Here is a 72,089-nt window from a genome sequence, read left to right on the forward strand (position 1 = left end):
CATTCTAACTGAGTGGAGACCAGTGCAGATCATGATCAGACTGCACGGATGTGCAGGCTGATCATGATCTACACTTGTAGCAAAGGCAGAATCAATCGTGTCAAGCATGATAAGGGTTAAGTGATCGGATAATAATTTGCTTAAGTATACGTATTCGGATACATGCCTTCAAATTGAAGTTCACTTGAGAAGTAACTAGACAGAACGTCATTCGATTTCTACATATAAGTACAAATACATGTGTAATATTATTAGGTTAATTAACATTGTTCTTGTACAGTACAATGCTAAATAACCTTTTTATTCTATATCTATTTAGTCAGGATCCATGCTGTTCGCTTTCAAAGCCTAGTATAGCAATTGGAGAAACCGTTAGCAAACAGCATGGATCCTGACCAGACTGCGCGGCGGATGCACTGGCTGGTCTGGATCCATGCTGGTCGCAAAGCCACTATGTTGGTTTTCTCATGGCGCGGCTCAATTATGAACGATATGTATATAACTCCTATTTGGTCTGTAACACGTATTCAGCGAACGATGTCAGGTATTTTATGACCACTTCAAACTTGTCAGGTACCTGTTAAATTATAGTAAGTATGAGAAGCTTTGTTTACTTTTTAACAAAATTAAAGTGTCAAAATACACTGATTACCTAAAAGGCATATTCAGGTCGCACGGTAAACAAAAATAAGGATTCCATGATTATTATAGAAACGGTTTTTCATACTTTTTGTCATGCATAATTAAAGACTACAATCTTGATTCTGTTTTACCGCTTCTTAGTTTTTATGATTGTGAGCTAGTGAATTAATACTGGTAGAGATAGAACCTGAGACTTGCTTAACAAGATGAAATTATATATTTTAGCTTTAGTTTTACCTTTTATTATAAATTGTTTATTTAAATTAGATTTTAAAGGTCAGAGTTTAAAGAAACCGTTTCATATATTCACGTCAACCGCTTTTATAGCAAACTTCTGTTGATGAAAAGGCTTCTTCTCATTAAAGGATTGAACTAGTTTTAGATGAAAGGCAACTCAATTCTTATAATTTCATATAAACCTATTTCCGCCATGAATTTGCAAACTGTTAATGATTTTACTCTCAACACATACGACTTTGAAAACAACTTTTCATCAAATAATGAAACAAAGAATGATCAGAAAGTAATGATCGCATTTTTTTTTCGAATGTTATCAAAACCGATTACATGAGGAACGTCTCGGCTAAATCAACCAAAAAACTAAGTGCAAAAAGTACAGTTTTAAAGAAAATATAAAAAAAAACAACCAACAAACAAACACACACACGCATGCACGCACACAGTAGGGAGAGAGAGAGAGAGAGAGAGAGAGAGAGAGAGAGAGAGAGAGAGAGAGAGGGGGGGGGGGGGGAGAGAGAGAGAGAGAGTTCGCCATCGCCCAAAAAGTCTTCGTTGTTTTTTCCGTTAATTTTGGAGGTTACAAACTTACAAACAAATTAAGATTACAAGTAAATGGTGTATTAAATAATATTTAAAAGCGTTAAGAAAGATATACGAATATGGAGACAGAGTATTTCAATATGTTATTTTAACGCAAGGGCAGTTTATTAAGTAAAGTATTATTCGTTGCTTTTATTGTTGTTACTGAGCTCTTTATGTAAAAGTATGTAATTGAGACGACAAACAACGTATTCAGGAAAACAATTTCGGATGAAATGGAAAAGGAAATTGCATAGAATCTGTCTTAGGTCTTTTGACACTAAATTACAATGACACTAAATTACAAAAAGAAGTTTTCATTTCTTTACCAATCTTGACATATTCATAGCAACAAATATTCGACATATATGTGAGCCGGAAAACGAGAAGTAATGTCTGACATCATTTTTTGTATTAAACTGATAACAATGGTGCCCTACGGTGCCCCTAAAGTGACATGAAACACAATTATTTTTATCTTTATTATTTTTTATCTAGTAATAATGAAATATCGTTTCGTTATTACGAAATGTATTTCGTAAGAAAGCGTAATATTAATTCATATTATTTCGTTTAAATGTAAATGTAATACTATTTCGTATATGTAATTCAGTGTATAACTTCGCTATTAGGAAATGTTTTTGTTTGTTTGTTTGTACAAACGTACTATTACTTCGTAAAAGCGAAATGTATTTCGTAAATACGTAATATTATTTAGTATAAACGTTATACTATTTCTTAAGGAATAGTATTACGTTTTAACGAATTGATATTGCGTTTTCTACGAAATATTTTTACGTTTTTACGAAATACATTTCGTAATTACAAAATAACATTACGTTTTTACGAAATATATTTCGTATTTACGAAATAATATTACGTCATTACGAAATTATCCGAATGAAAAGTGTCACTTTAAGGGCACCGTAGATAATTTTGAGGACAAATTCGTTGTATATATCATCGGTCAAAATATCAGTAGGACAGTACTTGCGTTATCAGATTGGATACTTCAACTCATCGCGTAATTAAACTATAAACCTGATAACTTCGACGTGGTTTTAGAGATCAGTGTTTCGATATCGGCACACAGTGAAAGGATAAAGGAAAACGATATTTCCCCTGCAGGAGGAGAGACTAAATCTGCGTATAACTCGAAATTATTTGATTTTGCAGTACTATACAAGTATTGAGATCTAAAGGCAGATTTAAATTTTGTTTACCTATAAACAGTCAAATGTCTTCTCAAGCATATTAATTCCAATTACGGTTCAGAGGTTCAGGTTTTACCATATTTATAGACGTCTGTATAAAGTTTGCACCAAAGGCACATTAATTCCAATGAATTCACCCTAATGTCGGTTATAAAGTTGAATCTCCAAAATCGTTTTTAATTGTTTTGTGATGGTTGAGGTTTCCGATCTATTCTTAGTGTCTGTAAGAAAATCTTCAACTCTCAAAATATCTTCAGTACACTTGAAAGGTAAAATGTTACCATATTTGTACGTTTTTATCCTTGTATTGAATTTTGAGAAAGCATGTGAGCCGCACAATTAGACCAGCCTGTGTATTCGCGCAGTCTGGTCAGGATCCATGCTATTCGCTAACGGTTCCTTTAATTGCAATAGGCTTTAAAAGCAAACAGCAAGGATCCTGACCGGATCTGGATCCATGCTTGTCGCAAATGCACTATGTTGGTTTCTCATGGTACGACTCTCTTTTTTTTCTCGCCAACGTCATTGTTCAGCTATATTTTGCTATTGTCTATAAATGTTTTCAATTATAAGTATTTTTTTTACATTTTCTCCCTTAAACAACTGATATGGATTGTATTTCATATCTCAAAGTATTCCTCGCTGATTGTGGTTTTACAGGGTCATTAATGCATCTTTCGTTGATTCAAATTTTACTTTGTTTACTTTCATTTCAAATCTTAAATTGATAAGCTATCTCTCTGTATCACTTTAGATACATTGCTACTACAATCTGTTGAAACAATGAAACAACACACAATTGTTTTTATTTATACATAGAATATTTTTGTATAAACAAAGTACATTGTGCAATGAAAATGAAAAGATCAGGGATTTACGTTTGCTTGACATATCTAGCACTGATACAGGTTGGATTTTTTTTCAAAGTTTCATAACGTTTTTAATTTTATGAGTATAAATAGAACATTATAACACAGAGACTGCGTATGATTTCACTTTTAGAAAAAGCACTGCTTTCATTATAGTTCATTAACTATAAACGTAACACAATGTATCCAATAGTTCTTTCGATGAAGGTTTAATCACCTATTCAAAAGCGCTTAACATTATGACAACTATATGAGAAGCCTACGGAAGAGCATAAGTGCCAGGTCTGTTTTATTTATTAACTCGAAATTTCGAGTGACGTAACTCGAAATTTAGAGATACTTAACTGAAATTTTGACTTACTAACTCAAAATTTCGGGTTAGAACGGACCGACCCGCCCATCCACAGACCGACAGACAACCTCATTCCTATATACCCCCATCCCAAACATCGTTTGTGGGGTATAATAATTTCACAGTATGATCTAGCCTATCGGAGGTGGTGAACTTGGCCTATAGTTTATACAAATTTATTTTAGCTCGATTGTGATGAAAGATTTAAGCTTATATGAATCACTCTCGAGTCTGCTTCCTGGAAAACCCAATACTAGTGTCATATGAGAAGTCATGGCCGTGACCTCAGTGGTACTTGGACCCACTAACCCCGGGTTTAGCGGTCGACACCTAAACAACTAGACCACCGCTCCCCTTAAACTGGCCTTTGACCTCATGACAGCGGTAGTCATCTGCTGAGCACAGAATATCAAATAATCTATCTGTGGTGTTTTTTTTTTCTTTGGTTGAGTTGAGTGTGTGTGTGTTAGTTCGGGTTTAACGTCTTTCTCAACAATTTTTTAGTCATATGAACAACGGTGTCTACTTGTAGCAGTGAGCACAATGCCCAACTTTATAGTGCTGCCTCACTGGAATATCACGCCGTATACACATGACATGATACCCCACCCAGTCACATTATACTGACACCGGGCTGACCAGTCCTAGTACTATCCTCTTAATGCTGAGCGCCAAGCGAGGAAGCTACTAGTACCATTTTTTACGTCTTTGGTATGACGCGGCCAGGGATCGAACCCACGACCTCCCGCACTCGAAGCGGACGCTCTACCACTAGGCTACCTTGGTTGAGTTGAACATCACATCCACACATTTATAGGTCATTAATGACTTTCCAGTTTTTCATGATAGAGAAAGCCCCTGGTGCCCCTGCGTGCATAATTTGAGACACATCGGTAGAACTGCTGACCTTCCACACGCCAACAGGATGCTTCCTCAAATGAAAGAATTCTACACCCAAAATAGCATTTCAAGTCCACAGTAGTAAAATGAATGTTATTTGAAGCCAGCAACCTGAATCAATCAGCCACTGAAGCCTATAAGTATTTTATTTACAGTTTCGCTTCTGCAAGTCAAATAAGTCTCAAATAACTGACAGAAGAACCATCTTAACGGCCATTGTACGATTTTTATGATAAAGATAAGGATATAAATATAAATTTTAATGATGTGGATAATGACATAAATGTATGCATATAATCTGAGAAATAGTGAAATTATTTGCAAAACCTGTTTCAATATGCTACTGGTACTGATGATAGACTCGGACAGATGATAAAAAGTCGACCACCTTCGAATTATTCGATTGCAATCGGTTATTTATGTAATTAAACACCCGTCTAACAGCAATCACTTACAACACCAACTGGTGTAAACAAAAGCAAAACTGGTAAATATTCTGTATAAATTCAAATTATGTCTTTTTTTTAGCAAATGTTAAGCTTTATTTTGATAACAATTTGCAGAATAAAAATGTTACAGGTAAAAAAACTCATTTTCTGTCCGAGTTCTATTATCATTACTAATAAAAGTTTGTTTTAACATTTTATTACAGTCATGGTATGTTTAGACTGCACATTAATGAATATCTTAATTCATACTACACATGAGCTTAATATGATTTCAAGAAATACAACTTCTCGATTGTCAAATACAAACACGCTTATTCTTATACTGAGTATGTGTACAATAGGAAGAATACTATGGAACCACTGAATCACCTAAATCTTGGATAAATGTATGACTGTATCTCAAAAAAAGCTAACGTATTGGACTGAAACTTCACAAATGACTACCCAGTCACCACACCTACTGAAACCACCAAGTGATGAAACTCTAAGTTGAGTTTAATGCTCAAAATTGCCCTGTTTAACTTTTTTCGAAAATTGTATTAAAGCTTAACGTGCAATTATTAAGCTGTTTTTCAGAAAAAAAGGACATGTATTGGACTGAACCTTCATGCAATACTTCCTACTCATCAAAACTACTTACTGGTTTACAGACAACTTTCGGGTTTTTTTTTTTTTTTTTTTTTTTTTTTTTTTCGTATTTCAACTTTTATGTTTCAAATTCATATGATAACTGCGTTTAATCTGTTAATATGATTATTTAGTTTTAGAACTATAAACTACCTCCAGAGTTAACAGCATACATATAACTGTTCATTTACAGGATGATGGAGGGGTAGGTGGGGTGAAGCATAAGGGCATTAAATAAAGAAACTTGCAATTTGCACCCCGTTTTATGAAGAAGAAATCTCATAGTAATACGTTGCTCTGTTTTTCATACAAGGGTGTATTATGCCTGGTCGAGCTTGAGTTGTCAGTGATGCAGTTGGATAACCCACTTGGAACCTCATACACAGGGCAGACTAGCGGAAGTGGAAGAAAGTGTTGTGATTCAGGGGGAAGTAACTGTCAAAACGTCACAGACAAATGTGATGTTTATTTCACTTTTTGCGTAGGAAGGTAAGAGGAGAGAGAACGAAGATTTTGATTTTGTTAACACCCTCAAAATATTGTCTCAAACCTTAAAATGTGTAAGTAATTTATGCAAAGGAATGTGTATTACGTTAATTTCACAAATCTCGAAATATGAGTATAATTTTCAAAAATATGCTAAGGAAATATAACATACGTTAACATCTTTTTATGCAATACTAGTAACACATTTATTTGAAACAACGCTTTTCTCTGTAAAGCAGGATCTACATATTAGTAATATCAGATGATAGATTGAAATGTCAACAATAATGCCTATATGTTGAAGATGCCTGTGTACCCTCTTCTAACACAGTGCATGAAGGCCATATGCAACTTGAAATATTATATCTAGCTTACACACAGGATGTAAGACTATTATGGACGAAGACGAAGACAATTTAATCATAGATCTTATTTGCCTATGAATCTTTTAATTTCTCTTTTATATGCGAGTCTAAATGTAGATATTGATGACAGTCTGTCTTATAATTGTTTCTGAAACCCATTGAAATGCAGCCATTCATTTAAATACGAGAACGATCCGATGATATGTTTCAGCCTCAGTAATGACCCGAAAAATGCAGGATGTAATGGAACTTATATAGACATGCAGAAAGATGTATCACACGACGTGTTGAAAATTACAGATAATAAAAAACTGAAACGTTTCGTTAACATTACATCTTGGACAAAGGTATATTTTCAAGATGAAACCATAGTTCTCTTAGGTATTCTCTCAACGAAGGAAAATAATTGTAAGTAGTTATATGAAAAATATTTTATTTACAACAGACAAAACAACAAAATTAAATATAAATTCCTTGTTATTCAATTTTTAACATAAAACAGATTTTTTTTTGATAAATCATGAAGTAATTATACGTTTGGTATATATATTTTTCTTACGTTTTATGTCCAACTCTAACTGTGAATGTAACCGCCTCGGTAGCCTAGTGGTAGAGCGTCCGCTTCGAGTGCGGGAGGTCGTGGGTTCGATCCCCGGCCGCGTCATACCAAAGACGTAAAAAAATAGTACTAGCAGCTTCATCGCTTGGCGCTCAGCATTAAGGGGATAGTGCTAGGACTGGTCAGCCCGGTGTCAGTTTAATGTGACTGGGTGGGGTATCATGCCACGTGTCTACGGCGTGATATTCCAGTGAGGCAGCACTACAAAGTTGGGCATTGTGCTCACTGCTATAAGTAGACACCGTCGTTTATAGGACTGAAAAATTGTTGGAAAAGACGTTAAACACACTGCCTAACTGTGAATGTATTCATAAAGTCTTAACAATTGTCAAAATAATCGATCACTACATGTAAACAAAAAGGTGCAAGTACGATTATGTCTTTCAACGACAGCATTCCTACAAGTCTTTTTGGAATATCCCTATTTGGTCCTTTAAATCTTGTTCAAAAACAATCAACCTAACCCAGCAAGAAAATATATGGCCCCTTATTGTTTTCTATATAGGGTCCACATGGGATTTACAAACTGGATTGGCATGGGTCCAACATCGATGAGACATTGTATATGGGTCCGATATAGGTCCGATGTGGGCAAATACTTACAATGTTGATCCCATATGGGTCCCGTATGGTACATATGCCCAGATAAAGCCCATATCGGCCCCAATATATGCTTGCGTGCTGGGAAGCTTTTCCCATGACGCCTGGAGTATTCAAGGCTTTGAAGTGATGATAGTTTAATTAAGTTTTATGAAAACTAGAAAGAAGGTCTCACTTTATTTATTTGTTGTAGCATCAGAAAATATCTTTATACATATAAGTGATTGCAAGAACATAATGCTTCTGTTATGTCAGTTGATGCCATAATATTACTGTTTAGGGAAGCACAATGCTTATTGTGAATGTGTTGGATATGGACGAATTGACAAGCCTTGGTTCAGGCCTTCATATCTTTCCTGATCTGGTTGATTCATTCAACAAGGCAGTGGACTTCGATCCTGCACCGAACTATTGGGCAGCGACGGAGAGAATAGTATCTATGGTTGGTCATGTAAGGTATGGGATAGAATACATATTTATTTATATACATGGGTCATTCAAGATACTCAAACCTAGGGGCCTCCGTTGCAGAGTGGTTAAGGTCACCATCTGGATTACGGAAGGTCGGTGGTTCTACCCAGGTGCCCGCTCGTGATGAAATAATACACGGAGGGGGATCTGGATTCTTTCTTCACCAACAAAGCTAGAAAGTCGCCATATGATCTATAAATGTGTCGGTGCCACGTTAAATCCAACAAAAACATAAAATCATAAAACCTAACTTATTTTTATGTTTGAAAGCAAATGATATTATACTATAACTGAAGTTTCATGGATTAAGTTGGATTGAGAGGCAGGAATGGGAGTGCGAAATTTGACCGAAGTATTAAATTCGCTATGGAAAATTGAAAAGAAAAGTTTAACAATTTGTCTAAGGAAGGTGCAATTTACACACAAATTTTTTTTTACATGTACCTGTTGCTATCTAAAGGAAGAGTAAATGATAAAAGACTCTTCTTTCCATCCTAATTATAAAATGTCAAATTGGTAAAGTATTAAAGTATAGTTAATACATCTTAACTTTCTTGAATTTAGAATAAAGTTGGGTTGTTATTATTAATATTAATAAACATGGAATGAACATTAAACGCTCATAATGCCTTTTTTTATAATGAGGCCGGGACAGTTTTTGTTATGAACATAAAATATATTTATATATAATTATTTATATCTTGTTGAATCCTAATTGCAATAATTGTTTTCTGCATGATTTGACTAAGGTTTGAATATTGATAACACAGTAAGACTTTTTAATGAATACATTATTTTGATTGCACCCGCACCCCTTTACGGTTCAACTACAAGACTATAAATTCATGAGCAGTATTGGAAGTACAACATTTATTTGGACAGCTGTTTCATCCTTTTAAAACATAAAATTAAACCTTATGGGACTATGTGTCTAAAATAAAGACATGCTTACTAGAAAGAATAATGTATATCGTTCATAGCCTTGACATTCGACTACGTGCGTGGTGCGCTTCAGGTTGGTATGGAAATTCATGTGAACATCGGTGTAATGTGGATTCCTTCCATGAATGTACAAGCTCAGGTGCCAAAACTCCACTACAAGAATGCACAGATCCAGGTATGTACAAATGTATATATAAACGCATCCGTTTGAAGCAATTATGTTAATAGTCCATAAACAATTATAGGTACGTAAGTCGTGCATACAATACAGATAAAAATACACGACAACTCGAAATATTCTCACTACATTCTTTGTATAGAAAGGAAATATCGTTTATGTTCGTATAAAAACAATAGTATAATTTATCAAAGGTGAACCTTTCCGCGAGATTGTACGTGCGGTCTGACTTCGTTCACAAAAATCTGAACAAAAAAAAATGGCGTCGTTCATTTGTTTTTACAATTGACTATCAAATATTCAAACAGAAAATTTAGTCATGATAGCTCAACTCACTTCATAGCTAAAACCCATTTTTGGTGGCTGCTAGCTGCCACCAGTGTCAAAAAGAATACTCCGTTTGAAAAATCTTGTCAGTTCTTAAGACCATCCTAACAACACAACCAAAAATAGTTCCAAGCTTTCTAGGTAAACAATTATCTACACAACGTGCATAATTTGAAAAGCTACAATATATGCTTTAATACCATTTTTAATGTAAATTCGGCGACTAAAATCAATACAAACTGAGGTAAACGTTTTAATAAAAACAACAACGTGTATGAATACAAATATGCAAATTTATGGTCACGTGAATAAACGATGACCTCATGTCACCTGAACTTATTGATTAGCTATTGCATAGTACTGCCCCAAAGGTCACGTAGCTTATAACGTTGAAAAAGGTAGCTTATGTATATAGAAACCTAGCCTGGGAATCCAGACTGACAATTCAAAAATGTTTCCTAACCGCAGTGTCACATGTATAACTTCCGAAATTTAAGGCTTTATTTGATAAAGAACAATGACTTCTGATAGCAATAATCCGCGGCTAAAAATAGAAACGGAATTTCAACGGAAAAGTTTCCAAACATTTCCGGTCCATAGACAATACCAGTTTGTACTGCTGATAGCTTTTCCAGCAAGTTGTAATACTTTTCAAAAATGCCAGAACAAACTTAAATTTCGTCATAGCTATCAAATTGTAAGATATTATATTAATGCAACCCTAGTGATCTAAGAATGTTACTGAATTTTCGACTGCATTGTCTCGTTTTCGTTTCAAGCACGCACAAATATGACGGCATGTTGATAAGGCTATTTATAGAAAATCGATAATCAGCAGTGATATGGATTTCCTCAGGCGTTGATACTGCCAATTAACACTAATTAGCGCAAATTTAGTGAGATGATTTATGAACAGAACAGTACTTTATTGATATAACTTGAACATGTACAGCTCATCGTTATATCAAGAACAAAATATACTAAAACATGCTTATAATACGAGAGTGAACAAAAATGAAAGAACATTCAGTTAAAATTCATTCGATATTGTTTGCAATGTGACCTGCCGTGAGAATCAAAGACATGTATGTTTTCTAAATAATATTCCCTCACGGATAATCTTCCTTCAGCAAATGTACAATATAAGATACTATATGTATGCATAGATACACATGTATTCGGTATAATTTCGTCAGACAAAACACGAATTATCAACGTGGAAACCCACAGGTCGCCCAAGCTGAGAAGTGTTTCAAGCTCGCTTTGACTAAGTGGTGCTACTGTATCACGATTTCATCAACTTGTAAGCCCATGAAAGTGGGCGCAGCGATGATACTCACTCGCCTTTTTGAAAAGGCAATGTGTCAGACTGTAGCAAGTCGTCGGATAACAGATTTGACCAACTTAAAAATTGAATTGTTTCAAGACAGATTCTGCTCACTTCAGCTAAATTCATTCGAGTCGCACCATGAGAAAAACAACATAGTGCATTTGTGACCAGCATGGGCCCAAATCAAACTGCGGATCCATACACCACTCTGGTCAGAATCCTTGCTGTTCGCTAACGCACTATGCTGGTTTTCTCATGGTGCGTCTCAATATATCTGGATACAAATATATGTATAAAAAGTAAAACGGTTTCGTTTCGCCAGTTACATATTTTCGACTTTTTTCTCGGTCTGACTAAAGTTGTAAGTTTGTCTGACTTAATGTCCAGCATTTTTGCCAAGGGGTGATAATTAATTCACCTCTAAAATACACTAGCTGCAGAACTGACATTCTGAGGTGCATCTGTGGTGCATGTTTGTGTTGTTTTCTTTCACAAAAGTCTCATGAAAACCACAGCTATCTGATACGGACTAAATCAGTGTGTATAATAATTCATGACAGACACTGCCCAAAAGCTTTAAAAAAATCTTAAAAGCTGAATGATTTGGAGAAAAAGCTTATATTATTTATTAATAGTAAAACATTTTCGATGTAATTTATGTTGTCGTTTTCCTCACAAATAATCAAAACTATTCGTTAAAGACTGAATCAGTGTGTAAGTAAACAATGACTTGCAGTGAAAAAGGATTAATTTTGAAACCAAAGCCGAATATTAAAAAAATGCAAAAAAAGTTCTTATAGTTTATATTAACAATTCCTCAGTTGTCACTTTCTTTGTAATATTTTAAACATTGATTAGCAGCCACCATCAGCGCTTTGAGCGCTTTGATTCTGTCAGTAAAGGTGAAAATTGAATCAAGATTGTATTGTATGCTGCCGGACTATTTTCATGAATATGCATGACCCGACACATTTCTATAAAAAGCGCACAAAAAAACTTAACTATGTTCCATTTAATATCGATAAACATTGAAGATTTCGTTCAAGAACAAAACAAGAATCAAAATGGTAAAGGTATATAATAAAAGGGTCATTATAACAGTAGCTAGATCTGGGACTTTGTATTCGGCTCTTGTGGATTTTGCAAGGTCGGACCACACTCGGCGCTTGCGCGCCTCGTGAGATCCGATCTGGCAAAATCCACTCGAGCCGAATACTGCATCCCAGATCAAGCTACTGTTATAATAACCCTATTGTATTTATTATAATAACGATATCTGCCATCAGCTGAATTGCAATTAAACGTGGGCGGGTCTTTTTTGGCCGTTCTATATATTTATTGTAAAGGTCGATAGTCGGAACCTCATATTTTTATTGTAAGCTACTGATGAATGCTATTTTTGTTCGTTTATACGGGTATAAACCACATTGGGCTTTCTGGCAAATCATCAAAGAAGTCCCCAAACACGTCTAAACGCGCAAATAATAATTATTATAATATCCACTTCATAAATGGGGAAAGGCTTAGATAGAAATAAATTAATATGTTAACATACTCATATTATCATGACATTTTAGTGTCAAATGACTGATAGACACATTACGACACACTAAAGGACACTGAAACCTACTTACCACTTTGATAGATTAATATGAGCTTAAAACATGTTTAACGTGTTTTCTTTTCAAGTTAAATAGACACTTGCGTTGCAAATATGTAAATATCAGCATCATGTCATATTTGTTGTTTTCCATAGACACAATTGTTCTGAGCGTGAAAGAGTCTATTTCAACACTACCAAATGCTTCTAGTATCCAAAGTTATTTGGTTGACATCTTAGCAAATTACGCATGTGTTAAAACAACGGGAAACATCAGCGTAAACATCTTTGAAGTCAGAGAAAAAAGGTATTTCTTTTATCTCAACTTCTACTTGCGTATCGACATGCATTAAATCATTGATTTGAAAAAAAGACGATATCATACGCAAAGTCAAAGAAAATGTGTGTGTGTGTCAGGATACATCCAGGAATTCTACAAACCTCCTATGTTTGTCAGAAAATATAAACCCACACTTAAGGCGAAAAATAAGTTATCTCAAAAATCCAAAAAAGGTGAGTACTCGACATAAGACTTTTGCAAGACATTCTTATAAATACATGTAACTAAAAGGATTGTGCAAAATGTAGAAAACCATTGCAACGCTTTTGAAATACATTCTTCTTGCATTTTTACCAATACCTAACTTTCATTTTCACCCATTATATCATTTTTATTAAGAGTCATGCAAATGTATATACATTCTATACAAAACTTGGTGATAATGAACATATTAAAAAATTTCACCCAAATTATGGGCGAGTAGCTTTAATCATGTTAATGGAGATCGAATAAAATATACTTGCTAATTTCATGATTTAGTGTCATTAACTGTGATATTTGATTTTTACAAAATATGTTTAACCTTTGATAAATTGATTAGTGATGTTTTTTTTTCTTGTTTTCAGCCATGGATATATAGACATTGTTTTCAATGGTTACTGTGACAACAGACCGGTTTCCAGTCTAAAATTTAAAGAAATGGAGTATGTAATGAACACAGTAAAAACAAGACTGGTTCCTCTGGATGATTATTTTGGTGCCCCTATGATAACGCCAGCAATAAACTTCGTCCAAGATAATGTGGTATATACCTTTCGTTTTAAGGTAGCAGGGTACACTTCGAATTTTGGCCCCCGTCAATATTTGTTATAATTAGAACTTTTAGATACTCAGGATCGTTTTCGCTATTTTGTGAAAAAAACGAGCTAGATGGGCCCCCATTCCGTTTATGTCATGAAGTTCAGTAGGGACTATTAAATTGAGAAATGCAATAAATTTGGGCATTGTTCCTGCAGCGGGATCATTGCAGGTTGTTCAAAAAGTGCAAAATTGATGCTTTTAGCATGCTATTTTCAATGGGTGTATGGGTGTATAAAACTTTCGTTTTGATAACTTTTTGTATTATTGTATGAGAGTCCTGATTTGACAATAATTAAAAGCACAAAACATGCACGGAATTTATAAAATGGCCACCCTGATTCTGCTCATTAGGGAAGTACAATATTGCGACTCGCTACATGTAAGCCTGGCCACGCCCAAAATTTTCGAATCTAAGTGTACCCTGCTACCTTAATAATCCAGACCTTTGAAACTAATACAAATTGAAAAAAAAAAAAAAAAAAAAAAAAAGACAGCAGTGTCTAATTTGATTTGTATAAGAAAAATGAGGTATGCATGATTTGCTTCATTTCATTCGCTATTTTGATCATATCATTTAATATGACGTAATATAATTTCAAATACACATTTCACAGACTGCAAAACTCGGTCATAATAATTAAAAGACTTGACCATCATGCGATTCGAGTATTTTAAATGGCCGACAAATTTGTCCAATATGAGATCTTTGGTTTTTTTGTAGATTTAGTTTTTTAGTTTAGTTTTCGAGTGGAAATATTTTTGTTCACTATCATACAGGTTATATATAATACCATAGTAGTTAAGCCTTTACCGTTATATTGGTCTTCGGTCTCATGTCAGTACGGCTGCACTCATCTCAGTGGACTAAGGGTTGGTCCAGAGGGGCGGGCATATATTGAATGTAGAGCCTAAAGTTGAGACTTTATTTATTCAAGAAATGAAATTTTCAAATTGATTTGCTTGAAAAACATAATAATAATAATAACAACTAAAACTGCTGAAGAGGAGGGCCGGGACATCAGTCGAATCAAATTGTTTTTTAACGTACAATTTAGCCCCCATAGTTGTCAAATATATATCAGATTGTACTACTTATATATTTTGGAACAATTTTTCCAAGATGACGTGTCCCCGGAGCTCGTTAGAAATTGCGCGTCCCTATCTTAATCACTATTTATATTTGAACTACTGTGGGGTATAGTATATAAGCTTATGTAATCAGACGTATCGTGCACATACCAGGTGAGGAGATGGTCAATCAAATGTTTTTTTTTCATATCTCCGGTTACAGATAAATTTCTGTTCCCTTAAAAGTAGAAATCTACCTTGTGTCTCATTATTATTATTATTATTATTATTATTATTATTATCATTATTATTAAATCTTTATATGAATACACCAAAAGTAAGAACTAGTTGTTGTGATGTTAGAATATTTTTCCGTTGTGATCAGACAGACCGTGCACATACCAGGTTAGAAGATGGTCAGTCCAATGTAGTTTTATATCTCCGTTTACTACGGAAGCATAGAGGGGACATCAGATATTTTAGCTCACCTGAGCCAAAGGCTCAGGGTGAGCTTTTGTGACCGCTCAATGTCCGTCATCAGTCGTCCGTCGTCCGTCGTCAGTCGTGCGTCCATCAACATTTTCTAAAAAAATTCTTCTTCTTGAAAACCACTGGGTAGAATTATACCAAACTTCACAGGAATGATCCTTGGGTGGTTCCCTTTCTAAATTGTTCAAAGAATTTAATTCCATGCAGAACACTGGTTGCCATGGCAACCGAAAGGGAAAACTTTAGAAATCTTCTTGTCCAAAACCGCAAGGCGTAGAACCTTGATATTTAGCATGTGACATCATCAAATGGTCCTCTATCAAGATTGTTCAAATTGTCCCCCTGGGATGAAAAGAAGTCCCATCCCGGGGGTCACAAGTTTTATATAGACTTATATAGTAAAAAACTTTAAAAATCTTCTCGTCTAAAACCACAAGACCTAGGCCTTTGATATTTTGTATGTAGCATTGTCTTGTGGCCCTCTACCAAAATTGTTCCAATTATGCCTCTGGGGTGAAAAGAGGCCCTGTTGGGGAGGGGGGGGGGGGGGGGGGGGGGGGGGGGTGCGTCGGAGTTTCATGTTTTACATAGACTTATATATAGGAAAAAACTTTAAAAATCTTCTTGCCTGAAACTGCAAGGCCTAGGCTTTTGATATTAAGTATGTTGCCTTTCCTAGTGTTTCTCTACCAAAATTGTTCAAATTTTTCCCTAGGGTGAAAAGACGCCCTGCCCTGGGGGTACCAAGTTTAACATAGACTTATATAGGAAAAAAAGTAAAGATCTTCTTGTCTGAAAGTTCAAGGCCTAGGCATTTGATATTTGGTGTGTAACATTGCCTGGTGGATCTCAAGCAAGTTTTTTTTTCAAATTATGCCCCTGGGGTGAAAAGAGGCCCCATCCCGGGGGTGGGGCGTCACTTATTATAATTATGAGTTATATAAGAAAAAAATACTTCAAACATTATCAGGTCATATTTCCTAGACTGTTTATTTATAATTTTTTGATGACCCAAACGATTAGGGAACACTTGACTGTGATCTTGACCAACTGACCTACTTTCTTGTTTTTAAGATACAGCCCTGAAATTTGGATGACATGTACAGTTTTGCACACCAGTCTTAAAACTGTCTTTCAGTGACCATGAATTTGACCTACTGACCTACTTTCTAATATTTTAGCATCAGTTTGTCATTTGAAACATGTGGCTCATATTACTCAGGTGAGCGATTCAGGGTCATCACAACCCTCTTGTTATTTTAATTTATGTCGTGTCCACGAGATATAACTAAGAAAAAAAACCCCGAAAAACAGAAACCGTTATCTCGAGGCCACAAGATATAAGTAAGAATAAAAAAATAATTTCTTAATTCGTGGTCACGAAATATAGATCTAACTAAGAAAAAAAAAACAAAAAAAAAACGATTTTCCTCATTCGTGGCCACGAAATATAACTTAGAAAAAACAAAACAAAAAACGAATTTTTTTTTGCTAATTCATGGCCACGAAATATAACTAAGAAAAAAAACAAAAAACGATTTTTTGCTTATTCGTGGCCACGAAAAATAACTAAGGAAAAAAAAAAAAAAAAAAAAAAAAAAAAAAAAAAAAAAAAAAACGATGTTTGCTAATTCGTGACCACGAAATATAACTAAGAAAAAAAAGCGAAAAACGATTTTTGCTCATTCGTGGCCACGAATTAGACAATTTTGTTTTTCGTTTTTTTCTTAGTTATCTTTCGTGACCACGAATTAGCAAAAGTCGATTTTTTTTTTAATTTTTTACTTAGTTATATAATCTGGGAGCAGTTGTACGTTATACGCGACGGATCAAATTACATTTTAGATCTTTCAACAGCAAGATGTTAAATGCCTTCTACAAACTAATAATTTAATTTAATTTAATTAATTTTTTGAAACGACTGAGGATGCGTGCTAAAATAAAATGAATCCGCCTGGTTCTTTTCCTTGACGAAATGAAACATATTATATTCAGTGTCGTTGTAAAATATAATGCTAACAGCTGAAACTTTACCAAAAATACCCAAGTAAATAGGTAGGGGTGACTCTAATTAAATGTCTATACTTCTGTAAAATCTTGAATTTATATGATTACACTTGGTGATATGTTTGGTATCACATCTATCTTGAAAGTAAATAAAGCGCAACTGCTACATCACAATTGTTCAATAATTTAATTCGGTATCATAAAATATTTTCATTCATTGACGAAATTTTAATAAGAATTTGAATGAGATCAGTAATTCTGTCGAAAATATACCTCCGTAGTGTGGTCGAAAGAAGTCAAAAGTAAATTGATCCTAACTTTTCTTTTTTGCGCAAATTCCTGTTGATAGAATGTTTCACTGCTAAAATGCATTATGCATATTATAACTCCAACGCAGGCGAGTTTTGCAGATCAAAACCAAAAGCAGAGGTTTATTATGCGGACAAGAGCAAATATGCGCCAGTTTTAGGGTGGCAGACCACCACTTACTGGCATTCAACTAGGAACTATCCTGCTCGATGTTTTCTTTGCTTTTCGTTAATTTTTGTAAGAACTTTAATAAAATAGGTGTAGGAAAAAGTGATGTTCTATAAGGAAATGTAAATACGACGGCTAAAATTGTCGTTTTTATATAAAAGAAAGAAGGATTTGAACCAGTGACTATTAATCTTCTGTTATTTTATGTACTCTTTATATATTCAGATTTGATATATATAATATGCCGGTCGTTGTATCGAGTTTTCATATATGTTATAATGAAACTATGAAATCTGTATATGCAGTGAAGGAAACGCATGACGTGTGCGTAACAAAAACATGGAATTTTGAACATAACAAAATAAAGCGCAACTGCTACATCACAATTGTTCAACAATTTAATTCGGTATCATAAAATGTTTTCATTCATTAAATACACAGTCAAAATGAAGCCAGGTAATATCCAACTTCATTAAATACACACTCAAAATGATGCCAGCTAATATCCAACTTAATGTTGGATATTAACTGGCATCATTTTGAGTGTGTATTTAATGAACGAAAACCATTTTATGATACCGAGATTATGCATAAGAATAAATAAATATATACATCTGCATTTATGCATTTGGCCGTAAGTTTTTACACATACCGGTATACAATGTACCTTGTAACCAGTTTTTCTTTACATTTTTGATATCTTTAGGAATGACATTCCATCTGTTCCTGCTAAAATATTATTCGCCCTGTCCTCTTTCAGGGAGAAATGATCATTTTAGTCAGAATAGTACACTTCAAACATTTGCTGTTAGGAGACTGCTCGACGAGAACAGATACACGATGTAATCCTACAGTTCATATATCATTTTCCTGGACTACGTAAGTCATTTCTTTATACTTACATTAGCAACGTCAAGACTAATGACTATTTTTTAAAGGGGCCTCCGTGGTCGAGTTGTTAAGGTCGCTGACTTCAAATCACTTGCCACTTATCGATGTGGGTTCGAGCCTCACTCGGGGCGTTGAATTCTTCATATGAGGAAGCCATCCAGCTGGCTTACAGAAGGTCGGTAGTTCTACCCAGGTGCCCGCTCGTGATAAAATAATGCACGGAGGGGCACCTGGAGTTTTCCTCCACCATTAAAAGCTGGAAAGTCGCCATATGACCTATCATGTGTCGGTGCGACGTTAAATCCAACCAAAAAAATAGATTTTTATCCAGAAATGTGTTTTTGATATCTGACTCAACGTTTTAAGCAGTTGCTAAGCACAAATGAAATGCACAAATGAAATGCTATATTTATTGGAGAGAATATTTGTTGAAAGTCAATAATTTCTGACAACATTGTTAACGTTAATCCAGTCTATTTCAGAGGTGTTTATCGTCACATTTGACTAATATAAAACAATTTGGTGGAGGTATAAAAAGGCCGTTAAAAATGCGTACAGTTGCTTACGCGAGTTTCACTTCAGCTGTACATCTACTCGGATCAAGCTGTTGCCATAGTTACCGTAAGTTGTGTGATTAGCGATATTGTTTTTGTTTTGTTTCCATTATCAGTTCTAATTAAGATATAATATGTTTTTATTTTCCAGGGCATACGCTATCACTTCCGTGGTAAAAACTGGAGAACTAACGGACTGTGATGGTGACCTTGTTGACCTGAATAAACATCAGTCTTCCATGACCACACCCAATTCTACAATGCTCTTTCTTGTGGGGAGCCTACCTGTAAGATATGTTGTATTGCATTGTATTATTTTGATTTCTCAAAAAAAAAAAAATCAAAATAGTATACATCCTATATGAAGTGAATAGCATCGTTTAAAAGTATGTATCCCAATTAGGTTGACATTTTTGTTGGACTTTGATGATTTTATTTTCTGTACGAAAAGGACGTTCATACAGTATAATTTGATAAAGTTAAAATTTAACAAAATCATTGTCATTATGAAAGATATTGTACTTCCAGAATGGTCAAAGCAACAACCTCTATGTGGAGGTCCGCACCAGAGGTTCCAGTACTTCAATGGCGAAACACATATTTTCTATGTCTAAAGTAGTACTTGGGACTACCTTCTATGACTCGTACCCGAAAAGGTTTCAAAATTCAACGAACGGAAACACAATGTATGTTTTTGTAGCATTTTGAAACTCAATAAGAGAGCTTGTAATAGTGTATTAAGATATTATAAGGTTCTTTCACTGGTTTTTAGGTGCAGATGGGAATTTCCGGCCTCGAGGGTAACTGTTTAGGCGGTAACGAGGTTCCTACCGAGTTACCGCCTAAACAGTTACCCGAGAGCCGGTTATTTCCATTTGCACCTATAACCAGTGACAGAATTTTTTTCTTGCATACCGATATCAAGATATAATAATAAAAATAAAATCAGTCGAACGGCTTTCTTTTTTGAACTGTTTCTTATAGCAGCGTATTTAAGGTTAGAGACCACCAATTGTTTTCCTATAGACTTACATTGTAACATTATGGCGTGTACGGCCTTCCATACATCGAAACACGTATATCTAATTACAAGTTTTTCAAGAACTATCTTAGTTCTACCAAAATATCGGACGAAAAACATATGAATAGTGATACTTTATTTAAGTAATTTTCGTGTGAATGAGATGACCCCCTGTTTACATCATTGACATGGCGGGAGAAATTCGTTTGATAAAACTTTTTTTCAATGCACATAAAATGTAGCAAATTTTGTCAAAATGTATAATAAAATACTGTAAATGCAGTGAAAAAATATCAATTTTGAAAAAATAATCACTTCCTGGGTTTGTTTACATGACTGACCAATCAGAACGCGCAGACGTTACCCTTATTCCCAGGTATACACTTACCTCATTCCCAGTAAGTTCCCTGTACTTTTTTGAATTGGTGGTCTCTGACCTTAAACAAAGCGCGGGAAATCAACGTCCGTAAACAGGAAAGACGTCATGACGTTTTAAAGACAAATAACAATGTTTAGTTCCGGTTTTGCTTTATCAGTTCCAGCGTAACGTTATGAATTTTTGATAAAATAACGTGTTTTGAATCGAGAAATTTACTATCAGGAACATAGAGAAACTGTCAAGGTATTGGATTTTTATTCCGTTTTTTCGAAATAAAATATAAATAACTACATAAATCTTCTACATATATGTAGTTCTTAATACGTCATTTAAAGCACGAGAGTCATCTTACATCCCGGGGTGTAAAATGGATTTTTCCAGCACCGGTAAAAATACCGGAAATCCTCGTCTGGTATGCAAGAAACCACCAAACTCCTTCATTTCCACACAAAGTCTCTCTGCTTTGTTTTATTTTTCAAAATATTAGAGCCATCGTTGGCAATATTTAGAACACTACAAAACTATATATGTATGAAAAGTATGTTTGTAGAGACATTAAATAAAAATATGAGTAAATATCATTCCTCCAAATTCCAGATATTTCCTATTCGTCACTAATACGCCTATATTTTGAGACAATATAGAATATTAATCATACATCGAGCACAATAAATGTATATAGATATGCTATAATGCGATTACATACAAAAATGAGATAACTATGGGAACGAAATAATTATGCCGTGACCACAAAATAACATAAAATCACATGTCCCCGCTATACTGCCGTATTAAAGCTACATTGATAAGTTTTTAGCTCACCAGAGCCAAAGGCTCAGGGTGAGCTATTAGGATGGGTCACCGTCCGGCGTCCGTCGTCCGTTGTCCGTCGTCCGTCGTCCGTTGTCCGTAAACTTTTACTTCAAACGACATCTCCTCATAAACCGCTAGGCAAATTTCATCCAAACTTCACAGGAATGTTCCTTGGGTGAAGCTCTACAAAAATTATTCAAAGAATTGAATTCCATGCAGAACTCTGGTTGCCATGGCAACCGAAAGGAAAAACTTTAAAAAATCTTCTTTTCAAAAACCAGAAGCCCTAGAGCTTAGATATTTGGTGTGAAGCATTGCCTGGTGGGCCTCTAGCAACTTTGTTCAAATCATGACCCCGGGGTCAAAATTGACCCCGCCCCAGGGGTCACGTGATTTTACATAGAAAAATCTTAAAAAATCTTCTTCACAAAAACCAGAAGCCCTAGAGCTTAGATATTTGACATGTAGCATTGCATAGTGGACCTCTACTAAAATTGTTCAAATCATGACCCCGGGGTCAAAACTGACCCCGTCCCAGGGGTCACTTGATTTTACATAAGAAAATCTTCAATTTTTTTCTAAAAATAAACCAGAAGGCCTAGAGCTTAGATATTTCAAGTGTAGCATTGCCTAGTGGACCTCTACAAAATTTGTTCAAATCATGACCCCCGGGGTCAAAATTGAACCCGCCCCAGGGGTCACTTGATTTTACATAGGAAAATCTTCAAAAAATTTCTAAAAGTAAACCAAAAGGCCTAGATCTTAGATATTTGACGTGTAGCATTGCCTAGTAGATTTCTACAAAATTTGTTCAAATCATGACCCCCGGGTTCAAATTGACCCCGCTCCATGGGGTTACTTGATTGTACATAGAAAAATCTTCAAAATTTTCTAAAAATAAACCAGAAGGCCTAGAGCTAAGATATTTGACATGTAGCATTGCCTAGTGGACTTCTACAAAATTTTCTCAAATCATGACCCCCGGGTCAAAATTGACCCCGCCCCAGGGGTCACTTGATTTTACATGGAAAAATCTCTAAAATTTTTCTAAAAATAAACCAGAAGGCATAGATCTTAGATATTTGACTTGTAGCATTGCCTAGTAGACTTCTACAAAATTTGTTCAAACCATGACCCTCAGGGCCAAATTGACCCCGCCCCATGGGGTTACTTGATTGTACATAGAAAAATCTTCAAAATTTTCTAAAAATAAACCTAAGGCCTAGAGCTTAGATATTTGACATGTAGCATTGCCTAGTGGACCTCTAAAAAAGTTGTTCAAATCTTGACCCCCCCAGGGTCAAATTGACCTAGCCCCAGGGGTTACTTGATTGTACATAGGGAACTCTTCATAAATTTTCTAAAAATAAACCAGAAGGTCTAGATCTTAGATATTTGATATGTAACATTTCCTAGTAGACTTCTACAAACTTTGTTCAAATCATGACCCCCGGGGTAAAATTGGCCCCGACCCAGGGGTTACTTGATTGTATATCGGAAAATCTTCCAAACAATTTCTAAAAATCATCAGTTTGACATTTGAAACATGTAGCTCATATTATTCTGGTGAGCGATCCAGGGTCATCATGACCCTCTTGTTTAATCTTCAAATTTACTTAATGGACTATATCTATTGTAAGATGAACATATAAACAACTACAAAAAGATCTTCTGATCATTTTATAGCAGTTATGTTGCTTTAAACTACCAAATGATTGTTAGAGTATAAAAAATTCAATTGTGTTATGCACCGCTTGTTAACATCACGAACATATGTTGTAGACTGACGCTAGAGGTGATGGCGTGGTGCGGTACTTGTCAGCAAGGTGACGGTTGTCGGACAAAAACCACTCAAACGTGCGATAAAAGTGTAACCATAGTAAAATCCGACTGTAGTTGTAAGTTGGTTATGTTGTTTTGATGACAAAAATAATCTAAAGATCCTTTTAAATACTTTTCTTTTCTTTTACTCGAACCAGAACGTTCCCAATGAAAACAACTTTATTTCTTTCTCTATGATCTGATTTCTTTGTTCGGTATAGAGTAAAATAACAAGCAAAATAGGACTAGGATCCAATAGGAATAGCCACCTTCCCGGAACACAGCACCCGCCCCCAAGAAAGAAAAAAATCCCATCAGCAGTGTCTGTTTGTATGCTTAAACTATAAACATATAATACATAGTCTAAGACAAAATGCAACAAATAGACAACAAGGGCAAAACAAGCTCAATAAGGAATGCAGTGGAACACCGTTCTGGAATTCTTAGTAAAAGTGTTTAATTAAATACATTTTAGATAATTCGTATGCCCTAACAAGGGTTTGAACTTCCGAGCTAGCCGGTTCCTGTTCTCGGCACTCATATGATATTTTATGTCATGTATATATATCACACATCTAGGTTTTCTTAGTAACTTCTTTTATTACTTTATATATGAACTGTTTGCCTTATAAGCCTAGCCCGAAAACACAGATTACGCCTCCTCTTGATAGCGAATGAAAAACAAAACCAAATTTCAGAATTAAGTAGACAAAGACAGCAGGCAGGCAGTGAGGTTTTGTACTGAAAAATGGATAATGTGCCACGAATTAGAAATGATTACACATCACCTTAGGGTGATTTGCGAATCAGTTGTATTTGTTAAAGTGACCATGTTTGAAAGTGGTGAAATAGGGTTAATACAAACCGAAAGTTAACATTTGCTGTTACATATTGCATTATTTTGCAATAATTGATGGTTTAAAAATTGTACAAAAGTCGCGGACTATATTCACTATACAAATATGTCCAAACACAACCTAAATCGAAAGGGGCCAGCGTTACCAATATACAGTAAAAATTACAATCAATAATATGAATAAAATAATTATTAAGTATCGACCACTTGTAGATGTGAAACACAAATACAGCTGTTTTAATTTCTATCTTATAGCAAATGAGGATTGTAAAAATAAAGGGAGATGCGTAGGACGAACTTCCTGTATTTGTAGACCAGGTTGGACAGGCCCAGTATGCAACACGGACATAGACGAGTGTGCTTTTGGGGTTTGCGCACATGCGGACTCATGCACAAACACACGTGGAGGGTACTTTTGCACGTGCTCAGACGGGTTTACTGGTAAAAACTGTGATGTTGACATTGACGAATGCGTCACTCGACCTTGCAGATCAGGTCTGGCATGCTTGAATGCATATGGAACCTACCATTGTATCGGCGTCTGCGCAAACCGTAAAGTAGGTAAATATTGCACTGGCAGCATTGACTTCTGTAGGAACGACCCTTGTCTACATAACGGAACATGTTCAAGTTCCGCTTTCAATTTTTATTGCAACTGCAACAACGGCTGGACAGGCTCAACTTGCCAAACAAATGTGAATGAATGTACGAACGCAACTCTGTGTCAAAATGGCGGCATGTGTAAAGACACACCGGGATCGTTTTATTGCGCATGCTCAAACAATTTCACCGGAAATTACTGTGACATTGATGTTGACGAATGTCTGGATCCTACTGCGTGTAAAAACAACGGTACATGTAATAACAATGAAGGAGGATTTTCGTGTAATTGTCCTACCGGATTTTCAGGGGATACGTGTGACCAAGATATTGATGAATGCGCCAATTTTAATACCTGTCTAAATGGTATTTGTACAAACACTGTTGGAGGATTTAAGTGTGATTGCTTATCAGGTTGGGATGGCGCCAATTGTGACGTCGATATTGACGAATGTGTAGATCATGGCTCGTGCAAAAACAACGCTTCTTGCGTAAACATGAACGGCAGCTATGCGTGCAAGTGTCAGAATGGCTTCACCGGAACCATGTGTGAATCTGATAATAACGAATGTGGTAGCGGCCCTTGTCTAAATGGTGATTGTTATAATACATTTGGTGGATATAGATGTATGTGCTACCCAGGTTGGAATGGCGATAACTGCGATATTGATAGGGACGAATGTCTATCTAGGGATCCATGTGTTAACAGCGGTACTTGTGTTAATACCCCTGGTAAGATCCTGTTTATGTAAATAAATGCTTAAGCACAAGTTCTATCAACTACATCAATAAAAACTTGTATTTTTACATCATTGATTTTCTTTTTCTCGTTTGTTTGTGACTTGCAAATACTTTTGAGGAAACGTTTGATTTCTTTGTTTTGGAGTGTTTGAGATAGTCCTGGATCATAGTTTACCAACTGCTTAATTTAAACAACTGAAATAGTGTGGATTGAGCTATGTTACTAGTGTACTTCCCAAATACAATATGCTGAAGAAAGCATTCCTGTTTACCTCCTGTGGTAAACGTTATAGATTAAGCTAAAAAACATATTTGGTAAGCATAGTGTTATCACGGTGTCGCTTCAAAAACGCGGTTTTCTTTGCTTTTTAGGATTTTTTAAATACAATTTCGCTTAAGACGATGTAAAGGAGTGTGAGGAGTGTTGCTCATGAACATAATCAAACCGAGTGTGCTATTATGTTGATAGGTTTTGTAAATCTATGCTTCCAAAGGATCTTTTCACATATTTTATTTTCAAATATTTATCTTCGAGCAAAATTCGATCGTCAATATATCTGACATATTTTCTCATTTGTTTCGTTAGGGTCTATTTCGATTTGGTTTTGCATTCTTTATAGGCAGCTACCGTTGTAACTGTACTAAGTACTGGACCGGAGATCACTGTCAAACTGACGTGAACGAATGCGTGGAAAGATACGCTTGCAATTATGGAGGGAACTGTACTAATTCAGTTGGAAGTTTTAGGTAAGTTATTACATGGCATACATATATCTTGACATGCTTTTTGTAACAAAATGTTTCTTTACACATTTTATTTCTCAAAAACGGCAACAGCTTTACTTGATATAATTGAAATGCGATATCTTAGAATGTTGATAAGGAGAATGATACAATTCATTTTTTAAAATTATAATGGTGTCTACAGACATTATAAAGTACAACATTTCAGTTATGTAATGCTATTAAAGACATTAAAGTGATGACTTGCTATTTGAAATCATCGACATTATTTGCCTTTGCTAAGGAATCTATTTGTTTGTTAGCTGCTTTGACAGTCGGTTCTCTTCGAATAACATACTGTTGTCTCCTACAAATAGTTATGATCTTAATTTTCTGTATTGAGATATCAAAGGATGAATATGGGGGTGGGGGTGGGGGAAGTTTATAACTCCGTATTCCCAATGAACTTTTTTCAATTGTGCACCAAAATTATTCGTTAAATTCATGGGTTCTGAACAATTTAAAGAAATATGTTTTGTTTCGGTTAGATTTAACATTAAACGATATAGTTTTATTTGATATGGTGCTTTTCCCGCTTCCGAAGACGGGAGAAGACTGGAGGTGTCCATCCGTGCATTAGTTCCGGCACTTGGTCCGACCTCCCGTAAGCACTCTAGATGGCAGCCTCACATGATAGAATTGTACACCCTATGTGATGACTCGAGCCCGCAGTTGTGAGGGGCAAGTGATTCCAAGTCAGCGTTCTTAACCACCCAGCCAAAAGACACCGAGTCTTAAATTTATAAAATGAAACCACTATAATCTTTGTCTCACTGTTCTGTTATAACTTATTCTTACCTTTTAGTTGTTCTTGTTTCCGCGGATGGATGGGAGATACTTGTAACGATGATGTGGACGAATGTCTCACGCAGATCTGCAAAAACGGCGCCACGTGCATAAATAATGATGGCGGGTATACATGTAACTGCCCGAGTAACTGGGGCGGGGATAATTGTACAAATGATGTTAATGAATGTAATTTGTATTCCCCATGCAAAAATGGAGGCACATGTAAGAATAGTGTTGGAAGCTATAAATGCGAATGCCCAACAAATTGGACTGGTATAAACTGCACCGATGACATTGATGAATGTCTTTCAGCGAACCCATGTCTTAATGGCGGCACTTGTAACAATACAGACGGATCATATACATGTAATTGTCCAACCGAATGGACAGGTCATAAATGTGAAAGCGACGTTAACGAATGCCATCTAATGCCATGTGCAAACAACGGTAGCTGTTCTAATGCTAACAATGGATATGTCTGTACATGCACCACCGCATGGACTGGTCCAACTTGTACTGTTAATGTTGACGAATGTTCTAAATATAGCGAAATATGCAATCACGGTGTCTGTAAGGATTCTGTCGGAAGTTACCATTGTGATTGCATTAGCGGATATCAAGGTCAGAATTGTTCACTAGACATTAATGAGTGTAGTGCATCTGATGTGTGTAAGAATAGCGGTACTTGCGAAAATACAGTAGGCTCATATATGTGTCATTGTTCGACAGGGTGGACCGGAAAAAATTGTACTGATGATTTTAACGAGTGTCTGGATCAAAACCCTTGTCGTAATGGCGGTACTTGTGTAAACGTAAATGGAGGTTTTCAGTGTAATTGCAAAGCAGGATGGACTGGAAAATCTTGTGAAACAGATTTTAACGAATGTATTGAAATACCGTGCTTAAATGTTGGAAATTGTATCAATACACCGGGCAGTTTCCATTGTGATTGTGTAGAAGGGTGGGAGGGAAATACTTGTCAATCAAATAAAAACGATTGTCTAACGGTAAAATGTCAAAATGGTGCCAAATGCCAAGATTTAGTGAATGATTATACATGCGTTTGCACGAACGGCTATACAGGAAAAGTTTGCGATATCAACATTAACGACTGCGCGCCTAATGCATGTCAAAATGGCGGAATATGTCACGATCATGTCGGGTATTATGAATGCGTCTGTCCAAAAGGATGGGACGGTCGGGTGTGTAGTGCAGACGTTGATGAGTGTAAGGATCGTCCATGTCAAAGAGGGGAAGCGTGTCATAATAATCAAGGTAGCTACGCGTGTATAGCGGAGCATTTCGAATCTCTGTCTACTTCCTCAACTACTACTCATGTCCAGGCAACAACTATTGTAGGTAAGTATTCAGTTTTGTTTTCGTTAATGTATTTCATTTCCGCAGAAATGCTGAAAATTTTGATTACGTAATGATATTGTGAAATCTTCTGTAAAGACATGTTTTCAGCATCAACGTTTAACACAAGTGTACACCAAGTTCTAGTCAAAATGGCGGAAAATGTCATGAAGATGTCGAATATTTTGAATGCGTCTGTCCGTCGGGATTGGACAGAAGGGCTTGTAACTCTAACATTGATATATGTAATGAATATGCGTGTGAAGGAGGGAATGCGTTTCAATAAATCTGGGTAATTGTTCGTGAGAAATGGAATAATTTAATATCTTTGACATAATTGTTAAATTAAATGACAATTTTCAAATTAAACAAGACATATATCTATTTCAGATCACACTATTTAAGTATCACTTGCCAAACAATTTCTAAAAGACATACGGTCAAACCTGTTTTCAAGACCACCTCTGAACAGAGACCACCTGGCTCTAAAAGACACATGTTTTGTTTCCGATCTTAACATTAACATTTTACAGGGTATTTTAACCTGTGAATAAAGACCAATTCCCAATAAAGACCAAATTTTGGGTCTCCCTAGCGCGGTCTTTATAGACAGGGTTGACTGTAACGAAGACACCTGTAACACACCCCGTCACCTCTGAGAATTCGCCTTCTGAATCATGATCCTTTATCCTCTCCTTTAAACATCAGCAGTAAATATTGCTTAAACAAACTATACAGATTTTTAAATTTGAAGATTTACAACTTAAGAGAAGTTTTTTATTCTTCAGCTGTCCGAAACAAATGCTTACTTTTAAAAATACATATGTTCTCCCTATTAAAAAGGACTAAAACTGGAAGATGCCATGCGTCCAGGCTGTACAACCAGTGGCTGGAACATCTCCATTGATTTGTCAATACTTAAACAACTGTATCCAACGGTAACACCAAGTCATGTTTATTTTGGAGACAATTCTTGCCGTGGGAAAGTCACTGGGACAACTTTGGTATTTCAGCAAGGCTTCCGTGACTGCCTGACAAGTGAAAGGGTATGTTTTATCAATTTATGAATTCAAATGCAAGGAATTAACAACAAGAAATATTTAGAATTTTATATAGTTTGACCTTATTCTTATAAATACATGGCTATGCAATACTAGTGTAATAGTAAAATTATTGAGCTTATGTTTATTAAGTTAATGAAGTGTAAATCATAATTGTAATGAACATACTTTATCAAACCTTTATGAATTGTAAAGAGAATGAGACAAAACTAATTTGCTTGTACTTTTTAGGTATCTAGTGACACGCTGTTATATGAAAATGATTTGTTCTACGCAATTTATGATCCAATTAATCCATTTATAATACGTCAACATAAATGGACTTTTACCGTTGAATGTGACGTCAGCCGTAATGAAGCAACGTCTTCCCATGTCCACCATGACGTCGATGCACACCATGCCGCCGTTGCCAGTCATTACGATATCAAAATGACATTCTTTAAAGATGCAAATTTCATGAATCAGATAGCAGGAAATCCAGTTCATGCAAGCATTGGTGATGATATATACGTAAAAGTATTCACTAGTGCCGCTGACTGGACCGTAAAAATGCGACTTCATACCTGCTATACAAAACCTACGGACGATGCCGCTGATGATATGACATATTTCTTTATCAAAGACGGGTATGTTAAAAGTTTTCATAACGTAGTATATGTTGCAGAACAAGTAAAAATGTTTTATTTCAATAATAAATGAATGGTTCTGATAAAGAATTCTTAAGCCCTTTGCTGCGTTTATATGATATCATATGTAAATACGTTTTGCAAGAAATATAGTAGTGTTTGTGTTTTTCAAACACTGACGCTTTGTCTGCCAGATATTGCGCAAGAAGAAAGGTAACGTATGTCATGTACGTTACAAAACCAAAGAGAATAGTAACTTGTTTATGGAACACCAACTCAGCTAATAGTGAAACTGTTGTATCTTGTCTCGGATATAGGAACTATATTTTTCTGCATACCGGACAGATGTTTCCGGTTTTTTATCACTGGTACTGGAACCTCGAGATGTCAGATGACTGCCATGCCTAAAAGACATAAAAAGGAACTATATGTATGAAGCGAATTTTTGTGTTATATTTTATGGTATTAACTTTTATAATAAAAAATGGCCAGGATCACATCAAATACCTTGGTAGTTGCACTTGATTCCTGATACACTACTAAATAAAATACAGTATACATACAGTGCCGATACAGTACGAAGTAAAAAAGATTGTTAAAACAGCAATACAATAAGATACCCTGCAGCTAATAGAAATATATTATAACTGATGTTATGTGATAATATCATGACATCAATGTAATTTCTCGCATTTAGTTTTTTAAAAAGCTGCAAAGAAAGTTTTCGTTGTATTTTATATTTCTTATTATTTGTTTACTAGAGCATGAAATAAACATAATCTTTATCTGATGGAATTATCTGACTCTCTGGTAACTAGTTTGCGTGATGAACAAAATGTCTTAATAGTAACTATAGGGTTGGCCAAATCAGTAAAAATTCTTTCCATATTGCGCTTAGACAGACAATTTGTAAACTGTGTTTTAATTTATTGTAGTCCATTTGGCAAACATCGTTGACTGCATTTTCAGATGCGAGGTAGACAGTAATACACACATTATATCCCAGTCAACGCACGAGACGAGATTCGTGTTCCGGGACTTTGAGTATTCTACAAACAAGGAAGGTCTTAACATCTACTGTAATGCCACGTTTTGTGAAACCAAAGATTATTCTCCAGGATGTGCGCAGTCTTGTGTATCGCAGGGAACACAAGCTCTTGTTGGAAAATAAAATTTAATGAAATATATCCGTTGAATTTCTGAAATACGTACAAAAATATTTTCTACTTACCATATATCATTAAATTTTGACAAAACTGCTATTGAGGGGATAATAATATGTTTGTCAATTTCTGAAGTAACGTGTTTAAAAACCCCAGTTTCCTTTATTTAGGTTACTGACCGTTCCAAGGCGGTGCCCCTATTTTCAACAGGTTGTTTTGTCTGTCTTGTATTGTGTGTTGCGTATGTTTTCTTGTTTGTTGTAAGCGTTTTTCCTCCGCCCTACTCCCCCTTTTGCCCTCTCCTTTCCCTTGCATTTACGCTACTTTTTGCATCCCATCCCCTTTACTTTTAGTATGTTTTCATGGCTCCTCTTTATTTTGGCAGCCGAATCCTAAGACGGTACTTGACGGTCTGCGCTATTGTGGTTTACGTTTTAGTGCGACTGTTTTTAGAGAACATGACTCCCTTGTATATTTGTCCATGTTCAACTTTCCCCTTCGGATTCCTCCCCACCCCGACCCCATTTCGCCCCTTACCATTTTCTTCCCCTTTATCAATATTCAACTTATATTAATATGTATTGTTGGATGTTTGGAACAACTCGTCTGAAATATTTTTCCATTACAGCTTCATTTTGTTGTGGGCATGCTATGTAAATGCGTGGCTCTGGGGCTGTGTTTTTGGTGCTCTGTGCTTCCGAGAAATCTACCCTTACCTATTATCTTTTATACATATATATACGTCCTTGATATATCGAATTTTATTATAGACAAAAAATGACTTTTATCACAAAATTCGGTTATATTTAAGACGTTTATTTCTTACCGAAACCATTCTGCTTCAAATACGTTTTAAATATACTGTGATGAATTGTCTCATCATCTGAAGAAAATATTTCAACCGTTGCGACAATTGTATCCTTTATATAGTTAGAGACCATATTTATATTAGACCGAGGAATTTTACTTTGGTATGCGATATTTTGTTTTCAATTCCATTTAAGTATTGCTAATTTTGAGTACCAGGTTAGACAAATATAATCTAAGAAGTTACATTTTCAGTTTCTAACATTAAGGTTGCATCATGTATTCCCAGGGCCCGGATCGAGGGCTATGCCCCCACTACCTCCCTATAGTTGGCTTAGAAATGACACATAATCATCAAAAATGCACCCAACTATTTTGGCGAAGGAATAATATTTTCTCAAAATTTAGACCCAGATATGCACCAAACGCCACCGTTTCATACTTATCTTTAAAAGATTTCTAGCCGGGTGATACCTTCTGGGAAATGTCGTCAGGGGTGAACTTTTAAGTTATGTACATTTAAAACGAAACCATCCTAGAAATAAATATTTATCCATTTAATCATTATTGAACTGACTTACGTCTTGGTCTAATTCTTTTAATACTACAGTGATAAAAAAACGAAGTGACATTACTTCTGGATCAACCCTCGTATATATAGACTATTCTGGTAAGTAAATTATAATAAGTTACGGCGATGTGTATAGATGTTTTTACACAAAGTATTGGTTGCTATGCAAAGCCGCGGATGTTTTGATTTTTACGCGCATGCGCTTTTTACGTGTAGCAAAAGAACTCTCAACGATAAGAAAACCTACATAAAATTATCATTATATTACGAATTGTTTTGCCTTTATAAAGATAATTCAGTCAAGTAATTTATCATACAGTATACTTTGATTAAAGACATGTATGTTAATTAATCATATCTTACCTGAAAAGCCTGCTTTATTCTTATTTTCGTCAGAAAAGAACAAACATTTCCAGTCTTCCACACATCATACAAATATAAAACTTGATCCTTACATTTAAAAATTTCATATTTTTCATTATATCAGTTTTTCCCACAACTTCAAATAGTTGTTATATATATTTATCTCCGCCTTAAATGACATCTACATACGTTGGGGTTGAGGCTCCATGCCACTGAAGTTGCTGAAGATATACCGGAAATCATTGCGTAACTATTATGCAATTGACATGATAAAACATAGGTCACCTGGGTAATTTCGAGAGTGTCCCTTAATTAGAGCGGACAATAAAAGTTACTGAAGCAAATAAGATGGCTTTGATGTGATATACACTAATGCCTTCGGTCATCAATGTCATTAAAAGAACGCACTCAGATTAATATATCACGTGGCGGAGCTGTTTTGTGATTCAAAAAATAAATATTTCACGTGAATATCTAGTATTTCAAAATCTATAAAAATATACTTTGGAACTTTAATAGACATTTCCTTTTAAAGCGATGAAAATGTAGTTACAAAAAAAATCTAAATTTGTAAGATATTAATCAAATCAAGGACTATAACTACACACTGAGGGAAAATACCTGATATAAATCTATATTTATTTCATTTCTTATGTTTACGTGCTGGATCATTTTCATATCGACAATGTATCGCCCGAAGGAAGCATTATCCGTGATTTAATAGAATAATTATGATAAATTTGAATTCTGCAAAGAATAGAACAGATAAAGAATGTAAGTATAGAACACCGCTCCCCGTTACCCGCCCCTTCTCTATTAAATCTGACCGCTGCATTCACCATTCGAACCACTTTCAAACTCGAAGAAACAATTAAAATAAAAATAACAATTTTAAGATGATGATTTTTTTTTTTTTTGAATACTGAATGAATTGATCGCCGTTTGTATATATCTGGATACAAAACCAAAGGCTGAACTTTATTAATTAAACGTTTCATTTTCAACTTCCACTGTTAATTATATTTCAGGTATTATGTAAGCTAATTGCGACACGTGGTAAGTTATGGGAGATCACGATAGGAAATAAAACAAACTCTTTGTTATTACTTTATAAATTCATCGAAAATATCATTTTTTGTTTTTCATTTTTCTTAACCTAAATTTGTCGAGATCAAAATTGCCGAATGAATAGTAATGCAAATTAGTTAAAGCTGTGGGTTTGCAAAGATCTACATACATTTTCCTCCATTTTCCAATATATCTCTAACGTAATTTATATTGTGCAGTCATGTCTTTTTGCCCTACGTAGAGTGCGCATGCTCGAAAATTGTTTCCCGTTGCTAAGCAAATAGCTCTGTGTAAAAAGGTCTATAACCCATTTCAGGATTGTCTTGTATTCCCTCAAAATTAGCTCAGAACAGCAAGGATTATGTACAGACTACACACATCTCATAGATAGAGCTCGCAAGATTCTCGTAAAGTTGCGATATTGATAAGACGCCCCCATTGACAGCAGAAGGCCTATACATTTTCCAGTTATTAACCAGAAACCGTTATCAAAGTTTGTGTAATCTTAACCTTTATGAAATTATCCTAAAGCAATATAAATCATCTCCTTCCCACTGCCAATCATTCGATGAAAGCCCAAAAGTGCTTGATATAATGATCGCAATGAAGTAACCTTCACCTTTGCCTTATTGACTCACACAATAGTACAATTCATCTGTATGCCAAGGGCAATAACTCTATGAAGTTAAAAAGTGTTATTTACCTGTAAAGCGCGGATATTGTTTCCGTTCTTGAGGCGAGTGTGACTTTACCTATTGACCCCTAGAACTGTCGGGAAAAGCTATTGACTATAAGCAATAATTCTATAAAGTTTGATAACTGCTGGACAAAGCTTCCTAAAATCATTGAGCAGAAACCTTTTCCAAGCAATCATTCTGTAATGTTTGATCACTAAACGTTCTCCAGTTATTGATCAGAAACAAACCGACTAACCGAGCGACCGGCTGATTGACAATGAGAAAGACAATATACACCCTCTTCGTCTTTCTTTTCAATACCACGACACTTCAAACGTGGAGATGGCTTGGAAGTATGTTTCATTTCCATGCTGTCTATTTTTCTGAAAAGTAAGAGAGACACTGATAGAAAGACTGACAACGAGCAAGTCAAAATGCACTCTTGTCTTCGAATGGGGCATAATAATGTAACTGTACTATTTTTGTTTTCTATCATTCCCACGGCACCTAACACTTGGAGATGATTTTTTTTTATTTAAGCGCCGTAACGTTATGTAGTACTGCTGCACAAACGATTCAAAATTTGTTTGATTATCATGTGGTTTGTCTTTCTGAAAAACAAGAGACAGCTGTGAATGTTAATGACTTTCATTTCAAGAGCAAATGCTATATAATGTATGTGAACCGACATTTTTACAATAAAATTATTCCAATATTTCGATTACACGAAATTGCTTCAGAGTTGTTCCCTTCTATATTCCGTTTAAATTGAACAATTAACTTAGATATGTTACAAACACTTCCGTCAAAAGGAAGTTAAAAATAGTCATTTTGCCTGTTTTCAGCTTAACAATTTTTATCTTGTGTCAACAGGAATCAAATTAAACAAATCCCCTGTAAAAAGGAGTTTGGGCCAGATGTAGAATGGTTCTGCTAAAAGTATATAGTGGTCAATGGCGAAAATGTTTAGTGATAAACCCTTTTTGAACTATTGTCGAGCGTCTGATTTTATATTATATGCACTAAATATAAAATGTTGTTATTGTAACACCAGAACTCACCTTTTGAACACTGGGAGAGACATAACATGCATGATACACGGAAAATTCGTGAGAACTTATTGAATGTGTAAATTCAACCACATTCTGAAAATACTGCGAAATAAGATAGTATGATATCTGAGATAACAAAGATCCATTTGACCTTCTTTTACATTTACGTTGAAAGTAAAAATATTAACAAACAAACAGTATTATGACCAAACCGCTTGCCTAAATGCTATATAAAATAGAGTAGTGTAATGAATAAAATTTGCGCAAATCAGGAAAGAAGCAATTGAAGTGACTATAGGCAGGGACTTAGTCTCAACATAGGTCTCGACTGATGTGTTCAAGTACTGTGAAAAGAACTTAGCATGAACTTTTGAAGTTTTATGAATCAAGCGTCGTTCGTTAAGTAAAAGGAAAAATAGTTTTTATAAATTTCAAACAGACGCCTATATGACACTAAGCAAGCACCTAGACTGCATGTATCTCATATATTTTTCTGCGTTTTCTTTTCATTTCGTTACGATAACTATTTGATATGTATCGTTTTGATTTCTCAGAAGACTGCAAGAATAGATTGGTCTTTGACACTTGTAGAGTTCCAGTAAGGCAGTGGAACCATAATAACAAACAGAGTTACATATTGTCCTTACACGAGTTCAGCATCCTCTGGGTTTTACGAAAAGACATGTGCGCGTTTAGGAACATATACGTCCGAGGAATTCCGAACTGACTGACGACTGACGGGAATACGTAATCATACTGAAATTATCGTGTATCATCACTTATCCACAATCTTAAATGATATTTGTTTGAGGTGAGGGGTGTGTGTGTGTGTTGCGGAGGGGGGGGGGGGGGGGGGGGGGGGGGGGAGAGGGGGAGTTAACGTCGCACCGACACAGTTATAGGTCATATGGCGACTTTCCAGCTTTGATGGCGGAGGAAGACACCAGGTGCCCCTCATTGCATTATTTCATCACAAGCGGGCACCATGCCGGGAATCATCGACCTTCTGCAAGCCAGCTGGCTTCCTCACATGAAGAATTTAGCGCCCCAAGTAAGGCTCGAACTCACATCGGTGAAAGGCAAGGCAGCGACCTTAACCACTCGGCCACGGATGCCCCACAACTTGAAATATCATTATTTGAGTTAAGTTAATTATCATCGGTCTAGTGACTATATTTACCTAGACCTACACATCGACTTATAACCATCAGTATTTTCATTTATCAGTATTCAATGATAAAGTGGTAAATAAAATATTTAGACGGACTGATGTATATGGACAATAGTCGTTACATTTTTATATGACGATGGAAGTTTTCTACATAAAAGTTATGTTGATAGGAACTCTCTATACTTGGACGGTAGAGGTGTAGTACTTACTTTTAGCTCAAATTCCTATTTGCTGCCCTCTAAGGTAGGGTCTCTACTCTTCTGGAATAACAAATAATCAACGATTGTTTTATTTTATTAACTTTACAGTTGTTTAGTTGAAAAGTTTATATTGCCATTTGACCATATTTACATTATAATAACGGTCTAACAGTGTAAATATTTAAACGTGTTACATTGACCATTTACTACGTTATTACATAATGAAGTTCATGAATATTAGTTAGTTATATTCTTTAAGAATATTATGTTTTACATAAGACAGTGTATAGATCTAAAATATTTTACGATGTGTTCGAACAACCATTACATATAAATTTGTAAATGGTTTATAAATTTATCCTTAACGGCATAAATTTATTAGTTGGTAATGGTTTAGCGAAAAAATCGCTGCAATGGGGTTTAGTGAGAGAATATCATATAATTTAACTAGCAATGTGCTAAAAGTTGATAAATCTGTTATAAAGGAGTTGTTTTCTTCCCCACTGGGAAACATTATTTCCTTTGTTGAGAACATAATTGGTGAACCGCGTAATACTATGACTATGATAGTTCTTGGTGGATTCGGAAAAAGTGAAATTGTTAGAGATGAATTGCAAAAACAGATAACAGGTTTACAAATCATCACACCAAAAGATGCGGATCCAGTTGTTCTTAACGGAACCGTTCTGTTTGGACATACTCCTGATTGCATTATTGCTCGTGTCATGACCTTCACATTCGTTGTAAGAGTGATGGAGCATTTCGATTCAAGAATCCATCCAATAGAGAAAATAGTCGAGATTGGTGACAAACAGATGGTTGATGATATATTTAGTGTACTAGTGCGTGTTGATGAAGAAGTCAAAGTTGGCCAAGAAATAAAAAGAGTTTCTCAATGGAATAAACGTTCAGAAAAAATGTCTATTCATTAATAAATCAACCGAACGCGATCCAGATTACGTGACTGGAAAAGGATGTTCTCTTCTTGGCGAAGTCCTTCTTGATAAAGAGGGAAACATTTCTAACGATGACACGGCTGATGTAACATTTGTGTTTGGAGATACTGAACTAAGTGTGAAGGTACGCAGCAAGACAGGACTGACGACCATGGAATACATTACCACTTTATACTGAACACTTTGCAACGACAGGCGCTTGTAAATACGTGAAATAAAAAAAGTCTTATTTTAACTCTGGCAAATGAAGTTCACTAACACAAATCATTGCTTCATATAAAAACTAGCCACTTAAGGTCTTTTTTTTACCTACCTTTATAGAGTATCACTTTTTTCTACACTTACTTTTCATGCAAGTTCCATTAGTTTATACGAAATGGTGAAACAAGTTCTATAACTTATATTAATCACTCTCAACACCTCATTGCCACTGGAATCCATCGCCACGATCGTATGAATGAAGAGAATCCAGTTTCTCTTTTAATGCTGAGCGCCAAGCAAAGTGGGGTTTTTGTATGACGCGGCCGAGAATCGAACTCACGCCCTCCTGCACTCGAAGCGGCCGCTCTACCACTAGGCTATCGAGACAAGTTCTATCAGTAAGAAAAATGTAAAGTAAAAAAAATGTAAAAAAAAATATGGGTTTGACTAACTCCAAGGGAAATGCTCATTAGTTGAGTTCTATTATCATTCAAACACGCATGCTTGCTTACGTCCGTGTCCAAAAATTCCCTAATTTCGTTTTCGATCCTGCAAAGCTTGCCGTTGGAATATACAAATGGATAGCATATTTTGACATGCAGAATGCATGCATTCTAGCAGTGCAAAATTTTGGTTCAAGCCTTTGTTCTGCACAGAAGTGTGCAAAATATCTATTACTTTGGATTTCTTTAATCTAAACCACTAAAACACACTTTTGACCGAATAACTGACCTTATTTCTGTATAATAAAAACATTCTTTCATCTAAGCCTTATCAGTTATTTCTGCTTTACAACAGATGTATTCTTATTGTTTTGTTATTTTTTTTAACATGTAAGGATTATACTACATATTTTTATTGCCTTTCATTTCACAAACTACGACTAAGATGTTTTTCACCATTTTAATTTATTTTGTGAGCATTTAATAACCAGATTAAGTTGTGTATATTTATAATGTTATGTTTGCTTTTCAGTTTTTGTTTACAACCTGCGCATTGCATGCTCAATATGTAACAGTGTTTCACAGTTTATGCTGGAATAAAAAAAATTCTAATGATAAAACAGTTTTATATTTCATACTTCTACAAGTACATGCACAAATATTCGATGATTATTTCCAGCGGAATTTGATTACTGTTTATAAAATGACCAATTAGACAAATCTCTGCTATCAAAGAATGCAACAAAGCAAAATGAGAACCAGTTTGACTGAGAATGTTCGTGAGATTTGATAAAAAGTGCAACACTTCTCACGCCCACCAACACGGTGTAGTCTGATATCCAGCAGTACGCATGCGCGCAAAATGGTTTACCTCTGGCATGTGAGCGATAAGCTAGATGTAATTGTCTCCACATGTCGTGTGAAAGATATTTAGGGCGATTATCATCCAACATTACAAGGATTGATTAGTGTCAGGCCTTATGGTGCATATTGTCGGCATGTTATGGTTCAGTGATTTTCAACGGAGTTATGGCCCTTGATTTGTCAAAGTGACCTTGTCTGCGCAACTTCTTGGACGTTATCATGAGGAATAACCCCAGATTCTATTAAATGCTATTACATTAGTAATGTTACTCATGCCATGTTTATCTAGCAAAGAAAATATGTTGCATGTGTGACTAAAGCGAGTTCAAGTGCAGTATGTATTAACCGTAGCTCCCTATCAGTACATTCAGTGCTTTGATCTTATGACGTCTCTTTTTCTTTCCAAAGACATATTTACTTATGGCCGCCAAAATGGGGGTAAACTTATTCTTTTTAAGACCGATTTCTATCAGCTACTTTGCAAAACGTAATATTTAGTCTCCGATTATGGCGCCAAACATGTGGGTAAACTTATTCTTTTAAAGATCGATTTCTATTCGTCACTTTGCAGAACGTAATATTTAGTCTCCGAGTTTTTGTTTTATTGATACGATGAAACTGGAATCCAAGTTGGTCCCAATTTTTAGAACGTTTGGGGTTCTAGGTGTTTTCTGTTGTTTTGTCACTAAATTCCTAACGTAATGCCCTAAAAAGATAGTTTGTTTCCGGTTACATGCTAAAAACATTTGAATAGGTAGGTCGGTATGTAAATTTTTTACCTATTTTTTTATTAAGTGAGACTTTTCGGAAACTATTTTTGTATCAAAAATGAATACATATAAGAGGGTAATGCCTTTAAATCACCATTAAGTTGATTTCTAGCATCTCTGACCATGTTTAAAGCATAAATAGTGCAGTTTTGCAACATTTTGTTTAAAAGTTGAAAAAGAAATTTTCCAAGGCCATAAAAACATTACGGGTCAAGCCAAAAATTTAATGTAGGTCGGGATCCCGGAAACAAAAAATGTTTTAGGCCTAATAACGCCTCGCTGAGGCGCTGAAGGTAAATTCATGACAATATCTTGCTGAATTATATCTCTGTACCGTCTTCCCAAAGAAAATGTAACTTAAGAGTTCAATATAACCAAGAGTGATTGGAATTTCGTTTACTTGTACAAGGGATTCTAAATTACAATGGTTTCAAGTTATAAGCCAAGATTAAAGAATAAATCATAGAATAATTGCCACGAATCACTTCTAAGAAATAGGTCTTCGAGATATTAGTTTGTGTACTTTCTGTGGGAGTCTCCCAGAGACCATAGAACATTATTTTGGGAATGTCAAAAAAGAACTGAAGAACTGCTACAGTACAAACACAAAACAACTGAATCAAACAAACGCACACCTTTTGTGGTCACGTACCATCCAAATTTGCCAAATTTACGTGCAACTGTAGAAAGACACTGGCCTACAATTGAGTCATTACAGAGGCTCAGCCGAATGTTTCTAGAGAAACCCTTCATCGCATATAAAAGGCCTAAAAGTCTGAGAGACATTCTTGTTCAAACCAAAGTCAAGTCAGCTACAAACAACAATCAGTTCAGGCTAGTCAGGTCCTTGTGGTGCCCCCAGATGCCAAACATGCTCTACCATGCCAAGCACCAGCACATTCCTTTCCTCCAATGGAAGTAAATCTGCAGTTAAAGGAGTAGCTGATTGCAAAACAGAAAATGCCATGTACATTACGACATGCAAGAAGTACAACAAAAGTATGCTGAGAAAACAAAACAGACACTAGCAAAGCGAATGAATCTCCACAGATCTGACTGGAAAGCACGCAAATTCAATCGATCGCCGGTAGCTTAGCATTTCAACATGGAGGGTCACACTTTTGCGGATATCCCACTATGATGCATTTAATTTAATGACAGATGGACGGATACGCAAAGAAAGGAAAGAGAAACCTACTGGATCCGTCATCTCAACACCTTAGGGAGATTAGATTAGTGTACTTAAGCATTATTTTCCACACAGAGATTACATAACACGAAAAAACTATTCTTTCAAATTTCTCACATTTTAACATACAAAGTCCCGAAACAGCTAACCTTATCTATATGATCAATTCAATCTTAACTTTTATAAGAAAATGATAAATAAATTTCAGATTTCACATCACTGATGGAAAGAGCTCCATTCCGTCTTTTTAAAGAAGTTACCACAAACACTGAATCAATACTTTGTTAATTTTGCAGGAAATGTAACACTAAAACCTGCCAAAATCCCCCCTTTTTTCTTTCTTTTTTAAACTTAACACAATAATTCCTAAGATTATTTCCCTTTCACATAATAGATTTTGAATTTTTATTTATACTTAAGATACCCATACATTTAGTTTATTTTTACAACATTTTATCCGTGTTTATTATTCGAGATAATCTTGACAAAAAATTAAGATTTCACACACATCCCTCAGAAAACCCAGTTGTTTTCACTTTTAACAGAAAAACAGTATATCATAACCCCCGCCTCTTAATTTTTCCGTTGTTTCTCAACTTCCCCAACACATCGTTACTAATTATTTAAATTTACATCTTACTTTTAAAAACAAGTATAATAGCTATCGTGTCCTAGTCGTATTATATTGAATATGAACGTCTGAAATCTACAATTTCCTCCTAAAACACCAAACTTAAAGGCTTCAGTTATAGACCCCTATAAAATCTGAACATAAATAGTTCAGCTATACGTAATCTTATATTGCATGTTCCAGTTATTTTGTGAAAATATCAATCCACAACATAAACTTTAAATGAAAGAAATCGCATCCTTACTTAGTTACCGCACAGTTACGCACAGGGGGACAAATGTTGTAAAATACATATTTCTACTAAAAATCGAAAATGGCGGCTAACAATATAATACGCACAGGTTTTAATTAAAAAAAAACGTATAAATTTGGATTTAGGGGATTGAACAATGTTTTGCCATAATGTTGACATTTAGATTTCACATTATATCAATCAAGGATGAAATCTTCTCTGCAAAATGTGGAATCATTAAAAAACTGACTATTCCAATCAGAAATGTGAAACTATATGTCCTAAAAACATTCACCTTAGAGAAATTTGACAAGACATGGGAATTATACAAACCTGTGAGTGCGGAAAAAGTAGGTACAGTGATATCATAAATCTGGCAAGACATATTAGCAATTTTACCAAATCCTAACCTGATAGCATAATGCTCTATCATATCCTTATCTCTAACCCACCTTTTTGACACTAGCATATTTTTTTATCCTTTGGGTGATAGATATACATGGGGAAAATTATCCACGCGGCTACTCTAGTCCTTTTTATTAACTTTATTTCTTTAAAAACAAGCGAAGCTATGAACAGATTGCTGATATGATTTCATAAAATAAATAGGTAATTAAGAGTAATGAAATGGTTAAAATTTGCCAAATCCTAAAAGTACACATTACACTTACATCCCCTCATACAGAGCTTGAAGTGTACTTAGGAGAGATAATGTCAGTCGGTCTTTTGCATGTATGTCCACATATTCGTAATCAAAGTTGGAGAGCAAGTTAGAGGAAATGTGTGCATCATTGAAAGTACTCCGAAACACCGTAAGCTTTTTGTCCAAGCCTAACGGAGTTCTTCCCCTTGAACTATTCTACATATTAATTAGTTGAATATACTATTTTCCTTTTTGTTGCAACTAAGGATATAAGTCATAATATATCTGGGTTTAAGTATCAAGCATAGCTGTATGCTTTACACTTTTATATACATCACTTCAAGGTCAGTGGAATAGTATCATTTGACCTCATTAGTTAGGAAAATGTTTATTTTCTGTATAAGGTAGTAAAAAAATGTAATACTTTGTGGGGCAAACTACTTGCTCGTTTTATCAAATGATGCAAACAAAGTAGATTTAAGATGTTTTTGCTCTATTTATGTGAATAGTATTAAGCAATTACTTTACTTTGACCCTAGTATCTTTAATTTATTACACTTAAAACTATTCTGCCTTGTACAAAGCTATAATAAAGAAGCCGGAAAGGTTACTCTATGTGCATCTCTCTTTTAAATGTGACAGATGATGAAAAGTAACCTGCGATGATATGCTTCAGTTCTGTAACGGAGTATATGTATTAATTTTGTATTATTTAGACATTATTTAACATGACAAATTACACCTTTATAGGTGGTATTTCACTCTATTTACACAACTATTCCTAGATGAATTGTTGATACTACTCCATGAATTTTCGATACAATATTTTAATATTTGAATTTGACTTGTGCATACCTATGATGTTTTGCACGAATCTTTATATCATGCTATGCTTATTATAAGTAAATCATAAAAGTATTTCACCTGATGTGTTTATTGTTTTATCCTTGTTGTACCATGTATTTTTGCTTTCCTTAGTTTAATTTCTCTCAGGATGTGTTTAGAAATTTACAACTTACATATTTAAGAATTTATGTGGAGTCCAGAGGTGCGATCAGCCAGAACCGACTTAAAAGAATCTTTTTGACCTGTTAATTTACTGGCTAAGTTCGTGTGTTATAACTGGTCAGATGACTTTCCATGGGTCATTTTCCCCTTAAGTAAGGAATATTTCCAAATCAGGGCCTCTTACACCAGTTCTGAGAGGCAAACTTGTTCTTATTATTTCTCGGTGGTTCTCGGAAAAAAGGCATTCCAATAAGTAAAGCTTTACAGATTCTTGGACGCCACATTCACAGTGGGAGATACTGTCCATTTCAACGGTGTGTCTGTGCTCCCTTAATTTGGTCAGTACTTTCCCTGTAATCCAGTTGTTTAAATTTTACTCTAAGCTTCATCTTAAAAAAGGTATTACTTGTTCCTGATCCCACTTACTTAACTCGCGTTCTGGTTGCATATCTCATCTAAGGAGGCATTGTCTGCAAGAGCTAAATAGAATTGAACATCTTATTAGTTCCCTACTGGTTGAAAACCAGTTTCGGGGGCTATAGGAATGCGCTTTTCCGTCCATCCGTCATTCCGTCTTTCGTCCGTCTGCAATTTCGAATCCGGTACATAACTCTGTCATCTATGAAGGGATTTTAATATTACTTGGCACAAATGTTCCCCATGATGAGTCAACGTGTCATGCGCAAAACCCGAACCACTAGCTTAAAGGTCAAGGTCACAATTGTAGGTCAAAGGTCAGCAGTGCCTTTTCCCTGTCCGGTCCATAACTCTGCCATCCATGAAGAGTTCTTAATATTACTTGGCACAAATGTACCTCATAATAAAACGATGTGTCATGCACAACTTTCAGACCCCTAGCTCAAAGGTCAAGGTCAAACATGGCAGTCAAATGTTAACATGGCATGAACAGGGTCTGTTTCGTGTACAGTCCATAACTCTGCCATCCATGAAGGTATTTTAATATCACTTGGCACAAATGTTCCCCATGATGAGATGACTTGTCATTTGCAAAACACGGACCCCTAGCGCAAAGGTCAAGGTCACAATTGGAGGTCAAAAGTCAATATGTTTTTTTTCCTGTCCGGTCCAGAACTCTGTCAAGCACCAAGGGATTTTAATATTTCTTGGCATAAATATTCCCCATGATGAGACGACGTGTCATGTGCAACACCCAGAACCCTAGCTTAAAGGTCAAGGTCACACTTGGAGATCAAGGGTCAATGGGACATTTTTTTCTGTCCGATGTATAACTTTGTCATGCAAAACCGGATTCGAATATTACTTGGCACAAATGTCACCACTATGGGTCAAGGTCACAGGTAGAGGCCAACGGTCAGATACAAGGATGACTTTGTCTGGAACACTTCTTCTTCATGCATGGAGGGATTTTGATGTAACTTGGCATAAATGTTCACTCCCATAAGGTGGATTGTTTTGCGCAAGAATCAGGTCCCTAGGTCTAAGGTCAAGGTCACACTTAGAGGTCAAATTCCAAATTCAGGAATGACTTTGTCCGGAGCATTTCTTCTTTATGCATGGAGGGATTTTGATTTAACTTAGCACAAATGTTCAACACCATGGGGCACTCTTGTTTTTAGAATTATGTCCCTTTGTTTTTACTATAAATAGCTTATATTGTAACTTATTTATTACAGGCCGTAAGGAAAAATTGACACAAGTTTTCTGTGGTACAACATACATGTAACATCCAATATTAAGGTGTATTTTGACCTATCTATACTTGATAAAGAGTTTTGTGTAGACTTATATAGATTTTGTTTACTATAAATAACTTATATGACACCTATTTTGATAATCGGCCAAAAAAATTCTATATGACAACAACTGTAAGTTTTTATATATACAAATTTTAATCCAAGTGTTTTGTTATAACATATTGTAAATATAGTACAATATTGTTTAAACATTATTGACAGATATCAGTTCATTATGTTATACTGCAGTAGAAAAAATTAGGTGACTTCCAGTAGGGGACTTTGTATTGCATTGCAATACTTCATTCACTTGTTTCTTCTCGCGTACCACCGGATGGACCTTGACCAAACTTGGACTTAATTTGGACAGTTCAGTTTGACTGCAGTTTTTGTCACAACAGCTAAATTTTGAAGAAATATCTTTTAAAGCAATTTTTCTTCAGAAGCTCCTGATGGATCTTGTCATAACTTGGCCTTTGAATCCTGAAAATGACCTTTCTTAAAACGTATACCACATTGTAAATGCCTTCTCCTAATAAATGCTTTGCCATCAAATTATTTTTATTCATTTTGGTTTTGTCACTGATAAAGTCTTTAAAACATCGTGGTATTTGGTTGGCAATTGTTGTTTGGCAGGCAGGCAGCTTCAAACCTCGGTTTCCTCTCAACTATTTGAGTACAGTAATGAATGATCGATTTCAATGAAACCTGGTATATTGGTATCTTGCGTAGAGACCGAGTTTGGAATTGCATATGGGCAAGGTATCTGTTACTAAAGATAGAACATGTTGTTTATCGCTCAATAACTTGAGTCAGGAATGATATATATTTCAACGAAACTTGGTGTGCACGAGGGCCATTGTAGAAATTAGGACAATCGTTGTTGAATACGGCACGCAGTCTGTGAACAAACTTCAAATTCAAAGTATTTGCTTTTGACTTCCACTCACTTCAGAAATCGAGAAGTTCAAGAGGCGAACGCTGAACAGGATTCTTCCCACGGTATGGTCTTTAGTAACTAAAAATACTACTACGAAGTGCTTTATTCGATTAATATTGCACCCAGCAAGCATCTTTTACAGCCTACGAAAAGAAAAATCATCTGGTGATTGAGCGGGATGATTTATTTGTACCGCTTTTCCATCTTTCAAAATTTTTTGAATGATGGCAAGTCTGTGAACCGCAGATATTTTATAGATCAAATGCAGACCGCAAAGACCTGTATTAGACACATTTGTTTTGTATTTTTGTTTGCTCCTTTATTAATATGTGAAGTAACCAACGGGCACAAACCTCACCCATGTGCTTGTTGAGACACCGTTCACCTGGCTAATGCATCAATCAGACGTATTACAACAGCAATGTTCTTTGTCGTCAATAGTGTTCTAGGCCTGTCAGAACGAGCCCTGTTTTAAAGCACAACTTGACCATTTCTAAATTTACGTAGCAATCTGTGAAGAGTTTTCTACGAAAGACCCGTGGTGACATTTCAACTTCATTATTTCACGATTTCTGCTTCCTGATTTCACGATTTCCACTTCATGAATTCACGATTTCACGATTTCCACTTCATGAATTCACGATTTCACGAATTCACGATTTCACGAAAAAACTTCACGATTTCTTGATTTCACGATTTGATGATTTCACGATTTCTTGATTTCACGATTTCCACTTCATGAATTCACGATTTCACGATTTCTGCTTCCTGAATTCACGATTTCCACCTCTTGAATTCACGATTTCACGATTTCCACTTCATGAATTCACGATTTCCACTTCACTATTTCACGATTTCAACTTCACGAATTCACGATTTCCACTTCACGAATTCACGATTTCACGATTTCCACTTCATGAATTCACGATTTCACGATTTCAACTTCATGAATTCACGATTTCCACTTCACGAACTCACGATTTCCACTTCACGAATTCACGATTTCACGATTCCAACTTCATGAATTCACGATTTCCACTTCACGAACTCACGATTTCCACTTCACGAATTCACGATTTCACGATTTCAACTTCACGAATTCACGATTTCCACTTCACGAATTCACGATTTCCACTTCATGAATTCACGATTTCACGATTTCAACTTCATGAATTCACGATTTCCACTTCACGAACTCACGATTTCCACTTCACGAATTCACGATTTCACGATTTCAACTTCATGAATTCACGATTTCCACTTCACGAATTCACGATTTCCACTTCACGAATTCACGATTTCTACTTCATGAATTCACGATTTCACGATTTCAGCTTCATGAATTCACGATTTCCACTTCACGAACTCACGATTTCCATTTCACGATTTCAACTTCATGAATTCACGATTTCCACTTCACGAATTCACGATTTCCACTTCACGAATTCACGATTTCACGATTTCAACTTCACGAATTCACGATTTCCACTTCACGAATTCACGATTTCCACTTCATGAATTCACGATTTCACGATTTCAACTTCATGAATTCACGATTTCCACTTCACGAACTCACGATTTCCACTTCACGAATTCACGATTTCACGATTTCAACTTCACGAATTCACGATTTCCACTTCACGAATTCACGATTTCACGATTTCCACTTCACGAATTCACGATTTCCACTTCATGAATTCACGATTTCCACTTCATGAATTCACGATTTCACGATTTCAACTTCACAAATTCACGATTTCCACTTCACGAATTCACGATTTCACGATTTCCACTTCACGAATTCACGATTTCCACTTCATGAATTCACGATTTCACGATTTCAACTTCATGAATTCACGATTTCCACTTCACGAACTCACGATTTCCACTTCACGAATTCACGATTTCAACTTCATGAATTCACGATTTCCACTTCACGAATTCACGATTTCCACTGCACGAATTCACGATTTCACGATTTCAACTTCACGAATTCACGATTTCCACTTCACGAATTCACGATTTCACGATTTCCACTTCATGAATTCAAGATTTCACGATTTAAACTCCATGATTTCACGATTTTCACTTCACGAATTCACGATTTCAACTTCATGATATCACGATTTCCACTTCACGAATTCACGATTTCACGATTTCAACTTCACGAATTCACGATTTCCACTTCACGAATTGACGATTTCACGATTTCAACTTCATGAATTCACGATTTCACCATCGTGAAATCGTGAATTCGTGAAGTGGAAATCGAGAATTCGTGAAGTGGAAATCGTGAATTCATGAAGTGGAAATCGTGAAATCGTGAAATCATGAAGCAGAAATCATGAAATAATAATTAAGTTGAAATGTCACCACGGGTCTTTCGTAGTTTTCTCTGATACTGCAGACTTCCCATATGAAGTGTACAGTTCACTGGGTATATGTCTTGCAGATATTTCTAAAGAACAATGTAATTTAGTATACGCTCCAATTTACGATTTTTGTTCAATTTTCATAGCTACATGTATATGATTACATCTGGTACAAAACTGAAACGGTAGAAGATGCTTCGTAGAAAAGCGCATGTCTCACGCAATGCATAGTAGTAATAAGCTAGAAGCCAAGAAGGGACAGGGGCAAAAGTCATAGAGACACCGATGGATGGCTGCAATAGGAAACATCTACTCGGCATGTCCTACACGTTTCAACATTCTTGGCCTGTTTGTGCTCAAGTTATGTATTGGAAACGGTTTTCAATGTTCTGGCGTCTGTGACCTTTGACAGAATGACCCCAAAAGCAATTGAAGTCATCTACTTTGCATGTCCAACGTCAGAAATGGTTTTCCAATTTCTCCCCCTGTGTCCTTGAACTTTATTCAAGTGGCCCGCATTTCAATAGAGGTCATCTACTCTACATTTTTAATCATCATATGAAGTTTCGTTTCAACATTCTTAGTTAAATGGTTCTCAAGTTATTAATCGGAAAGTGTTTTCATGTCCCTGTAACCTTGACCTTTGCACATGTGATCCAAAATGCTTAAACACGGTGTCAAGGACATTAGTACTAATACCGTCTTCTCGGTATACATACTAAACTTATAATAATGAAAGATCCGTGCTTTCTGACAGAATAATTTGTATGTTTGATATATTGATAACGTAACACATTAAGCACAGATATAGTGCTTGACTCCCTTTCCATGCTATCATTGCTACAGTTATTGTTGAATTGCTTAAAATAATAGAATTTGGGTCATTTGTGGCTGATTTGAGTTCCTTATGTGATAGCTGGATCCCAGCCTCACACATTATGTCATGTACAAAAGTTAAAAGGAACCAGATATTTGATAGAGCAAGTACTCGTTGTAAAACGCTATGTTTAAATTTGGACCAATCCGAAACAAGTTCTATAAATAGCACGTCTGCTAGGGTATAAATAGGTAGATGGATGACAGAGAGTTCATTCTGTATCCAGCGATCGAAGAAGACACATCGATGATTCAACTAATAATTTATCCCAGTACCTTGATGAGGAAGTTATTGTAACTACACTGTCAGGGCTGATAAATTATTAAAAAGAAAACGTTTGAAGTTCATAGACTAAGGAATAGATATAGAATTTCAACAAGGTTTTGAGCTTTAGGGCCAGCGCATAGGAGTTTTACCTTAAGGGTAATTGAATGGTATAGACGACAGCAAATATAGGCTGAGCATCGGAAAGCTGAGACAGAGACCCAGAGTTTGGTAATCTTCTGAGATAGTAGGAGAGTTCCAGTTTATAGACCTCGTTTGTCAGCTAGTCTAAGACATAGCTACCTTAGCGAGTGGGCCCATTTCATTGTTCAAGATACTAAAGGCGTAGGCACTTCCCTAGGTCATATAACTCGTATCCTGACACTCCCCTTTGAAGAGCTACAGCAACATGCAAACTGAATCCAAACGAACTGGAAACGGTAACGGAGTCCTGTAAACGTGTGATGTTCAGTTAGTGAGCTTAACTGCCTATGTACAAGTGATGGTATGTATGCATTTTATATTTATAATTAGAAATTATGGACGTTTCGGTCAATGTCATCATTATCATTTTTTGGTTTCTTGTGAAATATGCTCTGAAGTTTATGCTCCAAACCTTTGACAGTTTAAAGGATAACTGCGAGTTTCTCATCTGTCTTACATAATGAAAGCCATGTTACACTTTTGGATGACGTCAGAAAAGCTGCAACTATAAGACGCGCATGATGACGAAATCTTTGTATTATTTTGTTTCCAGGCCCGACTCCAATTATTTTTATATAGGGTATATGGTGCGCTTTTTATGTCTAGATTTTGAGGTACTGGAGGGGTACAACCTTCTCTGTTTTGAGGGGCGGGGGGAGGAGGGGGTTGAAGTTCTCCCCCCTTGGTGTGTGTAGGTGGGGGTGGGGTGGAGTGGCAGTAAGGGTCTCTTGGCTTGGGCCTTGATCTGGGACTGACTGAGATTATTCAAATGCTTAGTGTTGAATATGAGTTCTATCTGAAATGCAATCTTGCTATATTTGTTTTATGGGTTTTCCCTTTCTGACTGTTTTCTGTTACGTTGTTTTTGCAGTATCAACAATCGAAATTCCTGCACATATGAATGTATACTCAATATCTTTGTCTCATTCCTCTTCTTATAATCACGCCACTATTTAAATCTTACATGTGGTAACAGCAGACGTGTGTTCCATATAATTGTATATGTTTTTATAAATGGTGTTTGTGTGTTATAAAAGTAACAAACCCCTAGATGGCGAGACAGTTTCTCGAAAAATGAGTAACAAACCTATCATTTCATAATTCAAAGCAGTGTTCGGGAAATCAGTTTATGGCGTTTTCCTACTTCCCTAACTCGAAAGAAGTTACCGAATAAAGTGACTTGTTTCCCATTTTGGGAAGCGAATCATCATTTTTTGACTTGCTTCCATCACTTCCGCTTTAGAGTATACATAATGTCATTAAATGAGATTGCCAATTTAAAGTTAGATACTTTTTCTAAATTCCTATCGTTCAGATTTTTTTAATGACATAATTAAATTTTTATTTAATTTCTATATTTTTTATTTCAAATCGGAAATGTATCTTTCCAATCAGGAAACGGATATATATATTTTAATATTTTCATTGAATGTGTATTAAGTCATAATTAAGATCACTTTTCCGGTTCGTTTAAAATATTTTTAGGTTGACTACTGAAGAACAGTTTGAGCGATTGCGCTCACTCTTTTGTATTTGTCAACATCCGACTGGTTAATATTATGTTTGCAAGCTTGTATATCAGTAGCCAACTGTAGGAACAGATTGATACTACACCTGATTGTCCACTTTGTTACTTTAACATGCAGTGCACATATTCCATCAATCTATTTTGCTTTTTCAGAAAGTTATGTCCCTTTTTAGCTCGACTTTTCGAAGAAAAAGTAGAGCTATTGCACTCGCCCCAGCGTCACCGTCTCCGTTGATTAAATTTTTGATAAAGTCAAATATCTCTGTTACTATCAAAACTATCAAAACTATTGACTTGAAACTTACAATAGTTATTTACCAGGAGAAACAATCCCCATAACTCTGATTTGAATTATGACAGAGATATGCCCTTTTTTAACTTAGAATATTTTGGTTAAAGTTTTTGATAAAGTCAAATATGTCTGTTACTATCAAAGCTTTTGACTTGAATCTTAAAGTACGAGCCTCAGGGTTGTTCATTTGATTCCACGACGACCGCTCTAAATTCCGACAATAGCATCCGATTGTACTGAAATTGTATACAACGCGAGGTTTTTATATTGTAAATATGTGTAGAAAATACATAAAACGAATCTACAACAGTTTCGAAGTCATAGTAACTATAGCTACCCAAGGAACGTCGATCCGGCTCGCGCCGTAATTTTGTTGATAATACTTAAACTTTAATATGCTAAATTTCGGAATTTTATACGTTTTTGAACGGGAAAAACGTCAGACGACGTTATAAATTTATTGACGTAAATGCCTGTGCAAAATTGACGTCATCCATGCACTTGTTTTTAACGTTTATAGGTTTTACTGTCATGGTGCGTACTTGTAATTATTGAAGAACAGCGTGTTATCATAAAATTCTGTGAACGTATTGGGCACACGCCAACTTTTGGATGATTAATTTGGAGAACATTCTGTAAAGAGAACCACGGTGTACACTTGGTATTAATGCTTTCACGAAGGCAAAACATCACTGAAAGATGACGAAAAGATCGGGTCAGCCGAGTATCGGAGACAGGAAGGCGACGTCAGTGCAGAAAATGTTTGAAGATGACAGGAGGGTTACCGTCAGGAATGTTGCCAAAGCGTGTGGTATTGGTGTGGGGACTGCGTATAGAATACTCACGGATGATTTGAAAATGAAGAAAATGTGTGCACGCTGGATCCCGCGTCTTTTGACGGACGAATAAATGGAAAGAATTTGTTTGTTTTGGTTTTAACACCGTCTTTTCAACAGTATTTCAGTCATGTAACGGCGGGCAGTTAACCTAAACAGTGTTTCTGGATTCTGTACCAGTACAAACCTGTTCTCCCCAAGTAACTGCTAAGTTCCCAACATAAGTCAGAGGTGGAGGACTAATGATTTCAGACATAGTGTCGGAGTACATACGCCCCGTCCGAGGATCGAACTCACGACCCGGCGATCCGTAGACCAACGCTCTTACCTACTGAGCTATACGGGCGGGTTACAAATGGAAAGAGGGGTTAAGGATTAAATATTCGAGGGCATTTTTACGGTCATATCAGCGGGAAGGGGAACGATTTCTACAACGAATTATAACTACTGATGAATCATGGTTTCATTTCTATGACCCCGAAACAAAGGCACAGAGCAGCGTCTGGAAAACAGCATCATCTCTACCTCTTATGAAAGCACGGGTATCACGCTCAGTTGGAAAGCACATGTTTATTATCTTCATGGACATTGAAGATGTGATCCTCACTCATGCAGTACGAGCGGGAGCTACAGTCATTGCCAATTATTACTGCAAGGTAAGATTTTTATAAATATTCAACCAATATTCAGTCAGATCAATTAAAAAATAGAAATAATATAAAAAGTCCAAACTACATATAAATATAATTTTGATCATAGAAAATATACGAATTTATATACTTAGAATGTGTTGCGGTTTTTCTATTTCACAGGTTTTCCGTTGTGATTTATTACGAGCACTGAGAAAGAAGAGACCTGAGGAAAAGAGAAAAGCTGAGGAACTGGAGAACCTGCTGTTGCATCAAGACAATGCCCCGGCACATACCGCCGACAGGACTGAGATCGAGTTGGACGTATTAGGATTTGGTCGGGTGCGCCACTCCCCTTACAGTCCGGACTTAGCGCCTTTGGACTTTTCACTGTTTCCAAGAATCAAGGCATCAGGTTTGAAAATTTGAAAAGTCTGAAACAGGAGGTAAGCCGTGTGATGGCTTCTCTGGATGACATGTGGTTTCGGGACATTTTCATTGCTTGGGTGCATAGACATCAGAGGTGTGTGACGGCCGCTGGTCGCTATTTTGAGAAAGAATGAGCTTCTGAATTATTGACGTTTTTGTAATATGGAAAGTGTCGACGTCAACATGGGCCGCTTACCGTTCGCTAGGTATTATCATTTTTTGATTTCCTACAAACCAATAGTCGTATCACATTGAAATTTTGCATATTAATACAAATATGATTGAAGTGTCATATGCTTGTTTTATTATTTCTAAACATCAAATAATTTAAGAGTTATAGTGGTCGTTCGGGAATTAAATGAACAACCCTCGTAGTTATTTATTAACAAAGTATACACCAGGAAAAACAATCCCCATAACTCTGGTTTGAATTTTAACAGAGTTATGCCATTTTTTACCAAATAGGTTTTGATAAAGTCAAATAGCTCTGTTACTATCAAAGCTTTTGACTTGAAACTTAAAATAGTTATTTAATATCAAAGTCTACACCAGGAGAAACAATACTCATAACTCTGATTTGAATTTTGACAGAGTTTTTTGGTTAATGTTTTATAAAGTTTTTACTGGCAAGAGGCAAGCTCTTTTTGTGAAAGTTTGTATTTAAGCTGGCATCTCAGTAACCAGTAACTGGACTTGATTTAAACTGCACATGCTTGCTCGCTCATTGTGATGTAGTCTATTAGCAACTTTGTCAGAATGTTTTTCTTTATGATATCTAGGTTGTTTCAGACGCCGGGTCAACTGGGAACACACTAGATCACTAGGCGAAATCATAGAAAAACTTTGTTAACAATCAAGACGCCATATTTTGTATGTGATCCACATGAAACTATGTCAGAATGTTTGTCGTCTGGGTTAATAAACAAGGACATCAGACCAAATCATAGAAAAAACTCCAGAGGCATCATCTACATTAAACTCAACCAGGTCAGAATGTTTGTCTTTATGGAATCTACATTAAGTTCAGAATTATGTAATCTGGGATAAGAAACTAAGTCTCTAGTTCAGATCATAGAAAAACCTTGTTAAAATTGTAGATGCCGTATTTTCTACCAGATATACACATGAAAACTGGTTTGTCTTCATGAAATCTAAGTTCAGTCTGAAACTACATTTTCTGAGGTCAAAAGCTAGGTCAAATAATTAAACGGCCTTGTAAACACACCTAAAGCACACTTTCTACCTGGTCTTCTTGGATTTATCAGAATATTTGTTTTTATGAAAACTAGGTCGTGTTTGAAACTAGGTTATCTAAGGCCAAAAGCTTGATCACTAGCTTATATCATAATCTAGCAGGGCCACACGACTGTAGTAGTTTACTAGATGTTTATTTACTTATGTCCATATACAATCCATCACAATATACAAAGTCATTCTCATGGATATGGAATATACTGGAATAGAGTGTTGGTTCTTATGTGTAACACAAGTACCCCTCTGAGTCCTACATTCTACTGACATCTGATCTCACACAAACACACACTGTTCTCTGTGCAGCAACTGTGCTGAATCCAAACAATCCTATCAATCCTTAAAACCAAGTAAAACTTATGACAGCTCCCAAAAAGTACATGTCACTAGCTGTCATCAATATGTTCTGCACAGAACTACTAGTCATGTGACCACACATTTTAACCAGTGCGACAATATGATTGGCTGATTAACCAAGTAAACAAGTCTAAAAATAACTATGCATGAAAAAAAGCATGGAAATGCTGAACACATTTCAATTACATGTCTAATTTGTCAGCTGTGAATGTTTAAAGACACTACACAGATTAAAAACAACATATTAAATATATATCAAAATAATGGCACTGCTACAATAAGACCATGTGAACAATCTGTAAATAGTCGAGCAATGCTGTCCTCTAAAAGCTCATTTTTAACTCATTTGTCGCGTAGTGACAGGGTGAGCTTTTGTGATCGCATTTTGTCCGTCGTCCGTCCGTCCATCCGTCGTCCGTCTGTTCACAATTTCTTATGAACACGATAGAGACTATATTTTGCAATCAACTTTAATTAAACTTGCACACAACTTGTATTGACATAATATCTCGGTTCCTTTCGAAGACTGGCCAGATCCCATCATGGGTTCTAGAGTTATGGCCCGTGAAAGGGCCAAAATTTGCTATTTTTGGATTGTGAACATGATAGAGACCACATTTCGCAATCAACTTTAATCAAACTAGCACACAACCTGTATTGGCATAATATCTCGGTTGTTTTCGAAAACTGGTTAGATCTCATCATGGGTTCTAGAGTTATGGCCCCTTAAAAGGCCAAAATCTGCTATTTTTGGCTTGTGAACACAATAGAGACCACATTTTGCAATCAACTTTAATCAAGCTTACACACAATGTGTATTGGCATAATACCTCGGTCCCTTTCGAGAACTGGCCAGATCCCATCATGGGTTCCTTCCGTGATGAATCTGTCAGATCCAATCATAGGTTCCGGAGTTACAGCTCCTGATTGACCCTTGAAAGAGCCAAAATTTGTTATTTTTTAGACTGTGAACACGATAGAAGTGACATTTTATATTTGATTTTAACCACACTTACACACAACTTAAGTCACATTAAAATCTCGGTTCGTTTTGAAAACCGGCTAGATTTCATCATGGGTTCTAGAGTTATTGCCCCTGAAAGGGACAAATTTTTCTTTTTTGGCCCTCTCGGCCATATAGATGTTTCATTTATGCTTTGATTTGATACAAACTTGCACAGAATGAATATATTGATGATCTCTAGGCCTGGATCGAAACTAGGTCATGTTGGGTCAAAAACTAGCTCATCAGGTCAAATCAAAGGAAAGCTTGTTAACAATATAGAGGCCACATTTATGACCCCGTCTTCATGAAACTTGGTCAGAATGTTTATCTTGTATCTAAGTAAAGTTTGAAACTGGGTCATATGGGGTTAAAAACTAGGTCACCAGGTCAAATTAAATGAAAAGCTTGTTAACACTTTTGAGGCCACATTTATGATCCGATCTTCATGAAACTTGGTCAGAATGTTTGTCTTGATAATTCCTAGGATAAGTTCGAAACTGGGTTATATGGGGTCAAAAACTAGGTCACCCGGTCAAATCAAAGGAAAAGCTTGCTAACATTCTTGTTCATTTGATGTGCATAAAACTTGGTCAGAATGTTTGTCTGCATAAAATATCGGACGAATTTTTATCTGAATCATGTAGGATCAAAATCTAGGTCACTCAAAAGGCCACGCTTTTTGGTCCAATTTTAATGAAAATTGATCAGAATATTTTTCTCCATGAAAACACTAGGTAAAACTTGTTTACACTGTGATTGTGCGTTACTCAGGTGAGCGACCTAGAGCCATCTTGGCCCTTTTGTTCTTATAACTAAACCGAGTTTATATGGAAGATGAATCACTAAAATCAAGGTATAGTCAAAGAACCAGCCAGTTTGTACCAGTATGTTTGTAGTTATAGCCTTTGAATTAGTCAGCCAATCAGTTCTAACCAGAAAGTTTGGACATATAGCCCTTAATTTAGTTAGAATTGGGAAAATCGACTGTTACAGACTGACTGCTCAGTAAGTGAAAAAAACAACAACAGTTTTTCTAGGTTATGGCATGTTAACAATTACTGCATCTCCACATAACATGTTTGTAATTTTCAGAAACACTGTTCCATATTTTTCGAATTATTTATTATAAGTTTACAAAAGAAAACAGATAACACAACTATCACAACAACACTCTTAAAGTGTGGCAGCTGGAAATTCTCCAAATTCTTGGACTTAGTGCTGTTATATTTTCTGGTCCATTGGGATCGTAGAGTACACTAGATATTCCCCTTAAACTGTTGCTATTGTTCATTAACTCTCATTAAAAGACTCAATCAGACCGAGTCTGCTATTCTTTAGCTCGGTTACATTTTATGTTTCCATAGGATATTTCGTAGGTTTTATCAAGAAGTTAAGTTTAAAGTAAAATGCAAACTTATATGGTCATGAATGTGTCTTCTATTATCTTTGGGTATCTGTTGAAAATGCAGGAAAAGTATTGTGAAGCTGATACTAGTACATGTAAAATGTCATCTATAATTTCTCACATTGTTTGCTAGAAGTCTGCAGATGTGGAATCTTGCTGCATTATTTCTTTCTCTGACCTTCAGTGAAATCATGTAGCAGAGTAATGCTTTGTTAGGTTGGTTCTCCTGTTCCAAGCACTGGCCAAGTATATTCAGTGCTGTTTCCCTATGGGCAAGATTTCTCCCCGTTTCAGCTGTTCTAGCAAGATTAGTAAGTGCTTGATGCTGATCATCAAACCTCTGAAGGTGTCTGTAGGTCTTGTATTGTAGGAAATAGAGGTAAGGTAGTGAATCTACAACAGCCCAAGACATCCAGTAGTCCAGGCGTTCATTTCTATACAGCAAGTCATCTTGTGTTGATCTGTACATTTCACACTGCAGTTCCCGGGGAACACAATGAATTTCAGCAGGAGTAAACTTGACACAGAATGCACAGACATTTCTTACAGCTTCTTCATTTTGATGATATGCCACTTCTGCAAACATTCTCGAAGGTGTACACATGTTGTGACTATAGCAGCAACACATAGCGTCAACCTGGTATCCCGCTGCATGCCTTAAAATGAGTTCAGTGTTTTCCATATTCCCCACACTGTAGAACACAGATGCAAGTTTCAGTCTACCAGAAGTAACATCAGAATTCAAACCTGCAGATAACCAGTCTAGTGCTTCTGGAGTTATGGTGTTGTATGTCTGAATATTTACGGAGGCTATTACAGTTCCCAATGTTGAGCAGACCAGTGGTGCTAGGAGACTGCATGCTCTCTCTTCTAACTAACTTCCTTGTCTGTAACATCTCTCATAATTTACTAATACATTAAGCAGGTTCTGTACAGTTGTTACAGGACTGTTTTGAATTGTTTTTGATAACATTATACTACTACATGAAGTGATTGCCCTAGCTGTGTTTTGTAATAATGCTCCTGAAATGCTGAGACAGTTTTCCTTTTTAGTATTTCCTGCTATCTGATATAACATGTTCAGTTTGATCTGTAGTCTTTGACCGAGTTCATCAATGTGGACCCCAAGCAATGCTTGTCCAACAGTTTGTGTTATGTGAAACATACTGTCCAGCAACATTTCTCTGACTTCACGTGAAAACTGTCCTGCCATCAGGTTGTTTCCAGGTGTAATGAAATGTGGGCAGTTTTCTTGTTGTAAACAGTTGCATAGTACATGTAAACAACATGATAAACATGTGAATAAATTATTTTCTTGCCATGCTTTGGAATGTGTGTTTTCAATACAATGTAACAGAACTGTTTTACACATAAAACTTGTAATTTGACCTTCACCAGCATGATGAAGAAATGTTTTCAGAATCATTTTCATCAACACATAACAGCGTATTTGTGTAATGTTTAAACTAAACATTAAACATCTCTCTGCCTGTGAGGTAGAAATTCTCCACTCAAGCTCTGGACTCTGGCTAACTTTACTTCCAACAGGAACAACAAAACATCCACTACTTATTGCAAATCTCTTCATGTCTGCAGTGGGCCATCTTACTATCCCTTGTCTATCTAACCAGGCTCTTGCTGTATAGGGCAATGAATTACAATGGAGAGCAAGCACAAGGTCAGTGTCTGACATTCCAGGTGCTCCCTGTTTAGACCATGATGGACCATGTTGTACAGCATCTACAGGCATTCCATCTCTGAAGCAAGTATTCTGTAACAACACTCTTCCACTTGCATCTCTAACATGGTTCTTATCTAGAACACGTGTAGCAGGAAGAGGTACATCATCTCTGATCTGTTGTAGAAGGCAGTAACCAGGTGATGTGTTACTATTCTGGATCATCAGTAGATTAGTGAAGCCATGTTTCCATTCTGCATAGTCCTGTATCACATTATAATCATGATCACAACATAGAAAGTCTGCATCTGAACGAAGTCCTTCTGTTGTTGATCCCTCAGAAGTGCTGCCAAACCTGTAAATGGACCTCTTGTCTTTAGGCCTGTATGTAATTATCATCATAGTTTCGTCCAGTAGAACTGCCTTTCTCCGCTTGAGTACCATTTCCTCATTAACAGCAATATCATCAAGGACCTCAGACAGTCTTAGAGATAGGTTCTGTTGGTAGTCAGGAACATGAAACATACTGAAAGAAATGAATAGAATTAACCTTCAGCAAAAATTTCTTTAAGACATTCAACAAGTCTAATGCAGTGAAAACAAAGATCAACTTCATTATATAATAAGTTTATGAATTTTATACCAGTAAAAATATTTCTTACACTATTTAGTTAAATCGGGCAATTAATTATTTTGGCATATTTCTGATATTTTTGTTGTCTCAGCTACACGAAAAGCATTCTTAAAATTGAAAATAAAAACCGTTAGAAAATGAAATCACATATTGATTTTCTATGAAATAATTCAACTTAGTCCAGTTTAGTCATTTACATGTTATACTTTTAATATACTGAAAACTTGATAAATAAATGTGATTTGATTGACAAACAGTATCTTACAATATTGTAATAATGAAAAAGTCATACCAGGAAAAATGATCTTACTTTATATTTGTGTATAATACTTGTATAAAAATTTGATTTTATCATAAATGTGTAATCACTATCATTGAAATATAATATTATTGGATAAAATTTCATTAAAAGTTATTAATACTTACATGTTTGGATGAATTTATAACAGTACTTTCTCTTTTATACAATGTAAGTATGGATTTTTTGCTGGTATTTCTTCTTCTGTTTTTTTTTATTATTTCCCTATCTGTATTTCTTTTGCTCACCTGAGCCAAAGACTCTTGGTGCGTCGTCCGTCGTCCGTCGTGCATCGTCCGTTCGTCAACATTTTCTAAAAAAAATCTTCTTCTTAAAAACCCACTGGGCAGAATTACACCAAACTTCACAGGAATGATTCTTGGGCGCCCCCCACCCTTCCAAATTGTTTAAAGAATTGAATTCATTGCAGTACTTGGCCAAAACCGCAAGGCGTAGAGCCTTGATATTTGGCATGTGACATCATCAAATGGTCCTCTGTAAAAAAATTTAAATTGTGGCCTTAGAGTGAGAAGACTCCCCGCCCCGGGGGTCACAAGTTTTACATAGACTTATATAGGGAAAAAATAAAAGTCTTCTTGTCTGAAAGTTCAAGGCCTAGTCTTTTGATATTTGGTGTGTTGCATTGTCTTGTGGTCCTCTACCAAAATTATTGAAATTATGCCCCTGGGGTGAAAAGAGGCCCTGCCTTGGGGGTGACTTGTTATATGAGTTATATAGGAATAAATACTTCAGAAATTATCAGATCATATTTCCTAGACTGCTTAATATTATAATTACCTGATAACCCAAAGTTACTGGACTGTGACCTTGACCTACTGACCTACTTTCTTGTTTTTAAAATACAGTCTTGAAAGTTTGATAACATGATCTTAAAACTGACTTTCAGTGACCATGAATATGACCTACTTTCTAATATTTTAGCATCAAGTTGCCATTTTAAACCTGTGGCTTATATTATACAGGTGAGCGATTCAGGGTCATCATGACCCTCTTGTTTTATTTCCACATCTGATTTTTCTTCCTTGTTTTGAGGTTATCAGCCGGAATAACATTATATAGAAGTACATGTTGAGTTCCTGCTCATGTTATATCCCTATTATTTACTACTGTAAAGCATATGTCTTTTATATTAGTCCCTTACTGGTGGAACACCGGAGGGGACTATAGGAATGTCGTCCATCCATTCGTCTGTCCATCCGCAAATCTGGATCCTGCGATAACTCAAAAAGTATTCAAGCTAGATTCATAAAACTTGGTATGTGTATGGAGGGCAATATGTAGATTATGCACGTACATGACTTATGCCTGTAGGTCAAACGTCAAGGTTACAATTGAAGGTCTAATAAAAATGTTTCTGCTCCATAACTTTTATTTGCATTGATGGATTATCTTACTACACACAGACATTCCCTATGATCTATGCTGGTTAGTTAAAGCTCAGGGTCACTGTTCAGGGTCAAGTTAAAATTTGTGTCTGCTCCAATACTTGTAATTGCATTGAAGGAATATTTTAGTACTAGACAAAATTTCCCCCATGACTAGACAATGTGTCGCGCACATGACACATTGTTGTCGGTCAAAGGTCAAGGTCACTATTGAAGGTCAAGAGTAAAAGTATTTTTTCACTGGTAAGGGACTTCTGTATTGCTACTGCAATACTCAGAGTCACTTGTTATTCTTGTGGCAGTCAAATGTTTAAACAAATGCAGTACAATCATGCAATCTGCAGTCCAGTGTAAGAACTTTCATTAATTCATTTATTCTTTCATCCATATTTTTATTGATTTTCATGTTTATTTAAATCATCCCCTTTTCTCATATTCTCAGGGTTTCTCGTATTCTTGTTTTTTTCTGGGGTTCTTTTTGGGGTTTTTTTTGTGTTGTTTTCTTTTTTGCCTTAAAGTTGTCATATGATAAAATGCTCGTTATTTTCTAGACTAGTATGAAACAAAACTGACATACTGAAAAATTCAAGAGATTTGAACGCAAATTGATGAAAATATTGACATTTTACTGAATTTCCAAAAAACAAAACCACGAAATGCTCAACGGTGAGCTATTGTGGTCAGTGGTTGTCCGTTGTGCGTCGTGTGCCGTGCGTCGTGCGTCAACATTTTCCTTTTAAATAGCATCTGCTCCTAAACCAATAGGCCAATTTTGATGAAACTTAACAGGAATGTTTCTTAAATTGTCTGCTTTAAATTTTTCAAAGAATTAAATTCCATATAGTACACTGGTTGCCATGGCAACCGAAAGGAAACTTTAAAAATATTCTTGTCCAAAACCACAGGGTCTAGGGCTTTGATATTTGGTATATAGCATCATGTAGTAGTTCTCTACCAAGATTATTAAAATTATCCTCTTAGGGTCAAACATGGCTCTGCCCTGGGGGTCACATTGTTATATAGACTCATATATGGAAAAAATTTGAAAATCTTCTTGTCCAAAACCACAAGGCCTATGACTTTGATTTTTGGTGTGTAGCATCATCTAGTGGGCCTCTACCAAGATTGTTAAAATATATCACTAGGGTCAAATGTGGCCCCGCCATGGGAGTCACATGATTTATATAGACTTATATAGGGAAAACGTTGAAAATCTTCTTGTCCAAAACCACAGAGCATAGGGCTTTGATATTCTGTATGTAGCATCAGTGGTCCTATACCAAGATTGGTTAAATTATCCCCTAGGGTCAAGTATGGCCCTTCCTGTGGGGTCACATGGTTTACATAGACTTATTAGGGAAAACTTGAAAATTTTCTTGTACAAAACCACATGGACTAGGGCTTTGATATTTGACTTGTTGCATCATCTAGAAGTCCTTTACCAAGATTGTTCATTTAATACCCCTGGGGTTAAAACTGGCCCCACCGCGGGAGGCAAAAGTTTTAGATAGACTTTTATAGGGTAAAATATTTATAAAAGTTCTTGTCTTAAACCATAAGGTCCAGAGCTTAGATATTTAGAATGTGGCATGCTCTAGTAGTTCTCTACCAAGATTGTTCAAATCATGACCCTGAGGTCAATATATGCTACGCCCGGGGGTCCCTTGTTTTACATTGACTTATATAGGAACAATCTTTAAAATATTCTTGTTCAGAACCACAAGGCTAAGACCTTAGATACTTGGTATTTAGTACCAAGATTGTTCAAATCATGACCCTGGGGTCAATATATGCTACGCCCGGGGGTCCCTTGTTTTACATTGACTTATATAGGAAAAATCTTTAAAAATCTTCTTGTTCAGAACCACAAGGCCCAGACCTTAGATATTTGGTATTTAGTATTGTCTAGTGGTCAACAGTCAAGTTTGTTCAAATCATGACCCTGGAGTCAAAATTGACTTCGCTCTGAGATCAACAGTTTTTACATTGGCTTATATAGGGAAAAGCCTTTGAAAAGAATTTCTTTTCTGAAACCAAAACCAGATTTCAAAACTCATCTTTAATATTGTTAACCCTGATCTACTAACCTACTTTCTTGTTTTTGGAGCTACAGCAAACAGATGTGGACCACCTATATAATTTTTAACAGATTTCAGTAGTTACCTTGAATAATCATTACCATGGCCTACTCGCCTAGCTTTTTGTTTTTGAAGCTTTAGCAAAGAAATTTGTGCAAGAATGCAGCTAAACTCAGGTTTGTATTCCTATTAAACAAAGAAAGCTGAAAACTGTGTGTTATTATTCAACAATTCATTTTTCTGACTTCACAATTATTAGGTCAAACTCCAAACAATGGTTTTATTGAACGACAAAATCACTGTTTGGGATATATTATTTCTTAAACTTGGCATATTTGTAGATGGCGATGATTCAATGTGCAGAGCACATAAACCAGGTTAGAAGGTCAAAGGTCAAGGTCATAAAAGGAGCTCAAAAATGAAATGTGACCCTCATAATTCGTGTCCGGAGCATAAGTTAATAACTTTTCAAGGTTTTGACTTTAAATTTTGTATACAGGTAGCTTGTAAATGAATAATGTGTAAAGCATGTAAACCAGGTAAGTAGTTCAGTGGCCGAGGTCACAAATGGAGCTTAAAGGTCAAATTTGTCCTTCATATTTTGTGCCCTGAGCATAACGTAATAACCATTCAAGGTATTGACTTCAGTCTTGGGAAATAGGTATGTGGAAATGAGACGATGTGCAGAACGCATGAACCAGATCTTTAGGTCAAAGGTCTAGGTCACAGCAAGGTCAAATCTGTCTGTCATATTTTGTGTCCAGAGCATAACTTGTTAACAAATTAAGGTATTGACTTCAAAATTGGCAAATAGGTAGGTGGCAATGAGATGAGACGATGTGCATAGCGTATGGACATGGTCTATAGATCAAAGGTCAATGTCACAAACTGAGTTCAGATCTGTCCTTTGTATTTGTGTCTTGAGCACAACTTCAAAACTATTTAAGGTATTGAATTTGAACTTGGAATATATTTGGATGGTGATGAGGTAATTTTAGGAGTTTAGAAATCCATATTACTCTCTTCCAACAAAAAAAAAAAAGAATAAAAGAATTAGAATATCATTTTTACACCGCTATATTTTGTGCCTTAGTATTCAAGCTCATGAACATGGTCTTTAGGTCAAAGGTCAAGATCACAGATGGGTTTCAAATCTGTCCGTTGTTTTTATTTTTGTGTCTACAGCACAACTTCAAAAATATTCAAGATGTTGATTTAATCTTAAAATAAAGGTGGGTGGTGATGAAGTGACTTGAGAAGTGCAACAATCCACATTACTAAAAAAAGAGAAAAAACAAACAAACTATCAGATTCTTGTTTCTTAGTACCACTGCCATACTTATCACCTATTCCTGCCCACCCACCCACGCTCCCACTCATTGGCACATTACATTACATTCCCCCCTCCCCCACACAAACACCAAAGAAGAATATTTTATTTAAATTTTACTTCCTCCTCCTCTGATCTATAACTGCTAGTATATATTGCTTCGCTTTGTGGAGCTCTTGTTTTTATTCAAAAGGCCAGGAGCATAAGAATAAACATGTATGGTATCATTAAATGAAATACACCACTGTAAACTTGAGAAATTTATCTAAATTTCTACTGTACTTTTTTTTTTAAAAAATACTCTAGTAAAAATTTTATTCATTGAAATTACTTAAGTTGAAAATTTCCTGAAATGGAAACTTAACTTCCCCATCGGAAAGTACATTTAATAGATTTAATTGCTTGACTTTCATAGAACACTTAAATTACACAATTACTACTTGAATTGGTTGTCTTTCATAGAATACTTAAGTTATACAAATACTACTTTCTAACATTTTCCTAACAAAATAATATTTCAAGATGTTTCAACACTTTTTTCCCGACAAATACACAGTTTATACTCATACACATGCAATGCTTGTCTCAAGTGTTATGTTGCTTAAAATTTTGCTCAAAATGATTTTATGCAATAGCATGCATCATTAAAAGCTTTCATGCTGACCTGAACAACAACAAAATATTTGAGTGGAAAGGGGTCATAATAAAATATTTTGACTGAATGCAATGTAATATACATATCTATGTTTCCCGATTGGGAAGTACCATTTCCTGTTTTGGAAGCTTTGAAATTAAGAAATATAAAAGTTTTATTTAATGAAACCATGTATACTCTTATGCAATGGGCCTTTTGAAGGAAACAAGTATAAAAGTGGTGATGATTTTTCTTCCCGAATGAGAAACAAGTTACTATATTTCCCCATTTGAGAAGTAGGGAAAAACCGAAACTTGATTGTCTTTTGCTATTCAATGTGTTCATTCCCCTGTTAGCCCAACATCATCTGCTCATATTTAGTGGAAACTTTGAACATCTTGTTAGAAAACACAGCACCTGTTTCTCAAAAATTCCACAGATTTTCCTTGCATGACCCTCTACCAAAACTGTTCAAGCAAGCTGTGAAACTCAGATGAGTGACATAGGACCATCATGACTCTCTTCTTTTAGATATAGTATGCGGAGTTTGTAAAATAGAGTCCTTTCCAAAAATTAATTTTTATTAAATGTTTTTCTCTAAGTTTCTGAGGAAGCCCTGCCTGTATTGTGTCTTGAGTGAATTTTACTTGCTGCACACACAATTTTACTCAAAAACACTACTTTTATCTATATTATATCTGTTTTCACGGCTTTTTAATAAAGAAAATAGATGAGGAAGTACTGTGATTACAGATAAGTGGATATCATCTATATCACATGCGCAAGGGTCAGCTAGTGTATATGTGTATAGTCTAACCAACATTAGCAGGGGCCAAGTACAGTCAGGCAGTTTGTACAGGTTTTTGGACATTCTGATGGACAGCTCTCTGCAAAGTAATGGAGATTTGTATTCACATCATAGTGGATAGCTGGACTTTCTGTGACCCTGCTGGGAATTATTTTTAAGTACTTCAGTTGGATTTCCCTTTAATTAACCGTTCATATAGGATGATCCTGTCTAACAGGTCAGCTGCAAGTAACGAAAAGTCATGATGTATTGAAGTTATCATAAATTCAATATTGGAAGACGATTCTTTGACAACTGTGTAAGTGATGATGTGCATTGCCTCTGTTTTTCATCAGAAATGGCATATACATAAGATATATTTATCATTCCATTCTGTGTAAGTGATATGCTCAATGCTTCTTTTATTCCTTCACAGATGTGTGGAAGAGGCCAAATGTGTATTCCCTGAACATGTGTCGGTTGATCTTATGTTCGGAAGGCCAGGGCAGTCAGTAGAGGCATGGAAAAAAGAACTCCGCCAGCTCGAACATTCCTGTTACATAATTTTGTAGATACAGAGCTTATTCTAGAAAATAATTTCGTACTTAACCAGACAAATTGCCTTTTTAATGAAGAACTGGATTTTCATGAGTTTGTTTCAGAAAAATACTATCAAACCAGAAATTTAAATATCTCAGAAAAAATGCATGGATACACATGATTTTTAAGTGTTTGTTCTGTAAAAAACAATAAAGAAATGTTGTCTAGTGAAAAAAAGTTATGATAAAAAGTATAAAAAAAATGTGTTACGTTTTGATAATGATACTAGTATATTATACAAGAAATTTTCTTGGAAATGAAAATTTAAAAGAATTAATTTCTTGGGAATTTTTGAATTCATATAAGTATATGAACTATTTGTGTAGTATTATAATTATGTACTGAATCAAAATTTTAAGAAACTTTGTCATAAAAATTTAGTATAGTTTGCTTCAGTTCTTGGTTCTCATATTTGAATACCAATTTCAAATTGGTCATATATTTATCTTGTCTATACCTTAAATGGACTGGCCTCCAGATCGTTCGACAAAAAAAAAATATTTTTTTAGATATCTGGAAATAAATGCTATATTTCTTAAGAAGGCTTTAAAACTTAATTACTGACACACTATATGTTACGGAAACACATGAGAATTTGCTGTTTTTACTACTTTTTACGATGAAAATCGAAAAGCGTTTATCACGCTTTTACTCCAGGTAAACTGCCTCCAATATAAATATCTATATTTTGATGTCATAATTCACTACTTCTGCTATAGCGCTATTGGTTACGATGACGGGAAAATGTCTTTATTGTCGCGGCAGTCCAGGGTTCGATTCCCGACGCGGTCATCTTTTTTTCTTGATTTGGAATTTTTAAAATATTTTAGAAAGAAAAACCCATATTTTAATGTTCACAATATGACCAAACTTCAATTTAAAAAAAGATTATTTTTTAACCAAATCTGGAGGTCAGTGCCTTAAAAACTGGGTGTGATATACCCTAATTATTGCTGAAATTGATAGAGTAAATATCGAAATAGATATAAGTAGAATTGAAAAAAATATGTCCATAAAGAAAAATTCTAGGTAATGACATTAAGTTGAGAGTACACCACAAATTTCAAGTATCCTTCTTGTTACTTTTTGGTATACATGTATATCCTTAAGCACTATTTTTAAGACCACCAGTAAACAGGGACCAGCTGGCTTACGTTATAAAATCTCTAGTTTATTTGATTTAATCTTTTGCCATGTATTTTAACAACTGAATAACTATGATCTTCCAATAAAGACAACTTTACCATGCATGAAGTTTAAATACTGCCTGTATATGGAATATAATGTTTGTTGGTCATTTAGTTTTTCTACTGCTATATAAAGGTCAGAGATTTGATCTGCTGATGATACATAATGTTCTCAATGATAAATTGAGACAAGATATGTTTGAAGTTATTTGTCTTCCAAATACCATTCATGTTGGGAAGTTGTATATTTCTTGCAAAGAAATCATCACAGGTACATAATTTAGAAACACATATGATTAAATTGAACTGCTGTTTTAACATTGTGTTTTACCCAAATCAGATCAAATTTCATGAAAGACAGTATACATGATGCTATGTTTACTAAATGCAATGCATGGCCTTTGTTACACAAGCGAGAGTGGAATACAGGACCAGACAACTGTACTACCTGGATGGTGAAGATATCAAGCTGTCTTAAGGTAGGCCAGTGGTTCTACTCTTGACTAACTGTGCCTAAAATAATGTTTAGAGGAGAACCATGGTCATTCTCCAACATTAAAATGATGTTTGAAGGGGAATCATGCTCATTTTTTAACATTGAAATGATGTTTGGAGGGGAACCATGGTCATTTTCCAACATTAAAATGATATTTTGAAGGATCATGGATCGTTCTCCACCATAAAATATTGCCTGGAAGGCATTATGTACTGTCAATACAATGTTTAGAGGGACCAGGGGTCATTCTCTACCATTAAGGTAATGTTGTGCAGGGAATATAAAGTCATTCTCCACCATTAAAATAATTTTCCACAGGGAACATGGAGTCATTCTCTACCATCAAAATATTGTTCTGCAGGGAACCTGGGGTCATTCTCTACCATTAACATAATGTCTATATGGGGATCATGGGTTATTCTATACTATCAATATAATGTTTGGAGGGATCAGGGGTCATTCTCCAACATTAAAGTAATGTTCTGCAGGGAACATGCGGTCATTCTCTACCATTAAAATATTGTTCTGCAGGGAACCTGGGGTCATTCTCAACCATTTAAATAATGTCTGGAGGGGGACCAGGGGTCATTCTGTACTATAAATATAATGTCTGGAAGGACCAGGGGTCATTCTCCATCATTTAAATAATACTTGGAGGAGAACCTTGGGTCATACCCAACCATTAAAAGCTTGATAGTCACTGTGCGACTAAAACTGGATCAGTTTTAAATCATTAAACTGTCAAAAATGCTTTTCAGGGAAGATAAACTGCTTTTCTGATGCAATACAATGCATTCCAATTCTTACTTACACTTGTATTCTTGCATGAAAATGCAAAGGTAAAAGCCAAATGTGTTTAATTTAGGTGATAGACATGGATGTAAACCATGTGTCTCTGTATCAGCTGACTGTAAAGCGAGATACACAGCTGTTCAAGTGGGTGGACAGTAGACAAATAACTGTACCAGAAAATGACGCAATGGCAGATATGTATACATTTGTGTAGCAGCTGTAGGGGTGAGTTGTTGCATACTGTTATGGTCCCTCTCCCATTTGTAGAAGATAGGCTGTACTGTTTTGCTTAAGTTTTTGTTTTAAAGCAACAGCTAGAGAATGCATTTCATCTTAAATATGCCTATTTTCAGTGGATAAGCTGATGGTTTAGGGGTCAGAAGGTCAAAGGTTAAAATCACAGTGACCTTGAGACTGTAAATGGTTTACAATTAATATCTGGAAAACATTTGAATCTAGGTCTGTCAAACCTCATATGATCATTGCCTTTTGTTATTAAATGACACTTGTTGATATGGTGGGCAGTAGGTTAAAGTTCAAGGTCACAGAAAACTTGAGACTAAAATGTTTTCAGATCGCTAACCTTTAGCCTGCAACCAAGCATACTGGCAGAGATTACAGTATATAGGTATTTGACCAGGTGAGTTATTTTTTCTAGCAGTCAACACAACCAAGCATACTGGCAGGACTCACAATATATAAGTGTGTGACCACTGTCAGAGATTACAGTATACAGGTGTTGGAGCAGGTGAGTTTTTTCTCATAGTCAACACAACCATCATGACCATGCATACTGTCACAGTTTACAGTATACAGGTGTTGGAACAACTGATTGTTTTCTCTCACATTCAACACATCCAGGCATACTGTCAGAGTGTACAGTATATAGGTGTTGAGTAAGGTGAGTTTTTGTGCCCCCGCCCCATGAGTGATGAGGGCAATTAGATTTAGTCTCGTCCGTGCGTGTGTCCGTGCATCCGTCCGTCCATGCGTCTATCCGAAAAAGGTTTGTGACGCGTCTAGCTCAAAAAGTATTTGATATAAATTGACGAAACCTTGCATGAGTCTTTATCATGATATGAACTTGCGCACCTCCTATTTTTCGTCTGGCTCCGCAACCCAATTTATACAGTTTTTGCCCCTAAAATAGCCAATTATGCACATTTTCACATTGTGACGCACCTAACTCAAAAAGTATTTGAAATAAATTGATGAAACCTTGATTGAGTCTTTATCATGACATGAACTTGCCCATCTCCTATTTTCCGTCTGGCCCCTACCCCCAATTTATAGAGTTATGGCCCCTGAAGTTGTAAAAATGCCCATTGTCACCTTGTGATTCGCCTAGCTCCAGAAGTATTTCATATAAATTGATGAGACCTTGCATGAGTCTTTAATATAATATGAACTTGCGCACATCCTATTTTTCTTCTGGCTCCGCCCCCTATTTATTGAGTTATGGTCCCTGAAACATTAAAAAATGCACATTTTCACCTTGTGACGTACCTAGCTCCAGACGTATTAATATAAACTGATGAAACATTGCATGAGTCTTTATCATGATATGAATTTGCGCACATCCTATTTTTCGATTGCCTCCACCGCCTATTTCCAGAGTTAGGGCCTCTAAAATAGTCAAAAATGCACATTTTCACATTGTGACACGCCTAGCTCAAAACGTTTTTGATATAAATTGATGAAAACTTGCATGAGTCTTTATGATGATATAAACTTGCCCACCTTATTTTTCGTCTGGCTCCACCCCCTATTTCTAAAGTTATGGTCCCTGATG

At 35.7% G+C, this 72,089-nt stretch overlaps 2 protein-coding genes across 2 annotated transcripts; one reads left to right on the forward strand and one right to left on the reverse strand.

Moving 5' to 3' along the window:
- The first annotated feature begins 3,456 nt into the window (after positions 1-3,456).
- LOC123530380 (neurogenic locus notch homolog protein 1-like) lies at positions 3,457-31,951 on the forward strand. The gene is made up of 17 exons (XM_053521679.1): positions 3,457-3,583; positions 6,186-6,361; positions 6,935-7,070; positions 8,223-8,398; positions 9,394-9,530; positions 12,947-13,097; positions 13,697-13,874; positions 18,733-18,851; positions 19,569-19,704; positions 19,946-20,103; positions 23,413-23,528; positions 24,563-25,639; positions 26,269-26,395; positions 27,237-28,579; positions 29,420-29,622; positions 29,869-30,263; positions 31,233-31,951. The coding sequence occupies exons 1-17, from the start codon at positions 3,527-3,529 to the stop codon at positions 31,432-31,434; spliced, it is 4,887 nt and encodes a 1,628-aa protein (XP_053377654.1). The 5' UTR covers positions 3,457-3,526; the 3' UTR covers positions 31,435-31,951.
- A 27,300-nt stretch (positions 31,952-59,251) lies between these two features.
- Positions 59,252-60,580, reverse strand: LOC128547731 (uncharacterized). The gene has a single exon (XM_053520853.1). The coding sequence runs from the start codon at positions 60,578-60,580 to the stop codon at positions 59,252-59,254; it is 1,329 nt and encodes a 442-aa protein (XP_053376828.1).
- Positions 60,581-72,089: the final 11,509 nt, after the last annotated feature.

The sequence above is a fragment of the Mercenaria mercenaria genome, chromosome 13 (assembly GCF_021730395.1).
Source record: "Mercenaria mercenaria strain notata chromosome 13, MADL_Memer_1, whole genome shotgun sequence".
Classification (NCBI taxonomy): Eukaryota; Metazoa; Mollusca; class Bivalvia; order Venerida; family Veneridae; genus Mercenaria; species Mercenaria mercenaria.

What these genes read in the sequence shown, in the direction of transcription:
- LOC123530380 (XM_053521679.1), top strand. Translation starts at nt 3,527, where the DNA reads ATGAAAATGAAAAGATCAGGGATTTACGTTTGCTTGACATATCTAGCA. An exon ending in ACATTACATCTTGGACAAAG is followed by an intron (nt 7,071 to 8,222) that starts GTATATTTTCAA and finishes ATTACTGTTTAG; the next exon opens with GGAAGCACAATGCTTATTGT. An exon ending in TATTTCTTTATCAAAGACGG is followed by an intron (nt 30,264 to 31,232) that starts GTATGTTAAAAG and finishes CTGCATTTTCAG; the next exon opens with ATGCGAGGTAGACAGTAATA.
- LOC128547731 (XM_053520853.1), bottom strand. Translation starts at nt 60,580, where the DNA reads ATGTTTCATGTTCCTGACTACCAACAGAACCTATCTCTAAGACTGTCT.